At 41.2% G+C, this 70,266-nt stretch overlaps 7 protein-coding genes across 12 annotated transcripts; 4 read left to right on the top strand and 3 right to left on the bottom strand.

The window, feature by feature from the left end:
• Positions 1-17,179: 17,179 nt before the first annotated feature.
• On the top strand, positions 17,180-38,190 carry LOC118302671 (chromodomain Y-like protein 2). Of its 2 annotated transcripts, none has more exons than XM_035629000.2 (7): positions 17,180-17,555; positions 24,930-25,536; positions 27,753-27,970; positions 32,986-33,158; positions 33,254-33,464; positions 33,888-34,031; positions 34,125-38,190. In XM_035629000.2, exons 1-7 carry the CDS (start codon positions 17,532-17,534, stop codon positions 34,281-34,283), a joined length of 1,536 nt encoding a protein of 511 aa, XP_035484893.1. In that variant the 5' UTR covers positions 17,180-17,531; the 3' UTR covers positions 34,284-38,190. The 2 variants fall into 2 exon arrangements, with proteins under 2 accessions (XP_035484893.1, XP_035484894.1); XM_035629001.2 differs by lacking the exon at positions 17,180-17,555 and adding an exon at positions 17,602-17,929.
• Positions 38,191-38,885: 695 nt separating this feature from the next.
• cmc2 (C-x(9)-C motif containing 2) lies at positions 38,886-59,553 on the bottom strand. 4 transcript variants are annotated; one of them, XM_035629009.2, is made up of 5 exons: positions 40,952-41,256; positions 40,605-40,691; positions 39,932-40,002; positions 39,770-39,841; positions 38,886-39,681 (listed from the first exon to the last, which is right to left on the bottom strand). In XM_035629009.2, exons 2-5 carry the CDS (start codon positions 40,639-40,641, stop codon positions 39,595-39,597), a joined length of 267 nt encoding a protein of 88 aa, XP_035484902.1. In that variant the 5' UTR covers positions 40,642-40,691; positions 40,952-41,256; the 3' UTR covers positions 38,886-39,594. The 4 variants fall into 4 exon arrangements, with proteins under 4 accessions (XP_035484902.1, XP_035484901.1, XP_035484904.1 ...); XM_035629008.2 differs by having other exon boundaries at positions 40,605-40,688; positions 40,952-41,255; XM_035629011.2 differs by lacking the exons at positions 40,605-40,691; positions 40,952-41,256 and adding an exon at positions 59,157-59,553 and having other exon boundaries at positions 39,932-40,048.
• On the top strand, positions 42,289-46,667 carry cenpn (centromere protein N). The gene is made up of 10 exons (XM_035629005.2): positions 42,289-42,583; positions 42,779-42,824; positions 42,923-42,982; positions 43,717-43,790; positions 43,913-44,086; positions 44,195-44,296; positions 45,091-45,145; positions 45,322-45,431; positions 45,594-45,717; positions 46,259-46,667. The coding sequence occupies exons 1-10, from the start codon at positions 42,413-42,415 to the stop codon at positions 46,378-46,380; spliced, it is 1,038 nt and encodes a 345-aa protein (XP_035484898.1). The 5' UTR covers positions 42,289-42,412; the 3' UTR covers positions 46,381-46,667.
• atmin (ATM interactor) lies at positions 47,045-55,892 on the top strand. The gene is made up of 4 exons (XM_035628999.2): positions 47,045-47,482; positions 50,336-50,461; positions 51,152-51,351; positions 51,467-55,892. The coding sequence occupies exons 1-4, from the start codon at positions 47,231-47,233 to the stop codon at positions 53,250-53,252; spliced, it is 2,364 nt and encodes a 787-aa protein (XP_035484892.1). The 5' UTR covers positions 47,045-47,230; the 3' UTR covers positions 53,253-55,892.
• On the bottom strand, positions 56,039-59,093 carry LOC118302672. 2 transcript variants are annotated; one of them, XM_035629004.2, is made up of 2 exons: positions 58,100-59,093; positions 56,039-57,964 (listed from the first exon to the last, which is right to left on the bottom strand). In XM_035629004.2, the coding sequence occupies exons 1-2, from the start codon at positions 58,118-58,120 to the stop codon at positions 57,095-57,097; spliced, it is 891 nt and encodes a 296-aa protein (XP_035484897.1). In that variant the 5' UTR covers positions 58,121-59,093; the 3' UTR covers positions 56,039-57,094. The 2 variants fall into 2 exon arrangements, with proteins under 2 accessions (XP_035484897.1, XP_035484895.1); XM_035629002.2 differs by having other exon boundaries at positions 58,086-59,089.
• Positions 59,554-59,746: 193 nt separating the features above from the next.
• LOC118302674 lies at positions 59,747-62,529 on the bottom strand. Its single transcript, XM_035629006.2, has 3 exons — positions 62,127-62,529; positions 61,747-61,996; positions 59,747-61,369 (listed from the first exon to the last, which is right to left on the bottom strand). Exons 2-3 carry the CDS (start codon positions 61,948-61,950, stop codon positions 60,575-60,577), a joined length of 999 nt encoding a protein of 332 aa, XP_035484899.1. The 5' UTR covers positions 61,951-61,996; positions 62,127-62,529; the 3' UTR covers positions 59,747-60,574.
• A 526-nt stretch (positions 62,530-63,055) lies between these two features.
• On the top strand, positions 63,056-67,280 carry LOC118302675 (protein phosphatase 1 regulatory subunit 3E). The gene has a single exon (XM_035629007.2). It carries the CDS (start codon positions 63,060-63,062, stop codon positions 63,978-63,980), a length of 921 nt encoding a protein of 306 aa, XP_035484900.1. The 5' UTR covers positions 63,056-63,059; the 3' UTR covers positions 63,981-67,280.
• The last annotated feature ends 2,986 nt before the right edge of the window (positions 67,281-70,266 follow it).

The raw sequence follows: 70,266 nt of genomic DNA, 5'->3' as shown, positions 1-70,266 counted from the left end.
GAAATGTCTGGTAGTTACCACACCAGCTGATGGCCCTTACAGGCAAGTAAGCACTTTATATACAACCCTGCATTAAAAAAAATACCTGTGGAGCAAATCCTAAATAAATTGTCAAGAGTATGAACACAAAGTTTTAAAGTACTGAAGTAGAAGTCGACCAAGGGTGAATTTTTAAAGGCCAATATAAAAACCACAGAAGAGATACCGTAATTTTCGGACTATAAACCGCGCCTTTTTCCCCCATTTTTCGACCCTGCGCCTTATATAACGGTGCGGCTAATCTATGGATTTTTACAGCTAACGGCCACTAGGGGACCTCCTAAATCTAACAGGTTACAGTCCACCAACTTCAACTCTACGGGCTCTATGACCGGTCCGCGGTCCACGGTTAAAGCAGCGAAAAGCAACTTTCGCTCAAGTTTTGATAGTGGATCCTGATGGCGTGGAGGAGTGTCAAAACATCCACGATCACCAACGGGTTCCGAAAGGCTGGACTGCTGCGTGATGAAGAGGAGGACGCCGCCACAGGCTCAACTGAGGCCCTTCAGAGGCTGTTCGATTCCGACAGTGACGAAGAGGATTTAGTTGGTTTTGAGAGCGACAACGAAGGAGAGAGGAGAGTGGCTGACGAAGCCACCCTGAGCATCTTCGTTTCCGACACTGAAGATGAGGACTTTGGTGATTTTAGTACGTTATGCAAATATGCATCTTGTTTGTTGAAATGTTAATAGATGGGAGCTTCCTCAAGCAGCCATCTCTTTACCGACAATCCCCTCTGTGCACGAACTCTTACATATGGTAATTAACCATTAAAACACCTGCGTCTTATAGTCCAGTGCAGCTTATTGATGTAAAAATCATTAAATTTAGCTGCTGCGGCTTAAACTCCGGTGCACCTTATAGTGCGGAAAATACGGTAATCAACACAGGCGGACATGCAGCAGGCTCTTTCTTTGACCATGTAGGTTTCTTGTCCAGATGTTTTTGAGTAGGTATTCAACAGGCGGATTCTTTGCGGGTTGGTGGCAGAAATAGTTGATGACTAAGAAAATTCTGAAAGGCACTTGCAATGTTGTTCTCTGCCGCACTTCCCTTTTTTGATGACATTTAGCTCTTTTGTTCCTTTTTAGTTTTGATTGTGCAAAATTGTCCGTCAGTGAATACAATGTATATCCAAAGTCTCACTTCAGAGAATTTGAGCTGAACTTTCACCACTTCCTCCAGGTCCACCCTTGCCTTACCATAAAATATACCATAGCGACCATAAGAGTATTGTTCATTTACCATATCACTCATGCATGTTTACTTACAGTATCAAGTATGAGTGTGTTGGGAAAATCACATGATTTTTTATCAGCAATTGATTTGTTGAGTGAGAATTGTGTATCCATGTTTTTTGAGCGTATGAATGTATTATTGTTGCACGTTCATTTAAATCTATGTTTTCATTATGTTTTTCATGTTGGTTCCTTATGCAATTTTCCACAAAAAAAACAATTTTTGGTATGAAAAATCACGATTAGTTATTTTATGAAGACTAAAGGACCCTTTAAGATGAGACTTTACTTTTCATTCCAGCAGATAAGCAGCACTTATACTGCTCCAAGGGTTAATCATCACATTGTTCCTGATGAATAGACAGACAAAATGATTATGCACCCTACAAAAACTCTTAATTAGCACAGTCTCTTCTCAATCAAGTATCTAAATTACATTTGTACAGTTCAGTGATTACTGACCAAAAGAAAGATTCTTGAGCTGTAATGAATACACCGGTCCATAAATGGTCCCATCGAATGGGTGACCACTCACTGAATGAATCATGTCCTAATAATTAAATTGTATGGCATACGAAGAGTGTTAACTTTAGTGGATGCACATCGAGCGGTTCTGACTTTTCAATAGGCTTTTAAAGAAATTAAGTGATGGACTTGGACAATAATTTCTCTTTTCTGGGTCATTGATTGTTCTCTACTCTTTTTTTTGGCTCCTTCAGACCCATTTTGCTTCAGGCTTAAGATTTACACACAGGGACTCTTGTCTTATGACTTTATCCTCAGACAAGTCAAGGCAGTAAAGAGATTCACGAGGCTGAGCTGTTACTCTGGAAATGTTGTGGTGAAAATATGTACCTGGAATTTAATCTCTTGGTTTCTTACTTTGTTTCCGTAACATGTTAGTAACTCAATCACTGTAATTGTTCAAGAGCAGACAGCTGCAGTAAATTAGAAAAGGTATTTCTGCGTTTCTTGCTGGCAGTGGGTGGGGGGTGATGGTCCATTGCCAAGAGCTTCAGCCACCATTGCATTTAAAAGACGAGATTATATGCCTTTTTTCTTCAGGCAGACTGGACACGACAGTGACGAGACTGTCCATCCAGGCTGGTTAGCATGCTAGCTTCTGTAGAAGAGAAAATTACTCAAATAGGAGCAAAACCAGAGTTAACATTTTCATGGCTTCCCCACTGGAGATAGCACTTAGCAAAAAAAGGAATGACGTTTGAAACTCCAATTGCAACGTTTCTTCTCGATTAGTAAGAAAACAGCTGTTAATGGTAACGCTGGCTATGTTGTAATAGGAAAACTTACAAATTACCCCCAGCGCACACAGATACAAGAATCCTGCTAATGTCTGTGCTTAACCTAAAAAGTGGTTGTTCCAGAGAGACAAACACTAGCACCACACAAAAATTAATAATCTCTAAATATAAGCGGTTGTTATGGTACCCGAAATTTAATTATTTAAGGCAGTCAAAAAAAAGTCCTGATAAATTTGAAGCAAAAAGAACATTTGTTTAACACACTGCAACTGTCATAACAGGAAAATTAGTCACATTACAGAAAGATTTTTCTTTTTATTATGTGTTCATTTTTCTTTTCTTTTTTGTCCTCAGAGAACTAACAATTTGCTGCAATCTGTTAGCATCCAGCTATTAATCAAGTGGTTACTGAACAGCCTACAGGATTGCTGTGATTTAGGGGCCATAATAGCATCTTCGCTCTCCGTTTTAGATCCTGAATTCCATTTGTTTCAGTTTTATTAAGCCACCTGTCACCATTTCATCATATTAGGCCAAAAATCAAAGTTAATTAGCACCAATCTTCTCTCCTTTTTGCACCTAGTTCCTCTTCCTTCCCCCTGCTATGCCTTGAATACTGTTTCTATGAACATTTTAGTTATCTAGAAAAGGTTTTTTCTGATATATCAAGTTTCTTCCTGATCAATAAATAGAACTGTAGGCTAGTGCCATTTATCACCTCCAAAACAGCCTGCCCGTCTTTCCTGATGAGTGATAGATCTCCCATTCAGTCTGTAATCTAAAATTACTCATAAAGACTGATTAGAGCCAAATCAGAACCTTCCTCTTCTGAATCCTGTACATATCATCAAAAAAGGCTTCCTGGAGTCAAGCAGCCATATGATAGACGAGCTTTTCTAAGCACAAGGCCGGGGTACAGTGCGAGCCATGAAGCTTATTTTATAGGGTTCATGATAGATGTTGTTTAGAGGGATTTAAGCGGCCCTTATGCTGGTGTCAGCATCTGACCCCTCCACAGTGATAAAGCTATCAGAAAGAGAGAGTAGAACCACAAGTGAAATATGGAGGGAGGGACACGTGTGCCAGATAAACTCCTGCATACTGGGCATCCGCCCAGCTCCAGGAGGGGAAAGCCTTAGCTCTTATCTGCATAAAACTATATTGTAAATGAAAACTGTATTGTTTTTACACTCTGTGTGTGTGTGTGTGTGTGTGTGTGTGTGTGTGTGTGTGTGTGTGTGTGTGTGTGTGTGTGTGTGTGTGTGTGTGTGTGTGTGTGTGTGTGTGTGTGTGTGTGTGTGTGTGGGACACATTTTACTAAACTTGTTGGGACTATTACTTGAGGGGTTTCTCCAGATGATTAACTTTACATTAACCAACAGCCGATTGGTCTGTAAAGGTAAAGGTCAACAAAAAAGTGGTCCAAAAACATTTTTTTTCAAGATATCTACACAAATGATAAGAGACAATCTGCAGCTTATAGTGATCAGATAATTATTCCCCATGATATGATGTCAGATTAGAAGTGAGAAATATTTAGATAAATTTTACCGGGTTGTGCCTCAAAAAATATTTCAGCAGTGGCATCAAAATATTTAATTTGCCTCTGTGAGCTGCGTCTAAAACCACTGCTGCTGCAAATGCTGACTGTGTTGTTAAGAAGGCCAAGTTAGCAAAGAAACAACAATAACTACTGTCTTGGTTTTTTGTTTTTTTTTTAAACGCTGTCAAGCGCCTATCCTTTTCACCTCACACTGGATCTTTTCCTTGTGCGTCTCATTCTGCAGCCCCTCCTTCAATTCTTTCAGTTTGAAAAACCTTCACTCTGGGAAACAAGATTGCCATCCCACACAATCCTGCCAATGCAACTCATGCCAATGCAACTCATCATAACAAACTCAAATGTTTACTACCCTCACGACACAGGCTCTGTAGTCACATTGCAATAAGCTCTGTCACTTTAAATGAGTGCGGAAATGCATTAATTCCAGCAAGTGAACTCAACTTTATTAATTCATAATTAATCTCACAATGAAAGAATAATGACGAATAATTGAAATAGAAAAAAATTAACTGAAAATGTACTGAATTCCAACTAGAAGACAAAGAAAAGAGAACAAGCAGTGGATTCAGAATTGTACTGCTGATAAGGAAAAGTGCTGGCACAAAAAATGTTCTTGATCACAGATGTTACTCTGTTAGGAAGGTATTACAAACCCAATGAGACATTAACCCGACCTCCCCTCTCTCCTCCAAGCCCTATAATACAGACACTGCCCCAAAAGAGTAGTTGGTGTTGTCATGTGAAATTGTGACCTATTGGTTGTAATCAGGAAATGCGACAGGCCAACCCCCCCCTCTAAGAGCAGGTCACCTTTACTCCCCCGCCCTCCCAGTGCTCTGATCTGTTCAGCCTTCATGAGGCCCATGTTTTATTCCCCATTTCTGTCCACTTACATTGGCCCTGTCATTTTTCACCCTGATGACTGATTACAATCTTCTCTTACAGCTCCTTGTCTCCTCTGACTTTATAACATTATTACATGTCTTTATCACCGCCATCAATACTCCTGGCCCCATGGTGAGCTGCCGCTTCAACACCCAGTCCAGAACAGGCACAAACACCATAAACAGGCACAAACACCCACAAATCTTCAACACACACTACATTACAGCATATAGACTAGTGTTGGCTGTACAGAGACCTGGAGCAATAGAAGTTTAACTAAGTTAAGGTACTGTGAATTCAGCATTATCAGCACTTCATTTATAAAGCCTCAGTAACCTCTCTTGACCCATCTGTTCAACTTGAGATCATATTTTTGCCCATGTGGCTAAACTACAGTGTGACAACAGAGGTTCAGTTGTTTGAATTACCAAGAATGTACAAAATGTGTACATTCATAAGAATAAACCTTAAAAATAACAATTTCATTTTGTTATATTTCTAACATGCAGGAGTGCAGAGCTTTCAATACCTGCCAGCTGCAGGCCAAACACCCAACTACTCATTTAAGTTCTGACAGTTATTTTATTATATCAATCTTTTATGCTAATAATAACAGCTTTGATTAACAAGTTTTCATTTTACAACCGCAAGCCTCCACAACAATGATGATAGAGAAATGTGCCTGTGTGTCTGTATCAGTCCCGCCCCGAGGATCTATAAAGATGTGTCCATGCACTAAACTAAGAGGTTGTGTCCTGCCGAGTGGAGACCGCAGGGTCATCTTCAGTGTTTGACAAATATAAGCAGTAAGTGATGACAAACACGATTAAGAGCTGCATTGATTGCACAGATAGGAAATGACTTCCAACTACTTGAAGAAAATACTGGTAGCGGCAACTGGACATTATGCAGTAAATATTTAAAAATCCACTGAAAAAGCCACATTTTCCATATAAGCCACAAGGAATTAATACATGAATTATCATCATTTACATTGCGTTTTTCATAGCAGAGCCCAAACACACACTAAAACAGGAAATGTTGTCAAAGTAACAGGCCTAACGGGTCATTTGAGGGAAATAGCTTTACCACAGCCTCACACTGTAATTTTACAATTTAAAATGTACTGGAACACTTTAGTAGTTTTTGCCATTGGCCAAATATGCAAACTAATGTCAGATCTGTCAAATCATACTTGGAGAATACAATCTGAAGTAAGATGGAACACCAGCAGTAACATATATATGATTTAGTATATACTTTTTTCCACATAATCCCAAGTTTACATTGTTGTTTATCCTGTCATTGGCTAATTTTTCTGTGAGAAAAAGTAAAAGGTCATTATGAAATCATACCCGTTTACTGGCCATAGGTGAGGAGTTTATCAATAAAGAAGGAAAAGGAGAGGAAACGTGCCAGACAAAAAGAAGCTAATAGAAATCAACACACTATATAATAGTTATGATGCAACTGTGAAGGTATCAATAAATAAATGCATAAATAAGGTCTAATTATTCTTAATCACAAATTCTGATCAGTCGGAATAGGTTTTAAATATTAATATCCATTACAGACTGTAAGATAAAATGCAAAAGAAGCCTAATTCTTCTTTACAATAATTCATACAAATATTCATATATTATAATCTAGAAGGGAAACATGAAATATGCAATGATTAAGATCAGTATATGATGAAATAGTGGCATGGGAGACATGTTATTGCCAGTTTTCCAAAAAAGTCCTGTGAGATTTTTGATTTACATATACCATGTACATTCCTGCTATCACAGGAACACAGTTAAGGTACATACAATTAAAATGGCTGTCCAATGAAACCCAGCAAAGGGTTTATTTTAGGATTCCATAAGAAAATATTTTTTTTCTAGTTTCCTGGAATGTCATTTCAACCCGTGTCAGTTCAGCAGTAGCATATTTTAGACTGTGCATTAACTTCCTCAATGTTATGTTTGTAATGGGAAGGAATGGGAAATTACAACATGTCATCGAGCAGTCAAGTAAATGCGTTGATTCATAAACATTATCAAATGGAAAATGAAAAATTAGAAACAATAATCTACATTTTACAGAGTTCCCTCAAATTTAACTGAAAATACAAGTGTGTGTGTGTGTATATACTGTATATCCAGCGCATGTACATAGTGTCTGTTACTTGAGTGAATGCCTGCCCCAGGGAGGGTGCAAGGGTGTGTCCAAGTGCGTGCAATCTGTGGATTTGGGAACACACAAGCTTGAACACAGTAATTTCATTCAAATGGGGAATTTTAACATGAGAGAGGTCTAATCTTAGTCTGGCAACAGGCTGTCTCAGTGTCAGAGGAGCAATGCACTGGTGGCAATTACTATTGACATCATGCTAATTGTAGCTGAATAATTAATCCTTACCGTTACGGAGTACAGGGCCCTGGAAAGGTGAACTATACAAGCTGAACTCGCGGTAAAATGGTGACTAATTGGAATTAGGATCATTTTGTTCATTGGAAAATTATAATATTTTCCATTTCCTGTAATATTCTTGTTTAAGGTGACACAGTGGCCCTAATTTAACTCAAGACCACAGCATACCAATTAACAACAATTACAGAATAAATTTAAATATCTGCACACTGATCTCCAAGCCAAATATGTAAACATAATTACTAGATATGCAAAACTGAGTCAACCTCATGAAAACAATATACTATACATCTGTGCATATGATTAAGCTCAGTGAAATGCGATGAAATGCACAGCACCAGTCTGCCCTCTACTGGACACTTCCAAGTTCTCTTCCCTCTTCCAAGGATGCAGAGCAATGTGTTATCAGACACATTTTAAGTTATTGTGTTGAATTTAGTGGGTTTGAACGGAGAAAAAACACCTATAATAACACCTTAATTGAAAAAAGCAGAAGAATGTTTGTGAAACTGATTTGCACCGTTCCAAATACACTGTGATGACGACACACTGTCAGGTTGCTCTGACTTATGGGGAGTACTGAGAAAGACTAGTCTGTATCAGAAAGTTGACTTGGGTAATAATTACTTCACACTTCACTGTAGCTTCTAGCTAGGATACATTTCTGAAGTTATCACAGGCATTTTTATTTTGCTCAAATTTAGAATAAAATTTAATTGTTGAAAGAATTGACTCACCAATCAAAAACAAAAGAATACGAAATCATGCATATTGTATATTTCCATGGACCTCTATACAGAACACGGGGAAAATTATTCTGCAAGAGACTGTGACTTGACCATTGAACTTATAATTACAACTGTGTCCATTTTAGTGAACAGAGGAACCCGAGAACAAAGGAATACCCCCTTCTTGTAATTTCTGTGACTCACCAAATTAATTAAAATGTACTACTGTAATTTTAAACCTTTTGGATACTTTGTGTACGTGTAACAGTAACAGCTTTTTAAAATGAACTGAAAAAAGTCTGAGTGGTAAATATACACATGATTTTTCTGTTCGGTTTGGTTAAATATTCAGTTCATTTTCTCTGCTTAGTTGTTTTTTTTCCCCAGAGGCACGCTGAAAATTTAGATGATAGCATATATGGTTTAATGTGGCATGAGATGACATGACACCTCTGATCATTTACCAGCATAAAGCAGAAAAGAATGTGCTGAAAGTGGCAGGAAGAGGTGATATGTGACACAATTCTGATAATCTATTAATGGTCCATCATTATTTCCCTAAACTAATCCAACATGACAAACCCTCGTGAAGTTTCGTTTTATTAGTGGAAAGTTGACCATTTCCCGATACGTCACAATTGTAATTACAAGGAAAACCTTGCAAGTAAATGACAAGTTCAAACAATTGTCCCTTTCCACATTGAAGAAACAAGAGTAAGATTTAAAATTTGGAGAATTACCAGACCATTTTGCAAACAACACATCTGGGAGGCTCATGGCCTCAGTGTGTAGTAAGACAATGTTGCCATCTAGCGAGTAACACAGCAAAATCCTGTCTGACCCAATAGATCCTGTTGTGAAAGGACCATTCCCCCTCGTCTTAACCACCTCACCTTTAGTGAAACTTCTTTTTCGACATATGTTCCACTCACTCCATCAATATTACACGGTATTACAGACCCAACAGACGAGAAGTCACACGACTATGCCTACCACATTCCACATTTTTATTTTACCTCAACCATAAGCCAATGTAATCTTAGGCCACCATCTACAGGACAAACTGTGTTATGACAGGGAAACCACAACTTGTGGTGGGGGTCAATATACTGTGATTGTGTTTATGGGCGCTAAAGTGTCTCTTCTTTTCCCTTAATTTGAAGATTTAAATAATGATGCTACACAAAAACATGAATATTTTAAAACTATTATTTTTTAAGGAGATTTGGACATCACTTAAATTCCCATGTTCATCACTTCAATTGATATTGTGCTTATTGGTGCAGGTCCCGAGGCCCTGGACGCAGCACTTTGTCCAGTTTGATCCGGCATTAGTCCAGTTTTGAACATTGTGTGTTAGTGGCGGTGCTTTCTATGCCTGGAGAGGATGTTTGTATAGACCGTGTGCATTTTGTTCTGCATCAGCAGAGATGAGTGAGACTGTGTCTTGCCAGTTGGGATACACACTACAAAATATCTTCATAAATAAATACCAGTATTTCAGTAAGTTATGACCTGCAGCTTTGCAAGACATCCACACATACCAATACACTCCTGCCCATGGCTGTTTAAGGGGTTATTCAAGTTTTAATGCTTCTGACAGCCATTCAATCCATGGCTGTCAAAAGCACATTACTAATCATCTTTCCTTGAGAAAGGTTAATCTTCTGATGCAGATTAATTTATTCTATACACTTTTAAATAAATATATATATTCATTCAATGAGTTATTTGCACATACTTAGAAATGAAGCTCTTTTGGAGATATGTTTGCCTGAATATGTGGGTTCAGCAGAATTTTAAACGTCTGGCAAGAAAATGTGAACGTTTAACTATGATGCACTGCGGCGGCAACACCTTATTCATTCAACAGAAGATATGGGTAAATAAACATACACAATTCAGTAAATGTCTCAGACGCATATATTAAAAAATACCTTAGTTTGCTGTACTCACTATTTCCTCAATACTATAAAAATAAAAAATTGTCCATACTCTCAAAAACAGTCTCCTGAGTGAAATACAACTTTTTTTTTTAATTTGAGGGAAGAATCAGCTTCTCTGATGACAACAGAAAAATATCATCAAGATCTGTGGGCCAACAGTGGCAACCTAAATTCACTGTTTGCAAAAAAAGGACAAATATCAGATGTCCTGTGCAGATGTAAGTATGAAGTAAGTAATATAGAGGTAAAACACAGCAACTTCTTCTGCACACGCCAGTGAATCACTCACAGGGCAGCTGATGGAGGGAGACATCAAAATGCCATTCTCTCCATCCACACGCATCAAACTGTGACGCCTCCATCAACCCTGGTTTGAAGGCCACTCACTTGCAGCTTCAGTCAGTCTCTCACACACACACACACACACACACACAGAGCTTGTGGCCGCGATTCCTTCACCAATCACCATCTCGCAAAGCATTGAGAGTCCAACAACACTCGCACTGCCCAACGACCAACCAGCAATAGCCAGGACCAAAGGCAGCAGTCTTACCTGGAACCAGGTGTGTTTGTCTTCCTCCGTCCACGACATCCTCCAGTCCATCCATCCATCCTCCATCCTCCAGTCCATCCATCCATCCTCCATCCTCCAGTCCATCCATCCCGGCGTCCAGACTTGGAGAAGGAAGCTGGCGTGGTGTTGCTCTCTTGCATCCACAGTGAATCCACCACGAGGGTCTCGAGGGAGACAAACGTTTTTCCCGCGGCTTCGCGGTTTTCCAGCCTCCGAACTCCTCGTGTTTGTTTTTCACCATCCTCCTCGAAGGAGCCGTGGCAGGTGTATTTGTTCGTTAACCGTTCCCCCTTTTTTCCAATATCCGTAGCATTTGTCCACCAGCTTGACCGAAGGTGTCGGAAGTTATTTTTTTCTTCGTCGACGGGCGCTACGTGAAACTTCTGCTTTTTTTTCCGGCGGCAAAAGTACCTGCGAGCAGACTAGATTATGAGAAAAGAGAGGGAAAAAACACGTTCAGTAACAGCGACATAGTGTGGAAATCTGTCGGTGTTGTCACTTCCAGCACTCTTTAAATCATACACGCTTTCTTTCTTGCGTTAGTTCACCGCGGTGCTGACAAGAGTGGCGCCCACGTCGCTGTAATTAGTGTCGCTGTAACACCTGTGCTCTGGACAGGTGAAGACAAAATGGCTGCCACGACAAAGGTCTGCTAGAAAAAAAAACCAAGCAAAATCACACTGATTGGGCAATGTATTTTATACCAGTATGAATTTTTTTAACTAAAATATTCTAATATTTCTCTGCCCCCATCTTAGATAGCAATTTAACACAAGAAAATTACAACTCATCTGAAGTAAATATTTAACTTACACATGAGTGGTGTGGAAACTTGAAGCCTCCACATACGCATACATTTTATTTTCAGACTGGGAGACATATTTTGTCCATAGACAGCATATATAGATGGACGACATATTTACTTTTCCTCCCACTGTACAAAGATGAAAGCCCAAATATCCCATATCCCAGATACAGGTGCCATTTTCCACTGGTGGTGTCATTTGGAACTAGAATTGGTGCAGTAGTGATTTAGGAGTGCAGGAGTTGCAGTATTGAGGTCCCACCAATACACGCTTCACTTTTGGGAGCTATCATGTCCTCTATCTTTTGTATACACTCTGCGGTTGGGAAACTTTTGAAATTAACTAGATTTGCATCTTCATGGCATTTGGATTTTCTACTGTTTTTGGGAAAACGAGGTAGGCTATGGATATTGTGAAAAGTGTCTTTCAACGTAAAATATTTTGTGTCCTAAACATGACTGTAGCAGATACATAAAACATAGAAATATATCAAATAACTTTTTGTATTAACAGCATTTTCAGTCGGATGAACAGAGATCTTCAGACATGGTTTGGTGGTAGCTGAGAGGTTTTGCTACTGCTATATTAATTTCATATATTCGCAATCATAATAAAATAATTAAAATATTAAATTTTCAACCTGAACAGTTATCTATCTCAAAACAGTATAATATTGTCTTGTCAGGCCAGGTCAAATTTTATTTTTAGCCCAACCCTCAACCTTCCCAATGGCTAGACTTAATGCTGAACTTGTCAGAATGATTGACAGAGAGGGCTGAAAATATGTTTTTGATTGGCAGCCAACATAAAACAGTGTAAAGTTATAACATAACTTTTTCTCCTAGATCATTCCAGAGAAAAAACACAGTTGTTGTTTTTTAAACAGGGTAAAGATGGTGTCAGTAAATCCCTCATTGACACATACAACATAGCCAGCATAAAGTAGGGGACTCAGGTGTGTATAAGCTTCCAGTGTTTAAATGATGCAAGTAGACAAACATGGAAGTATGCATCTTCTTTGTCTGGTCGCACTGCCACCGCCCGCATCCTCTTCTCATTTCTCCCAGGTCATGTTTTCTCTGTAGAACTGCAACTCTCCCTCTGTCCACAAGATGTCGCTGGACCTCTGTCCCCATTTCCAGCAGCTCACTTACTATCTTCTATCCTCGATCACCTGTGCTTCCCCACCTACTCGCATACCTCAACCCAGTTCCCTCATCACCCAAGCCTCTGCTTACACAAGCCTTTGTCACCAGCTCCTTGTCAGTCCATCTGTGTATGTTAAGTTTATCTGTGGCATCATCGTCTCGGTGTCTCCTCTCCTGCTTGATAATCCAGCTGTCTAAGCCTTTTCCTTCTTATTGGAAGCAAGTCCACTGTAGCGGCCTGTCTTGTGTGTCTGTGTTTGGGTCCTCCCTCCCTGTTACTGCTTCCAGCAGCAGCAACAGGCTCGTTGAAGAGAAGCCAGGAGCTGCAATTTGTGTGAGGTGTAAAAGTCACAATAAGACGATGTGGTAAGCAAGCTGAGTTCATGTTTCTGAGTCGAAATGTGCAGTGTAATATTTTCACTGTGATTGGCCCAGCATGATTGTAGGTAAGAGATGATGAAACCAATTTCACATGCAAACAGCTAAGCAGACACGCCCTTGAATGACTTTTAGGTAACAGTGAACACAGGGATTTTCATACAGCACCTATTGGTTAGCAACATGGGAGGTAAACCACAGGAGTCCAGATGTCCTCCTCCCCAGCTGTAGTGGCAAGAGAACTTTATGAAGTAGGCATGTGAGTGGAGCAGCTGTAGGAGAGTGACGCATTTCAGAGACAGTAAGGAGGACAGAGCTTGCCATGTGGATTGTTTGAGGCCCAAGGGTGAGGGATCCTGCCAGTGGACTGAGTTATTTAGATGGAGGATGTTAAAACATCCATATTAGCATTTAGATGCACTGGGGATGTTTCTATCTTATGATGTAGAATATGGCAAAGTGACATATGCGAGGATTAACAGTGAAATGTACAAAGAGCAGGTCATTACTGCAAAATTAATCCATTCAGCATAATTTAATTCAAGCAGTCAAGGGATTACTATACAAAAAGAAGTCATTTAATCTCTTTCTTATTGAACATTCACCTGATGGTTTCCCTAACTTTTTAATTACACCCGACAAGGAGATTGTTTTCAAACTGGTGCGCTTGTTAGCAGGATATTTCAATAACTCAACAACTTATTTGAATCCAGTTTGGTGAAAACGTGGGCTATGGGACAACAAAACAGTAATTAGTTTTTCGTGCAGCTGGTGCCACCCTTCAGCTATTTAGTAAACACATCACATTTTGGCTCCCAACAGCTTAACCATGTATCGACAGATTCAACACAACATTTCAACATTTAGTAAGTGTATCTATGTTACACTTCCTATGTTTTTATGCAATTTTAAACAAATTTGAATGGCAGGGACACAGAACTACTCAAAGTAATAACAGCATATTGACATTCTGTGGATGGAACTACAAGTGGTATTAGTGTGTATTTATTGCATTAAAGTCAATGCTATCAGATATTTTCAGATATGGAATAAGTCGAAAATGTCTGCAGGGGTGTGTCTTGCTTCACTGCAAGAGTGAGAAGGTCAGCGCCAATGGGTGTGTCACAAAGTTGTTGGACTGTGCCAAAAACACCAATGTTTATTGCCTGTTTTCCAACTCACAGTGAACACAAGTTTCTTTTATCCATAATCAAGACTATTCTTGAACCTTAACAAGTTTTATTTATCATAGACATTACAAAGGCCCCTTAGCCTTCACTTTATGTAATACGTCTAACCCAAATTATGACCAATCTCCAATTTCCAAGTTGTGTTTCATGCCTATACATATAACAATACTTACTGAAAAATTATGTTGTCCTGCCAATGTGGCTGTCAGATCAGAAAGTGATTTTCTGTTTCACTCGCATGAATAAATAATACACTTTGCCATATCAATTGGACGACTTGTTGTTTGCATCCATGTACATCTTTGTGCATGTCAACATGATATTAACAAAATGGGGACCTGCCGAGAAAAACATTGCTCCACAGTGCTACTAGTGGTGAGGAACTTTGCAGGGTAGATTAAGTGACCATAACTCAGAATTCCTTGTAGGCGAACAGGATACTCCTTTATTTACTTGCTACCTGCTTATCATATGTATTGCAAATAATTAATTGTATTTCAAGCTGCAGCCTGTGTTGAAGTGTGAAGTTAGTTTGACAACTCTACACGATGTCACAGTGCTTGACAGCTGTGGTTTTTAGGCCCATTATTTTTTACAGTGCTAGTTTGAAATACTTGCGGCACCAAAATCTGGCTTCACGACGCAAACAATTAAGCTATCTTTTAGATAATTTAATCTGAAATAATCATTTATCAATAAAGATTTTATTATGAGAAACACACCAGAACATAACATCCGAACTATATTGTTGTAACATGAATGGGCAGTAATTAACAGTTAAAGGCATGAAGTTAATACAACGATGAACATCGGTGATGGCTTCAAAGTTAAACCAAAAGCCAGACACAGCTAATGGGCCTCATTCAGGTCTTGTCCGTTCTTGTTTCAGGTGTGAAAAGTGAATATGTCCATCACACTCACACCTGTCAAAATAGCAACTGGCTCAACGCTAATGACAGAGGAAATGGCATCTCTGTGACTACAGGAAAAGAAACTATTAATTTCCCTTTTTTCTCACAGACTTTAACTGCTACATGTGAAATGCACAGTGCTGCCAAGGTACAGGTGTCAAACAGAAAGATATGGCAAAATGCAGCATTTGGTCTATATTGTAAAATGTGAAATGTCCAACTGTTTTGTGACAAATAGATAGACAGTCTCGTGAACTGAAATCTGTCCTGCTTGTCTGTCGTCCTTCCCAAATATGTACACTACCAGACATTACAAAGGTGCTGTATGTTATATGATGAAATATAACAGTGATTTAAAATTGTCAAATTTCCTGAAACTGGATGATCTGGGTTTTTTGCTAAACATTTTTGAATTTTGTCAATGTTATTATACCAAGGAAAGTCCAAAGTTCCTTTTTCCTCCCATTCAAGAACATTTCCCTGCTCGGCTTAATAAAGCACAAGGGGAAATCTACAATAGTTCTAACAATACAATAGGTCCAACCCTAGCCTAAACCACCACAGATGAATCCTAACCTCCCAACTTTCACTCCACATAGAACCTAAACCTGTGTTAATGTTGACTCTAAAACTAAATCTTTCACACAGCACTTTGAGGACTGGATGAAATGTCCAGTGTTTAAGCAAGAGTGAGCTTTAATACCTAATAATTCCAGCTCCATCATTACTTTTTGTGGCCTGTTATCCCCAGCATAACAGACAGGACTGTTGGGAATGTTAATTTATTCTCTGTATGTCGTCAGGGTCAATAACTCCAATAATTTACTGAGGCCCATTAAAAGTCTTTGAATATGAAAAGAATCCCTTATTATGCTCAAATTTATTCTGTTCAAATCCTCCTTACGAAACCAAACATTATTGATATTAATATTAACAGAGGGCAAAATAAGGGAGTATTTTACACCTCTGCTCTTTTATCAGCATGGCCTGTTGGTTGTATCTCTTTCTATTAAAACAACACAGTGAGATATTTTTACTTTGTAGTGTACACACACACACACACACAGAGAGAGAGAGAGAGAGGCCTGGAGAACAGTTGCACATCACATTCACTGAGCTCAGTATCAGAAATGTAAAACAGCCAGTACTAGTACATGGTGCTACTACACAGACCTGGATGTCAGAATACCTTGATATATTGTATAATTTCTTTATAACTATGATTGTTGTGACTGTTACAGTGCATGGGTCTGAGGATCCCTTAGTTTGTCCGTTTTGTGATCGATCAAGTGTGCAGAGGCCTTACCGGAGGTGTTTAGGAGTCAATGAAAAAAGGATAACTTTAGATTATATCAATCATAGATTTACACACTTGCTGCATATTTCAGTTTAATCCCTTTAAGGTATTTCTATATTGGGCATGATTATAAGAATTAATATTTTAGATATTACTGCGATGTGCCTAAAATAAGAATAACTTATACCAGAAAGAAACAAATATACGGGGGGGTATACAATAAGTCAACTCTTTCCTAACGATATACACGTCCCCAAAATTTCAGTGTGAACCACATCATTCATAAACCATCAATAAGTTATGATGAAGCACCAATTGACACAGTGACTTTCCATAGGAACCTTCACCATTCGGCCATGTGATTCAAAGCTGAGGGGTACAACGTGTGGTGATGAGCAGGCCAACTGTGCCCTTGTTGGATGACATCATTTTATTAGATGCAACAGGGTGATTGTCAAATCATCATCATCATCATCAGCATGTACTTCTGCGTGTCATCACACTGCTTAACAATGAATACATGTTGATCGGAATTATTTAAATCCTACAAGTGATGGCAAAAATTGTCCACGGCGATGCTCAGACCAGTGAAGGGGGTGTGAGCGAACTACATGCATCATATATAGTTCAAAATTATTTTGAACTATATACTTCAGATGCAGGTTGGGTCAGCTCTTCCTCTGACAGGACAGGGGACAGGTAGAGGGGTCATAAACAGGACCTGTGTCATCTAGTGTGTGTGTGTGTGTGTGTGTGTGTGTGTGTGTACGTGAACACAAGACACCCAGCATGTCATCTCCCGTTGAGCAGTTGGATTGCAACAGAGCTCTCGCAGGAGCGAGGCGCACGCAGACCGTCGGCCCGAGCACTCTTAGCCGGGGACTAGTTTCCAGTCGTCCACTTGGGTCCGGGTAAACAGCACCGCCCCGATGCTTGTTTGTTCTAAGTGTGGAACGATCCATCGCAGCGCGCCGGGCTCGATTGACGCTGTCTGCTGATCTGCCACTGCGGATTGCTCCGAATAACAAGGCTGCTCGCTAATTCCCGTCCGCCGGGGCTCTTCGCCGCAAACGCCGAGAGAGTCGCGTCCAAAAAGAAGAAGCCAGCGAGGCAGGCAAGACCGCCGCGCCGCCGGAGTCCGCGCCCCACAATGGCTTCGGGAGACCTGTACGAGGTAGGACCGACGCACGGCCAAGAGAACCGCTCGGCAATATTGGCGAATAATGGAATTAGGAAGTAAAGCGGAGGGCGTCGCGTGTGTTCACCGCGGCGCCCCGAGCCCTTTAACACGCCAAACTGACCCGCCTCGAGCTTTCGCGAAGCCGCGGGCTGGCGGACGTGTGCTCGGACTTTCCGTCGCTCTTGATGTACTTTTGAGGTGGTTCTGTGCGACCGTGCCCAACGGATGGGAAGTCGCTCGCGGGCCGAAGTGCTCCGCGCGTCGCCGAGTCCGAAGTGGTGGCGGAGTGACAGCAGCGCTCAGCGGGCGGACACGGCGACGGGCTCGGGCGGAGTGATGGTCGTGGAGGTGCGCGTACGTGCCAGGAGGTACTCTGTCATCGCGGGGGGACGGGGGGGGGGGGGGGCGAGACGAGACACCGAGACACCAGTTTGTTTTCACTGGGCGACGTCAACAAGTCATGGGCGAACAAGTGAAGTGGTGGCTCTCGACAGCGTCGGGGCGTAAAAGTTCACCCCACGACGTGCGTCGCGAAGGTCACGCTGCCCTCGTGCGCAACATCACCCTGGAACCGATGCCAGAAATTGCGTGAAGCCTGGTTCCTCCATCGCTCGCTGTCACCGGCCTTGGTTGTGCTGACACGGTGTCAGATGGTTCGCTCCGTGGCGCTGACACACACAGATCAGTGTCTGTTGACTTTCAGAGTCACGCACATACATATAGTCAGACATTGAAAAATGAAAGTTTTTCTTCTTTTTTTTCAAATGTACAAATGTTAAATATGCATTTGAAGTGCACAGAAACTTCCCAGAGCGTCTCATGGGTGTTTCAAGTAGATAACATTATCAGCTCGCAGCGCTGACAAACAGCATATGATGAGTCAAGCAGGACATCATTCTGACAACAAGTTGGATAAGTGCAAAGCAGGAAGTAATTCCTTTTTGTAAATATTTCTCTCATGGTTAGGCCCAATGGCTGTAATCATTTCAATTATCCCTCAATTCAGTGCCGAAACTCAGCGAGACATTACTCATCGAAACGAACCCTCATCTCACTATATGTTTGGGTGTTCACATGTTGCTGTGTTTAGGCTGTTGGTAGTCTTCTTATTTTGTTTTATTTTTTTAATAATGGAATGAAATTGGTTTTATGCTGCCTGTTTCTGCTTGATTAATTAATTAACTAGGGCCCCTCGCCTGCTCCAGCAAAAGCCTGATTTGTTTATGCTACAATTAAAATTTTTCAGCACTGACTGATTGGGAAAACCGTTCATGTACGCCTCCAACTCGTGATTCCAAGTTGTAGAATGTAGTATTACACCAGTGAATAAGTAGTTAGAAATATTGTGCTTTTAACTGAGAAGTTGAATGAGATATCTGCCTCACGTGGCAGCCTGTAATGTTAAACCATGGCCCCTAGAAGTTGATTCATTTTTTTGTTAATGGTAAATTTACTGCATTTATATTGCTCTTTGTCAGTTCTTTACACTGGTCACACTCACCCATTCACACACTCATACAGCTTTTCCCTATCACATAAACTCATACACTGATGGCATGATGCCCTGACTGTGGACCTGATTGACTGATCTTTGTTGAACAGGTTACTGGTTTACATGATTTATCATTCACAAAATAAGATTTATTTCTTAGTAGCAACATGTTGGCAGGCATGGCCCATCAAGATTCTTTGGATGGACACTAACATGATGACAACTGCAGCATGTGTGACTGTTCTGACCAGAGAACTGTTGTTAAGTTTGAGGAGTGTGTACATGTGCCAGCATCAAAACCAAGTCTGCCTGCCAGCTTTTTAAAATGTAATAAATTTGCAGGAGCAACAGGAATTACGGGAACAATGTCAGTTGTACAGTGTATGTGAGAACACATCAATTTGGGGTCAGAGGCCACTTTTCCTATTTGTTAATAGCCAACATTTGACTAATTGAATCTGCTTTCTGATCTCTTGCCTCCTATGGGCCTGAAATGCAGCTGTCAAAAGTTTGCATTTTTATTTGTGAAGAACAATAGCTGTGGTATGCTGAATTTTGGTGGTTGCAAAAGATTTTAAAGGCGTACAAAAAATTTAACTGTGCACACATATCATTCTCTCTTAACTCTTTTTAACTCTGATACAATGACATGCCAACTAGGGTGAAATAAGATGGTGAATTGGCAAACACTGTCTGCTTTGCATCTGTGTTGGTCAGCGTTGTCATTGGGGGCATGTTGGGTGTTTTTCTCTCCACTGTTGCCAAGTGCTTGCTCACTGTTGGAGCTGATGGGTTTATGTATATCTCTATAACAATGCAAAGTGTCAACCTTACTATGTAAAATGCCTAGAGATAATGTATGTTGCAATTTGGATTTGAATTCAATTGTTAGCATGCTAAAATTAGCATTCATTCATTCTAAGCACTACTAGGCCCAAGTACAGCTTAACAGAGCTGTTAGCATTGCTGAAGGCTCTTGGGGCCAGATTTGCTAAAATTAAATCCTGGTTATGTCCCCCTAAGACAGACAAGGCCAGCTCATAGGCACAGTTCAGAGGTGGGATTTCTGAGATCACTGAGCTCATATAACAAATGATAACGTAGACCCAGTATGAATGATGGCCATGCTCTGTCGCACCTGTAACCACACCCAAAAGTGATGAGAGGGTGTACATTAAACACCTGTTGTGACCATTTAGAGACCATTGTATGCTCCTCTTGCTATGATTTTGGGTTGGAGGATGCTGAAAAGGACTTTGGTAACTGAGGACGCATATGCCCACCTCCACACTTCCAGCTCATGCTAAAGCTTTAAGTGTTACAAAAGCACTTGTCTGTAGATACAACTCGGGCCTTCTATCTACCTCCACTACTCTCCTTCTCAATTTCTGGACATGAGTCTCTGCTATGCTATTATATGGTTTGGTGCCACATTGTTTGGGACTGTCATTTCAGTGATACCATTAGAGCTCACCCATCAAAGGTTGTTTACACTTGTTAATGTGCTCAGAATATCGGAGAGCACGACGGGCCATTCTTACAACAGCTGCATTAAACTCTGTTGAAACTCCATTTCTGGTTCAATGAACAGTAGGCAATGTCAGGTCCCCTTCAGTTTCCACTATTCACTAATTCACTGCCTGGAAAATGACAGTTTATCTTGTGAATTTTCATGCTTGCGTAACTATATGAACAAATTACTTTCTGACGGAATCTAGCACAGTAGAAAATGTGACCTTGATTCGTTTGACTAAAACTGTATTTATGGTAGACACAAGGTTAATGGGAGTTCTGCGCACCAGGCAGTAGATGCCTATGGCTGGGTTGGATTTATCCATAGATGGCAACGCTAGATGCAGGTGTCATACATGATAGTTCCGCATCATGCTTTAAATTGTTTTAATCACTGTCATAGCAGTGATCAACATTAGAATGTTTGTAGTGGGCATGAATTTGCTAAATGTGTGTTACTGAATAGGGGAATCCCTGAATCTCTTAGAACAGTTTTAAAGTCTCTACAAGAAACTTGCTCGCGAAAACACAAGCAGCCAAAGTTGACCAATCACAGTTCTTGTTTGTGGAAACTCCTCCACTGCCTTATCTCCAACATGTTGTTACATTTTTGAGTAGGTGCACATCGACTATAGCATGTTCATGCCCTAGGATGTGCGCTATGATGATATATTTTAATGGCGATGGACAAATGCCTCTTTCATATAAAGCTCTTGTTTATTTTGTTGTGTCACAAATCACAATCTTTGCTGCAACATTTTTTGGCTTTTGGTCAGTGGTTTACATTCTTCTATATTTCACACATGCAGCCAGGAAATTTGCTTGAAGGCAACACAAACAAACATGGTAATTACAAACAGGATAAGGAGTCCAACCAGAGTAGTATGGAGAACATCATACAAATATTTTGTATGTAAGGTATGACATTGAAAATATAGTAAGAAATAGGCCTGTACATGTGAGTATTTTATATAAGCTATTCAATTAATATACAGAAACGGTGCTATATCATGATACTTGTTGTTATGACCTACATCAGGATAGAAAGGAAATTACCTATGTCTGGATGAGATTTTGATCAAATCACTGCACTGAATTATGAGTGGATTTTCTTGAATTCGATGCATCTCCCACTTGGGTGTGTGTTGTCGTTATAAGGTCTTCTTGATACCATGTCACTTCCTCCCTTTTCTCTTTTGTTGTCTGTTTCTAGAGCGACCATTGTTCACCAAACAGGACTGGACACATAGCACTAGCTTATGAAGTGGCAGCATGAATACAGTGTCAGTTATACCAGTGGTAGGTTTAAAGGCCAGTCAGTGCAGTAGTGGAGTTGTGCTACACAACTACAGGCTAAATCTAGCAGAACAAGCCCCCGAAGACATGCTTTTATAACCTACAAAATATAAAGCCAAATCTATCATTGATAAGGTGCTTTAAGTTTATTTTACTGTCTAAAAGGTTTCCTTTATTGGTTTGTCGAAATAGTTCAATAGTTTGCACTTTGTGTTGCACGCCTTTACCCGATCACCCACATTTTGTCCTATTGAACAGAGGGTTGTGCCTCAGTTTTAAGTCACTTTGTCTGTGTCTGTCAACTAAGTAAATGTAATGTTCTAGAGCCAAACAAGGCCATCAAGATGAAGAAGGAGGCTTTTTGGGCTTGGTTGGCCCAGTGGTCTCCTCAAGCTGCACATTTGGGTGTGTAATAATGGACCAAATCTTTACCTACTGAAGGTGTCCTGAGACTTTTTGTGGATGTAGAGAAGGCTTATTACCGCATCCCTCAGGGAAATTTTGGGTGTACTGTGTGTGTATAGGGTAGTATGGGTCAGTTACAACAAACCACCCTTATACCAAAGTGAAAGTTATGTTAGTTTTCTCAACAGGAAGTAAAACACCTGTGGGTGTTGCCTCTTTTGAGTTCGTCCCTTGTCACCCATCCTGTTTGTAATGTTTTGGGCGCAGCCAGTGTGTCCAGAACTGCCTTTCTCCTTTTTTCAAACAAAAGTGGTTCTGTTGGCTTAATCAGACTGTGACCATGAGCATGAGCATTGTTTCCCAGTAATTACCTAGAATGTGAAGGCCTGCAACAGTTTCAAAATGAACTGTGAAAAAAAGTTTACACATCTCACCATAACATAACACATCATTTAGGGTTTGTGCCATTGCTTCATTGTGCACAGCCCGTCCTTGCTCTCTCTCTCTCTCTCTCTCTCTCTCTCTCTCTCTCTCTACTTCTACCTCTCTCTCTACCTCTCAGTGTCTCTCGCAAACACATTGACAGCAGACCTGTCTGTCATAGTGGGACATGGGGAGTGAAAGGGAGAACTCCTCCCCCACTGAGTTTGTTTGCAGTTAGGTGCGAAGTGGCTCGGGTGAGAGTCAGCACCTCCAAGACTGAGACCATTTTTTTTCTGTTTGAAAATGGTTGAATTGCTCCCTTTGAATTGAAAGTGAAGAAGTTTGTGAATCTTGGGTTCTTGTTCACTAGTCACAAAAAGGGATGAATATGACAGGTGGATTGGTGAAGTTTCAGCAGTAGGCTAATGCAGGCATTGTACTGGTCTATTGTGGTGAAGAGAGAGCTGAATCGTAAAGTCAGTCTATGTTCCATCCCTCACCTAGGGTCTGAAAGAAGTAACAAGATGAATCACATTGCGACTTCAAGTGGCAGAAATGGGTTTCCTCCATAAAGTGGTTGTGCTCACTATTATTTATAGGGAAGGAATTCAGACATTCGAGGGAGCAGAGCTGCTAATCCTCCTTTTCGAAAGCAGCCAGTGGAGGTGGTTCAGGCATCTGATCAGAATGCTTCCTGGGTGCCTTATGTTGGAGGCACATCCAACTTTTAAGAGTCCTCAGGAAAGACTCAAAACACACTGGAGAGACTACATATCTCATCTGGCCTGGGAAGATCTCGGGGTCCTCAGGATGAATTTAAAAGTGTTGATGGTAAGAGAGATGTCTGGACTACCTTGCTGTACCCTAGTGCCACCACGACCCAAAGTCAGATAAGTGGTAGAAAATGGATGGATGGATATACACAGAGACCTGCTAAATGTCATGTGCAACCGTCTGACCGATGGAAATGTTTAGTCACACTTTACAGATTTGTGGTCACGTGAGATGAAACTGGTCAATGTATTGTATTTTATCAAATACTGGAATATGAACATCTTATTTCCCAGAAATTTCACATTGAGTTTAATTAATACATCCTCGATAGAGAATCAACTTGAATGCAATCTAATTGATTTCATTTGAGTGAATAGTCACATACTAGTGTTGGTTTGACCTTGAAATGCTGTTGTTTACAGTTTGCAGCCTGTAGCATATCTCAGCTCAACACTTATCTATTTTCTACAGGGAATTAGTCAGTATCTTGTGCTTGAAAGGGGCGGTAAGCGATTCTAAAGCAAAACATGCTTTGTAAAAATCAGCGAATATTTCCTCGCTGTTGCTTCTGTGTGTCCTAGGAAAAAAAATCTGTGTTTTCTCCAAAAGCGCTTACCGCCCCTTTAAGTCACAAAATGTAACTTTTTAAGATGTGACAGTTCCTGGCAATATCTCAAGTCATGATTAAACATGTACACATAAAGTGTAGGGCGTCGTGTCCTGGGAAACGTGTTCAATCAAATATAATGGAAATCTGACCATTAGGTTTTGATTTCTTCATGTACAAATTTAAATAAAAATATTGCCTAGTGGTGGGACTACATGGACAAACATAGGGATTTATCCTCTGAGAATTATAAATATCCACTGTATTTTTCAGTGCTGCTGCTGCTATACCCAGAATGGAGTCATGTATGGTGAGCCATGAAGAGTACTTGAAAAAGCCCTCAGTCCACCAGAAAAATGATATCATATGAAGGGGCCTCAAAACCTGTACATTCATGTGTGCCCTGTTGTACAGGGCACGCATTTATTTAAAATTTCACAAGAGGCATAATCCTACCTTTCCCCAAAAAGGGCTTTTAAGTTCAAAAAACAGTTCTTAGCTGTCGGTTAGTTGAGTAGCTGCCAGGTTCGCATCTTTCCTAGCCTTGACCTTTTTTGTAGACCCAAATGTGCTTGTTTTAGTTCTGTAATTATGTCATAAAAAAAAGGAGATTCTATGCTAAAAAAATATTTTAAAAAACAACAAGCTCACTGGAGAAATGTAATATGTGTGCAGGTGCTTGTCACTTAAATGGCTAGTTGAACTGTTTTTTGCCTTTATTCCATTAGACATGGTTAAATACACTATAAGTAGACAGTCTTGTAATGAATAAATATTTCTGGAGCAGCAAAAACTAGATATTAATTGTTTCAATTTGAAGTAATTTCTAATTGCCTGTCCCTGTGTTTGCTACCCTCAGGTGGAGCGGATCGTGGACAAGAGGCGGAACAAGAAGGGTAAGTGGGAGTACCTGATCAGGTGGAAAGGTTATGGAAGTAAGGAGGACACATGGGAGCCAGAGCACCACTTACTGCACTGCGAGGAATTCATTGACCAGTTCAACAGCTTGAGACTGCACTCACACAAACAACCCAAAGCTCCAAAAACTAGTGGAGATTCCCTCATGACCAGCCACCCACCTGCAACAGAAAGCTCCAGAGCTAGGTCCGAGGCCCGGAAAAAGAAAAGGACTTTTGGTCCAGCTGTGGGGGTTGGAGTAGGACCTGTCCTAGGGATTGGGAGTGGAGGGTCAGGGCCCAAACACAAGCAACGGAAGGTGGGTGTAGGACCTGGGAAACATACTTTAGGTGACAGAATGAGCAAAGCCATGACCTACAAGGCTCCTCTGCCACGGGGGCCTCACTTTGTTCCTCCAGTGAGGGTTCCTCATAATGGACTCCAGAATGGAGAGGTGGAGCCTCTCATGTACAGGGCAGCAACAAGGTCACACAGACTGCCTACAGAGAAAGTGGATGGAGAACAACGAGACATTGATGCGCCTGGACAGCACTACTCCACTGAATTAGGTAAGCTGCTAAGATACCGAATGAAATGAGAAGAGCTAAGCTGATACTTGACTTTAAAGATATTAATATTGACATGTGAATATTAAAGTGAAACCACCTGGCTGTTCTAGAAGTAAGAAACCTGGGATGATTGCATGAAGTTTTAATGAAAGCTGTATTCAATTCAAAGTGATCGTTGTTTTTAAAAATCACAATTTTTCAAATTTCCAATTGTAGATTTTTTTCTGTTGTGTCCACAACTATTTGTAGAGTGACACAATTTTCATAATTTTTCCCTTGTACAACACCACGCGATTCTTTATAATTAAAAAAAAACTTTTAATGTTACTTAATCAGATTGAAATAATACTTGTAGGCCTGAAGTCACATCTGGACTAGCCTCTGATGCACATGCTTCTTTAACGCTTTACAGTCTCTCACTTAGCATTTCTTTCTTTCGTTTTGTAAAACAACAAAGCAAGTTCCTGGGGTTTACGGCCTACAGTTGGGTCTATAAGTATTTGGACAGTAACTCAATTTTCATGATTTTCGGGAACTAAAAAATAATTTTAAATAAAACATTTGGTAAAAACGATTTGGTGCATTCTTAAAACAAGGAAAGCACTCGTGAGATGAGCAACACCAAAAGGCCGGGAAGATTACTGAAGACATGTAAGTTCTTATTGCTTATTAGATGTCATAAAGGCCCACACTGATAAAGATATGGTGAGCTAAAACTTTCTAATGGCTAATATCATCCATAGATTTGTGGACCTAGATGGATATGAATAATACAGGTCCTGAAAGGTTCCTAACATACAAGACAGCTAGACACATAGAAGTCTATATTGCAACCATATCTTTTTGACATCTCCATCTTCTTAGATGATTGACTGCATTGCTTATAAAGAACAGGCCCACTTTTACACCGTAGAGACTTGAGCTGACACGCAGCTCTTAAAGCTTCTTCTATGGTCCTTTTACTGCTGGAGCTGCTGATAACACCTTTGGATGTTGCTCCCAGGTCACAGTCCAGGGCCTGCAACGCTAAAGTTAATCATTACATGTGTTTTTGTAAAAAGTTATCATGGTTCATTTAACCGAAAATTCAAATCAGAATGGGTTTGTTTTGTTTTTTTAACCATGTTTGAAAAACAGCACATATACATACTGTATCAACTATAGAATTAATATGGAATATATGGGAATATTCTGCCCCTTTGGTGTGGGTGTTAGAAACTTTTTGTCTTATGTTCACACACCCTAGAATATACTGAATGTCTGCTTACGGTTATATACAATATGTACTTGTTGTGGTCTGGCTTACTTTTAGTTTTTGCTGTTTATTCATTTTAGCATTCCTATAACCATGCTATTCACTGTATTAATAGAGTAACTGATGGTTGAAATTTCATGTGTACATTGTGGCACTCTGTTGCCACACAAGAACATGAACTTGGAAATAGAACTACACTGTAAAAGGCCCATTTGGAATCTGTTAGCTGTTCACTCATTTCAAAACACCACAACGTAATTAGATGATTGTGAGGCGAGAGCTTGTCTATGTAAGAACCTGAGGGGTAGCAGCCCAACCTGGTGGCTATTGGTCTGGCAGCCATTATGATCCTAATCTCCTAAGCCTTGAAAGACTACCCATCTCACCTCATTCAGCACCCTCAGCTCCACCCATTAACCCACTACAGTGGATGAGGTTTTCACCGATATTGTCGACTGGCAGCAGAATGTGACGATTCGGTTTAGACCCAACCCCAATTTATCAAGTGTTGGGTTGGAGAAAGCTTGGAGGGGTTCCCTAGAAAACTTCTCATTTAGTTCCCTATCTATCTTTGCAGTGGTGACTCAAAGGTGAAGTTCTACTGATTTGTGGATCATTTTGGTTTTTAACTTTTCACTACTTCAAGAAGTCAACCAAACTCAGGGATTTATGTAGTTTCAGTCTCCAATGAAAATAAAAGTTGAAGAGGATTTATTTTTCTGAACATCAGACCAACTTTTTGTGTTATTAGGGCCCGAGCAAGGCGAGTGCCCTATTGAATCTGTAGCGATTATTATTATTATTACATTTTGATTTTTGTCAATCTCATCCACACCAAATTGCACTCTCATAGATACCAGGCCCCTAAATGTGCCAGATTTTATTTGTCAGTATGTCTGTAATATTTACACAAGTCTTGAATGACAGATTGACCTGTTGTCTCATTCCACGTCTGTGGCAGGCTGCCCTCTTGCCAATGGAAAGATGCATCTGAACAGCTCTGTAAAGCGGAAGCTGGCTGAGGAGAAAGGCTATGTGTTCGACAAGCGGCTCAGGTACAACGTGCGACAGAGCGAGAACAACTGTCGATTCCGAGACATTGTGGTCAGGAAAGAGGAGGGGTTCACGCACGTCCTGCTCTCCAGCCAAACGACAGACAACAACGCTCTGACACCAGAGGTGAGAGCGGGAATTGCACACACTGTTTTACTGACTATACATGTGAGTTACATGTACATGTCTTTTTGTCCATTACGTTTCTGTGTTCGAGCTATGCACTGATTCCCCAACTGCTCCAGGTGACAACTTCAGAAAACGTTGTTTCCTACAAACTGCCTCCTGCCAAACAAGGTTTCTACAAGGAGGGCAATTATTAGTAGATATATTCCAGCACTGTGCCATCTGCTGTTATTGCAGCAAAATGTCAGTTGTACAAGTGAGGAAATTATGCAGCAAGTTCACAAAGGAGAATGTAATTTTGTAATTATTCTTCAAAAGAACTGGACACTCTAGAGATGAACAGATTTCCAGTGATTTCCACTGTAGCAATAACACTGACATCGCTGCAAAAGAATCATAGTTATATAAAGAAAAGATCAAATGCTTGAATGCTTAAATTACCTTGTTTTCATTTTTCAAGGTTACATAGATACTCGAATACAAAAGAATTACTAAAGCATTAAATGCACAACATGTCGCTATTGACAATGACATAATTACGTGACAGACAATCCAGATGTTCAGGCTTCTTGTACTCCTAAATCAGTCGACAGGATCTCACTATTTGTAGAAGCACTTTTGATGAGATCTGATGACAAACCAGCTGAGTTTCTCTCTACAGGTATTTAGGGCACATAATCTGAGCCAAGCTGTGACTTTTGACGAGTTTCCTCAGTCTCCTCATCACTTGGTCGATCACCCGCTTCATCGTGTCAGTCAAATTACCCGTCAAATCAACAGCTAGTGGCAGAGCAAACTGTACATCCTGAATACAGAAGTGACATTGTAATCTTTCATGATAAGACAAATTATTACAATTTTGCCATATTTACTTTTTTATGTTTAACAATATTAGACGAGGTTTGTTTTGGAGAAGCATTTATTGTGGTTTAGACTGATTATTGCCACATTCACAATATCCTTTTTATACACGGGCCATTCTTATTGAAGATGTTAATTCAGACAGATCAAAAAAAATTAATAAAAGAGGTTGTAACACTGGATGTGGTTAAATGGCTCTCTGCTCTGATGCTGCAGCTTATTGCATTTTGATGATTCACTGCTTGAATCGGCCGCCTGCAGGGATGTACCAGCCTGTGATTGGCTGCCCTTTTCCCACACTCTAATCAACATCAAGCTGGTCTGTTCAAATTTCCCCTGGATGTATTCAGTAACTGGCATTTCTTTTGAGGCTTTCTGCAGCTGCACTTTTGACTCTATGTCTGTCTGCTGATCTATAAACCCTCTATATTTACTGTTGTGCCATGTTGTGACCGTCGGTTTGAATTTGTGGAAGTGTAATTCATGAATTGCCATGTTATCATGTTGTTTTACTAGCAGTTCTTTTTTTTTCTTTTTTTTTACTATTTGTCATTTTTTTCAAGATAAAGTTTTTTTGAGTCATCCACAAAAATCATTTGATTAATGATGATTTCATAGTAAACACCACTGACCTGATAAAATTTCCCCTTGCCAAATGGAGCCGGATTGGTCATTTAAGTGTATATTTAGAATTTAAACCTTACAATGAAGTTGCTGATTCACTTATTAAAGTATATTCTAGTTGATTTGGAAATGTTCAATATTAATCAATTGTGTTGACACTTGTTGAAATGAATAACGTTAGACTAATATTATTACTATATTATTTTTATATAATACTTATGAGCTATGTTAATATAATGGTGAGGTTAGAAACAGATAATGGCAGGTATCAGACAGCATACATCTCTGGTGGAAAGCAGGATTTTCCTCCTCTCAGATTATATGATCTGTATTAGATCTTCCTCGGAGGGCGGTTCTGTCTTTGATACCGCGTCATATGCACAGCTACACTGAAGTGTTCATAACTGTGTGTGTACATGTATGTGTATATATGTGTACTTTCATGTATGACAGTTAGCCTGTAAACCCTGGGCTTATCAAACAGCGCTGATGGTGCCTTTTCTGTCTCTGTCTTTGAAGCTTCAGGAACAAGAGAGTCTGCTGAAGTGCCTGCTCAATGGCTTTAGAAGAGGAAATCTTCAAAAATATCCCTGTAGATTTTTAACACTCTCTTTTAAACACAGTGCTTGCTTTAAGTGAGAACGTCCCAAGAGTGATAAACTGGTACTCTGTCACCTTCCTGGCCTAACGTGCTGTTCCTGTGTTATACTGCCATTGGAAAGTTTTTGAAAAGGCTTTGTTTTATCATTCTAATACTGTCAATACACCGACTATCAGAGCCCTGAAAGTATGAATTAAGGATTAATACAGATATTTAACACGATTTCATCTATAGATCTAAATCTATCAGGAAATTATCTAAATCTTGATCACTCTCATTAGCTCTAAACATATTGTGTGTTTGTCAGTCGAGAAGTTCAATGTATTTGTATAGATTCATAATTACATACAATATCTATAGTGCCAATGCAGTATATCTTATGTAGGTTTAAATCCTGCATACCTACTTTTACGAAAGCATCAATGGAAAGGTGGGGGGGGGTCACAATATAGAACTTTTTGACAGCAGATTCTTATTCTTACTATTTACATCAGTGAGGGTTTTGTTCTATTCAAGTGTCACAATAACTCTGTTTTCAAACATGAACTCTGGACAATGTCAGCAGAATTGTCTCTGGACATTCTCTAGTGTTTTCCGTTCACATATGATGAACACAGTGGGAGATTGTCTGAGTCAGACTTGTTCACAACAGCAGGTTAAGCTCCGGAACATTCTCTGGCATCCGTGTAGAATAGCAGGAGGCAGGACCTGATGATAATTCTGCTGGAATAACAGTGTTTTTGTCTATAGTCATTCTCCGAACATTCTCCTGCTCTATTCTCACAAATGCTCACTAGGACATTCTCTGGAGATTATACGATGAGGCTGGCCGGAGAAGTTCTGGAAAATGTCTGAACTTCAGTGCATGTCTGAAGGCACCTCATGTCACAACGACGTGACAGTGAACTGGCACATGAATGAAGTTCAGCCATCATTCGCCTTATGATTTGTACCTGTGCTTTTTCTTGGTGGCGGTATAAATTACAGTTGTGCGACCGTACAGCTGTCGGTGAGGACACAACAATTATGATGATTCATAAGTGTCTGAAATCTCAATTTACTGCTCACTACAGAGTAAACTGTATGTCTGTTGTATGGGCAGCAGGGAATGAGTGAACAAGGGAGGGAATTCTGGAAAAAGGCAAAAACTATTACCTGCTTTGAGAATTCAGAAAATGTGCCAAATGGCAAGCGTGTGTCACGAGGGAGAAGATGGATACTGTTGCAACTGTCTTTGTTGTGTGTAACACCCTTTAGTTTGTCTACAAATAACCTTGAGGCCTCTACTCACGTGCATGGATACCACAGTGACTGTTCTCTTCTGGCTCTCTGTGCTACACAGTGGAACCAGGTCTCTGCTTCATGTGCTGTTTCTAAGCAGGATTATAGTTCACCTTGCTACAAAAATAATGCAGTCATCTGTTCTCTCCCCCTCTCTCATACACACACACACACACACACACACACACACACACACACACACACACACACACACACACACACACACACACACATTCATCTAGTGAAAACTGTTACAGATTATGTGCTTGCTGAGACATAGAGAAGTCAATTCAATCTGAGGTTAAATTGTTAATATGGGTCAGGTGATAATCTGATTAAAATGCAGCAGTAGAGCCGTGCAGATTGAGAGCGGACAGAGATGTGGTGGTGAGGAGTTTGGGTTAGGTTTTCCAGACGACTTCTTATCAGGTCCAAACACCTGTATGCTGATACAGAATGATGCACTGTTAAGGGTTAAATTGTGTCTTCACAGCCCGTTTGTTGAGGTAACATAGTGCAAGTCCTGTGATGACTTGCTTGTCTGGCTATTTACCATCCCTTGGATCACATCCGCTGAAAGAATATTGATAATATAGTGCTGCAACTAAGGATTAATTTCATTATCGATTAATCTGTCGATTATTTTCTCGATTAATCGATGGACCAAACAAATCGATTGTTTGGTAAATAAAATGGTAACAAAAAATGTTTTCCGCACCCCAAGATAATGTTTTGTTTTGTCCACACACCAAAGATATTTAATTTACTGTCATAAAGGAGCAAATAACCTAGAAAATATTCACAAGTAAGAAGCTGAAGTCACAGAATTTTTACTTCTTTTTTTTTTTCCTAAAAGCTTCTTCAACCGATTATCAAAATAGTTGGCGATTCATTTAGTAGTCGATTACTAATAGATTAACTGTTGCAGCTCTAAGATAATATACTTGATGCATTGTATTTTATCTTGAAATTTGCACACAACTTTTAAGAGGAGCTCAGGAGCTTTTAATATCTAAAAAGTGTGTGTTTAAAATAATATGCTCAGAATAGAACCGATGACAGTATATGGTAAATGGGCTGTATTTATATAGGTATTCTCTAATCTTAAAGACCACTGAAAGTGCCCTACAGAACAAGACACATTTACCCATTCACACATTCATACTACAGTACATGCGGATGATTACCGCGTTTTTTTCTGTCACATTCAAGCTCATTCATACACTGTCGGAAGAGCCGCTAGAGGCAATTTAGGCCACAGCATCAATGCAAAATGGGTTCCTCCCTGGTCCATGCCCCATGTCGCCACCAAGTTTGGTGCATATCAGTTCAGTCGCTTTGACAAGACCTGCTGAGAAGCAAATGCCGGCTAAAACATAACCTCCTTAGCAGAGGTTATTAGATGTTCACAGTCTGTGCACCAACACTATTTAGTCTCCATTAACAGTTGCCATTGTAGGAATGGAAATACGCATCCTTGCAGTCCCACTGTTTTGCAAACCCGACGGGGAGACGGCAATTTCGAAGCGGGGACGTGGGGGAGAGGAATCCGCGCGTCCCGACCCTCCCTGACGTCGAGAGTGCTCGGCCCCACTCAGCGCTGCTCGCAGCTTTAATGTAATTTACATCTCTTCTGTTTTCTCTTCAGATCATGAAGGAAGTGTGTCGAGCACTGGGTAACGCAGCCGCGGATGACAGTAAATTACTCTTGCTCAGCTCCGTGGGAACCGTTTTCTGCAGTGGCCTGGAGCCGTCCTACCTGATAGGCCGTCTGTCCACTGACCGCAGAAAAGAGAGCAGCCGCATCACAGACGCTGTTCGGTAAGAAGAAATCGCTCTACTATAAACATAGACTCTCTTATCACTTGCCATCAGACTTGATGGGTTTGGTGCTGATTGTTCTGTGGCCCCTTTAGGGACTTCGTGTTGGCATTTATTCACTTCAAGAAACCCATTGTGGTGGCAATAAACGGGCCTGCTCTGGGCTTAGGGGCCTCCATCCTACCACTGTGTGACGTGGTGTGGGCCAGTGAGAGGGCCTGGTTCCAAACTCCATGTGCAGCCCTCCATCTCACCCCCTCAGGATGCTCCTCCTACACCTTCCCCCAGATCCTGGGTGTAGCTCTGGTGGGTCCCAGCAATATCACGGCTCTCAGCTAACTTTACCTGGTCTAATTTGATTCCTGTTTTGTCCGACCTCTATGGATTTTTGGGGTGGCGACGGGGATACCAAGATTGGGGAGTAAGACATTTCCAATACTGATATATCGGGCAATATATGCATTGAAAAGAAAAAAAATCCTTTCAATGATTCCTAAGATGTCATTGTCAAACTCTTATGACAAGAAGAGTTGAGGCTTGATAATTTACAGTTTAATCATAAACTCTATTGTGTATAACTGTAAATAAAAAGAAAACACAAATACAACAATATATATAGAACTCGGACTGACTCTACTCATAATCACACGATTACCCTGTGTTTACCCAAATCATACATTTACATTGCATGACGTATTTGAAATAGCCACTCTCCGTCTCCACTGGCAGGCCAACGAGATGCTGTTCTGTGGAAGGAAACTCACAGCACAAGAAGCGTGCAGTCGAGGTCTGGTGTCGCAGGTATTCTGGCCAACCACATTTAACCAAGAAGTGATGCTGCGTGTGAAGGAAATGGCGTCGTGCAATGCAGTGGTAGGTCCTGATTATAGACAACCCAGAGGGCAAAGCTTCCCTTTTGAATGTTACCTAATGGACCCTCTTCACTTTGTGTGTGTTTTGTAAAAGGTTTTAGAAGAGTCCAAATGCCTGGTGAGGAGCATCCTCGTGCCACTGCTGGAGGAAGTGAATGAGAAAGAGTGTCAGATGCTGAAACAGCTGTGGTGTTCAACCAAAGGACTAGAGGCACTCTTTAGTTACCTGCACAACAAGGCTTATGAGAAGTAACCATCCACACCGAGGAAACCAGAGGTGGTTAGTGTGGGTGTGACGCCACCTACAGTGTGACCTTCAGCAGACTGAGGTCGTGATCTCAAAGTAAAGAAAAGCTGCGTTAAGGTCCTTCGTTTTCATCCATCAGCAGAGGGGATACACTGGATTTCTGTTTGCTTACATTGCTACCAACAAAACCAAAAAAAATCTGATGTGACCATCTTTTAAAGCAACCTTTTTATTGGACCCCAAATCCGTCCGGATGTTTCTTCTTTTTGAAGGAGTCAAAGAGCAAAGGGCCAAATGTGCATTGCTTCAATGCAGGGAGGTGCAGAGTGTTTCTGCAAGCACATGATAAAGTGATATTAATATATGTTAATATATATTTATTTTAAAACAGTTGCTTTCTGGATAGAATATACATTTTTTATGATTTTCTTTTGTTGCTTATTGTTTCAACTTGAAGTGTAAAAACCAAAGTTTGCATGAGGAGAGTTTCTTGCTTCTGAACATGCACATTCCTTCTGCTCTGTATGAACAGAAACTCATACATACTCAAGTCAAATACAGACTGCTTAAAGAAAATTTAAGTTTATAACATTTTTTGACAGATAATTTTAGCACCCAACAATAGCCAACCATGCTATTTGCACCCAGTTGTTAGTCTCCCCTGGAACACTTCAATGTAAAGGCTTTCTTACATGCTTAACATTGTGAAAGGGGTCTATTTGAACCCAAACCATTATCTGTCCTGAACTTTAACTAGTTTTGTAGCCTAAACCCTAGTCAACTAAGTGTAAAAAAAAAAAGAAAAAGGTCAATGTCTCCTGAGAGAAAGTCCTGTTTTTGCCCACTTCCTCAAACTCAGATTCCTCCCCATTCGGACCTGACCGGACTTCAGACATGAACTCCAGAAAAATGTCTGGACATTTTCTGGATTTTTCCATTCACTTGACGAACGCAGCAGGAGATTGTCCGAGTCAGACGCGTTCAGGCAAACAGGAGCATTTCCGGAACATTCTATGGTGTCTTGGCAGAGCATGCAGGAGGCAGAATTTCCAGCTCTATTCACATGGTCTCATTGGCAGGTAAAGTCCCAGAAAATGTCCGCAGCGACATCTGCGCACATTTGCTTCTAACACACAGCCCCTCCGAAAAATGTTGGGACTTCAGTGCATCTCTGAAAGCCGTTTGTGTCACATCTTAATACTGCCTCACCTGGCTTCCTAAAGCTTATCTGTCTGAAAGTGGTATTTAATAAACTTACTGGTGGCAGACGTTTTGAAGGCCACTTGGTGTATGGCACATATTAAACGCTGCATAAAAACAACTTGTGTCATCCTGTTTGCCATTTTTTTAAACTAACACATGCTCGGTGAAGGTGAAAAAACAAGCCACTTAGGAGCCGTTAAAGGTTCCACACTGATGTAGAAAGCTGAATAGCTGCCGTATGGCTTTTCTCACCTGGGTGCAAATAGACCGTGTTTTTTAATCACAATTGATTGTTTGGGCTCTAAAAGTCTTTATTACAAAAATACAGTCATCTCATTTTCCAGCAACTTTGTTATGATTATCAGAATTACCAAAAATGTTCTTCCTTCAACATGAAATCAAGTCTCGAGAGCAAACTTGTACGTGATGTGATATCATCCTCCTACAATCAACATTCATCTGTTTTTAGTTATTTTCACCTAAAACAACATATTTATGTATAAGATATGGCAAGGGATCAATATATTTTGTATTTATACAAATACAGTCTCATTTGGTTCAGGACGTTGCTTCAAGGGAAACTTGTTTGAATCGAAATGCACAGATTTTAATTTCTCCCAGAAAATAAGTGGAAAAGGAGAACACCAGACGTCTCATGTGAATGCTACAACTACATGTACAACTACATGTACAAATATGTCCGTTCTTAAATAACAGTTTGGCTCGAGTACAAAATTGCTATAGATAATTAAATGAATTTGTGTCACATCACATGGAAAGATTAGCAATGAATTTGATCTCACTTTGTTTCGAGCTCATTATTATACCGCCTTGCATGTGGAACTGAGGTGGTTATTACATACAGTACAACATAGCTTTGAGTTTTCAATGCAGACATTGATTGTGTGAAATGTGATTTTTCTTTTTTTCTTTTATCATGTTGACATCATCTGACAGTTATTGGTAAGTTGTGTACTTTGAGAGCGCCCAAAACAGATGAATCTTGCTCGGTCCTCTAGTAATCACATAGTGACTACACTAATTGTCAGTGATCAATATTGTGAAAATGCAACAGTTGTAAACCTGGAGTCCACTTTGTCCCTGCATCTGCATGTGATGAGTTAAGATTACAATAAATGTTATTTTTTGATGTGTATTATAGTTAGGAATCTATTTTGTTTTACCCAGAAAAAATAAATATATATATATATAGAGGTCTGTGAAGTTGTTTTGTAAAAGTACAAAAGATATTTGTCCATCTTTGCAGTTGTACACATGCAGTACAGAATAATATATTGATAATGTCGACTGTTTTGTGCAACGAATTGCATGTAATATACTGTACATATGAATGTGTTGCCTGTCTGAACACTTTGTATTTCAGGTTATGTTTTGTACCGGCGTTGTAAGTAATCATTAGAAATGTTGCATTTTATTTTTGTATTTATTTGAGATAACTGTTTGGATGTGCAGTGCCATGTGGTTTCCTTTGCTCCAGAGGCCCCTCGACTCTCTTAATCACCCCCTCAAAACTGTCCCGTAAAAACTTTAATAAACAAAATGTTCAGGAAATCCGTGACCCTTAAAGCATAAAGCGGTGTAGATAATGGATGGATGTCAGGAAAGTAATATATACATATAAAATTTCAAGGCCAAAATGGTAAAACACTGTTGTCACCTGAATGTTTCCATTTTCATTTGACATATCAAATTTGCTGTAAATTATTCAAGTCATGTCAGATAATTCAATATGATATTTTGTTTTACTGAGCTTTTTAAGTATAAACAAATGATTGATAAATTGACCTCTATTGTATTTGAGCTTTCTTAAGTTCAAGCATTAAATACCCCATGAGGTTGTTTATTGATTTTCAGTTTCATTCATGGCCATTGCAGTTTGGTTGCAAGGAATGATGGTTTGATGTTTTGAAGTCATTAAATAAATCAAATTCTAACTTTGTCATCTTATCTTAACCTGCCAGATATGTAATGATCTACAAAACACTGATTTGGCTCACACAATCCAAAATGTTCTCACAGGCAACTTGGCAGGATTGAGACCAAAACCTATTTTTATTCTTAAACAATCGATTGAAAGACGTTGGGATTTCTTCAGCTATATTCCTTGTCTGTTGATGTGTTAAATCCCGGTGTTGGTGTTGCTTGTCTTCATGGACCCAAGATGTGCAGGAGGACCTGTGTAACGTGTCTACTGTGAATCAGTGAATGCAGATCATTCAGGCCCGCGTGGACACACACTTCATGACAGGGGTCTCTATGTATTTATTCATTTATTTATTTTAATTAGTAAGATATTCTGATTGATTTTCTTTGTGTTGCCTGAGATAAAATAGTTTCAAATCCCCCCTAATGCACCAGATCCAAATGTCCACCTCAGCATGTTTGACGTGTGCTTGCTATTGAAATTTGACTCAAATAACATATAACTTTGATAACTAGAACAAAAAATCTTAATCCTGTTTGCTTCATTATTTATGACAAATTAGTTTGTGACAGGGTTCTTTCTGTCTTTTACAATATCTTGTGTTGACTCATGCATGTGTATTTTCACTGTTCATGTTTTTTTCCCCTCACACTTTGTCACAGAGAACATCTTGGGGTGCCTTGCAATTTAAATAAATGTCAAAGATGGATCCATAAGTTGTGATGGGTAGAATGAGCTGCTTCAAATAAAGAAACCGTACTTTCACCATGTGCTTTTTGTTTTACGTTTCCTAAAACACAATAGAATTCATATTTTACTAACTGGCTGTGATACTGCAATAATCAAATCATTTTTTAGATATGGAGGAACAGCTTCAGTTTACAATATTAATCTTTTCATTCAACTATGGTAATTTAATGAGCAGACAGTTCTTTTTCTATAATGTAACAGGTCTGATAGAATCTTCAAGAGGACCATTGTAAACAACACTGAATAAGTTACAGGATCCAGCCTCAAGGGTCCACAAAGAAATGATACTGAGCCCTCAACCACCTCTCACTTATCTTCACTCAGCAAAAGGCTCGGGTGTCATCTTGTGACCTAAATGTAAACTTTCAGTCACATGAACACAAGGTCATTAACCAGGAGCCGGTGGACAGTCGAAGAGAGGAGACGCCAGAGGATGTGGATGTCCTTCCATACCTTAAACAGCTCAAGTTTAATTTAACACTTTTTAAGACTTCCCGTTTTCATTTTCTTTACCATACTGACCATAGTATGAAGCTGTGTCTGAAAACCAGAAGGGACAGTACAGACAAATAACTGTACTTATTGTTTGTCGAACCCTGAAACCTCTTGCTCCCCTTTTGAGGAAACAAATTCCAACGCTTTATAGGACTTTTCATGACCAGTAGATTGTTCTTTCAGTGACACACCATATTGCAAGTAACAACAGGTTCTTAATATATGATTTTACTTTATTTCAAAGGAATTAATCTCTTCATGAATCAATATGATTCTCCTTTAAAACAAATGTTCGAACAGCGAATAACGTACAGCATGTATACCCACATTGAGAGTAACCCGGCCACTGGTCATCTTGTTATGGGCCTTTTTTTTTGTTGACGTGCATCTTTTATGCCCTGAAATGGATTCTCTCTGTTCTCACGAATAGTTTCCAGGTCCTAGAATATTCCTGAGTGTCCTGCCAACTGAAATAATGGTTGGATGAAAGGGCTCTGCTAAACTAACTAGCTCTCTGACGGAGTGGGAGTGCACTGCTAACACAGGGGAAATAAATGAGGATCCAAAATAGCCGTTTGTAATCCAAAGAACAATATGTGGTTGTTTTGTTTTAGTCGGCAGGGTTCATTACACGTTCAACATGGGATTAAGCTGTACATCATCACCAGGTTTGTCATTGCTGGTGCACATATGATACCAACATTTAAATAAGCTAGATATAACAGCATCAGGAAGTAGCTGATGTACATTATTACACCATGCCTGCCAATGCTAATATAAGCCACACTTCTCTGAGTTACAGAGTTACAACCCTTCCTGTCTCTATAGAAAAACAGCAGGGGACCCATGTTACACAGTGACGCCCTTAACGCAATGTCCCAGTATCTGAACACTTTGAGCAGCAAAGCTGCAGTAAAATGTCCTTCAGAACTGCTCCTCCTTGGGCCCTTCCTTCAGCCTTCTTTTCATCTCCTTTGCATGCTGCTTGCTGCGCTCCCGCTTCTCCAGTCTCTGTTGAATGGTAAGGAAAAAGAGAAAACACACATCAGCAGGTCAGCAGCCAGAGAGCTCGATCACAAAGTGCATGACACTGGCTGACCTCCTTCTTCATGCAGTGACGCATAGCGCGGTCCACTTCGTTGCACGTGCCGAAGAACTTCATGACATTGTGCTGAGGGGAAACATGAAACAAGATTCACGTTGTTTTCTTTTCTGTGCACGTGAAGCACCTTGAAAGACAATACTTCAGGGAATGGCGTACCTGCATGTGGCACTGCCTCAGCTGGTTTATCAGTTCATTGCACTCGTCCGTGTGCAGGTGAGGCGACAGATCCGGGTGCATTCTGAGTTAAGGGTTTACTGAGCCACTGCAGCGAAACTGAAAAGCCACAAACAAAAGAGGAGCACTGGTTGACGAGCTCTACGTTGACAATTGTAGGAATTGAATCATAACAGATGAGTGATTTTGTACATTTCAAACTGCATCATATGCAGCTAAGTTTTTTACTATTGACTCATGTAAAAAGGAAATTCATTATTAATTTATTCTGTAAAAAGGAAATTCTTTTGTTTTGCCTGGCGAAACAGTACAGAAGCCAAAGATAGTCAACTTTCAACTTTGTGAAGCAGAGAAAAACAGGATCTATTTACATCCGAGAGCCTAAAACTATTTATTGATTTTAACAAACCTGTTAAAAGTTCAATCAGGAGCAACTGGACTTGGTTGCAGATTCTTCACGACATCCACGAGTCCAGTCGCTCCTGATTCAACACACTTTTGGATAACTACGACTCGGATGAATGAGAATCTCCGCAGACAGAGCTGTCGTCGATTAGAGCTCGGTGTGAACCCACTTGTGAATCACTCCACTGCTTGTTTCAACACTACTTTATACACACTACGTGGACTGAGCTTTGTGTCTCCTGAAGGATACTAATGCCTCCCCATCCCTCTCCTTCCTGAGCTGCCATTGTGATGATGATGATGATGGGAGTTTACTCTTCCAGTGGACACTTGCCTACTGACACAGAGAGAGACAGAGGGACACAGAGGTGGGGGGTGTACAACACTGCGTTTGTAAACTGCATCCACACTGAATCCTCCAGTATCATGTGGACCAGGAGTGTTGACCCTCTGGATCGCATGAACAGACTATGTGGTGCACAGAGAGGACTTTTTGACATTGCACTGTGGCTGGGTCGTATTTGTTGAATATCTAACGTGTCTATTCTGTATCTCATAGTTGATGATATGTCATTTTCAGCGCCGTCACGTGCTTACCAGTAGAAAGGTTGGATCACCTCGGTGAAATGTCACGTTAGCTAACCGCGAGGCCTCAGCCGACGTCAGCGGTATAAATCCATAGACACCACGGAGGAGCAACGACGAAGGGCTTCGCCTCCTTTTTCCCCTCAATGTCAGCGGAAGTTGCTCTAACGTCTCTACGGTTTCGACTAAACTAAACTTGTCGTACTCGCCTACGTGCTGTGACATCGACGTAACCTACAACCCAACACACACGCTGCCTGTGACTTACAAGCTTTTCTGTACAGCTTTTGTAACTGTTTGATAGTGAATTGAGTGACTGCGGTCAACAACGAATCAGCGTCCGCTTTTTTTGCTCCATCCACCAATGGTGAACGCTGTCCTCAGAAAAGGCGGGAGTTTTGATGGCGGATGTTTACAGATGACACGAGAGCCTTCTCCGTAACGTACATCCGGTTTCGCTTTATCAAACCCTTACCACTGGTGCACTCGCACACGTTGACTTTCTTTCTTTTTTTCATTTCACAACAATTTTTGCCACTAATATTTGTGGCAAATATATGTTTTTACTTAATTTTCATGGTTTTACTCAACAATGCTGCTTTTGTGCCCTGGAAAAGCCTTTCAGAGATGATGGTCCTGCTGCTTCTCTGATTAAAATTCAATACTTATAAACTTCTTATTTTAAGTAATGAGACATATTTAAGATCATATTGTAAACACATCCATATGTATTTAGCTGAAACTACGTATTGTTTGATTTAGATTCATCATCTACATATTTGAATTGAATAAACTGACAATTATTGGATTGTATCTTGTCATATGTTAATATACACCAGTGGTTCATGACCTCTTCCACTCATGACCTGTTATAACAGGCTGCGTGTCTACGAGTGTTCAACTGACACAAAAGAGTTTCACTGATAAAGATGCAATTATGAAGTTTTTAACAAAATGAATAAATACCCAAATCAAAGACCAAAGAACTGTTTGGTGGAAACAAAAAGTTAACACATACGTTTGTGTGACTTACTTGTATCCTTATTCCTATTCGATGTTGTGTACATCTATCTCTGAAAAACTAATTAAGACCTACGGTTTTGATCTGGCCCTCAATTTGTTTCTTTGTTGCCTCACCTATTTACTGTTTTTTTTATCCTGTCTGTTGTTTTGAATCGGTTTTATACATGTTTCTTAACTTTTAAAGATGAAAGATAAAGTCATATAAAGTATTAGAATTGTGTTTGATTAAAAAAAAGAAGAAAAAAGCCAGATCACTACCATTCCAACCCAGTGGAGGGCGCTGTGGGGAGCGCGTTAGATTATCTGGCCGTATCTGATTGGTCCATTCGTGTGGCGGTTTGTTTGGATTTTCTCAGTTGTGCCTCTGACGCTGGACGGAGCCAAGAGTTACAAATTCAAGAACGGTCATCCGGTACCACAGCGAGGCTTTTATCTTCTGTCTGAGGAGGAATGGACGACTCCACTAGACGCCTACTGCAGCGGCTCATACGACGGATACCGGCTCCAATGTTGAAACCGACGCTGGAGAAGTGGGGCCGCTTGACGGTGGCGCAGCGACAGTCCATGGACTACACCCAGAGAAAATGGCCGTTAACGGAGAAGCTGCTCTCCATCTGCGAGGTGCGCGACGCTCTCACTGAAGCACGCGTCGTGTCGTTAGACGTTAAGTGTTAAAAACTGAACGAGTGAATGTTGGAAACGTGCCGTCACTTCTCTTCCCCTTCGCAAAGGAATCCACACGACTTGAATTTAACCGGCGTTGGTGTGGCTGCCCTTATCTTTCTCACCTCACCGCTTGTGTTTTTGTCTCCTCAGGAAAATGAGTGGACAACGAAACACATCACAGAGCTGGAAATGATCTGTAAGTCCAGTGAAGTGACTATTGTCGTGTGTGCTTGAGTAACAGCCGTGCCATGTCATCATCAACCCAATCATCCTTTGGTTTCAATCATCTCTCAGGTGTCATCGACAATCCGAACCAGGGGATGTGGCGCGCCTTCCAGCTCATGGACCCTGAGGGTACGTTCAAAAGAGAGTATGCATCTCGTACAGTGGCAGGCGGAGAGTCTGCAGCTTTTTCAACTAACACTGCAACTTGAGATGCACCGATACACTATTGTTTCAGACCAAGTACAAGTACACATTTTGTACCAATATGTGTACTTGCCCCTGCTTAAAAATAAGAAATATAACTTAAGAATTTGTGCAGTCATGACTTTCATGTGCTGTATAGCTTGGTAGCATTGAAATATTATGACCGTCTGTGCCAGCTTTTTTGTTTTTGTACAGTTTGCGTGTTTTTGCAATAAATGGCTTGAGTACATGAGCGCAGTATCATCCCTTACTGCAGCTGCCCCTGGATCAGGATTTTCTCTCTGGTTGAAAGCTTGCTCGCGTTATAATAACTCAAATAATATCCCAGAATCGATGTCATCGTGTGTTTTATAGACATGAAGCAATGTAAATATCGTTATGCACATTATATGGTAAAGCCACATATGTACGCTTTATCTGCGTTTTTATTATTCAGGGGAATAAGAGCAATGATATGATTATGGTTCTGATAGGAACTCTGATTGAGCTCCTATCGGAAACATAATCACATCATTGCTTTAGCAGGTTAAATACAGATCTTCACACTGACATTGGTTGTTAATGGAAGTACCGATTCACAAATGCATCACAATGTCTGCACATTTTGTCCCTTTTAATGTACGCTTATCATTCTGTCCTCTGCTTTTCTTATTTTCCAGATGACGCTCACTCTTTAGAGCTGACACAGTTCAAGGAGCAATTTAAGTCTCACCTCAGTGAGCTTGTAAGACATGTAAGCAAGATATTCTGCCTCACTTAAGTTACAAAATCCTACTGTTAATGCAGCTGCTTTATTAAAATGTTTTGATGGGTATCTCTGTGTTTAATGTTTTGTCTTTTGACATTGTATTCAAGGTGTCTGTCAAAATAAAGAAGCACACAGATGAAGCTGTATGGATTCGGATTGCGTGGGGTGACGGTTTCTCCCGGCCCAATCACCTGAAACCAACATATGTTGTTCATCATCTTCAAACCTCTTTTGTCTTTGTGACCAGCCTAACTTCGAAGCAAAAGCCCCTATTATCACAGGTGAGAAATGAGTTTTATATACATGTTGACATTTCTTTTGCAGTTGCCGGGAGGTAGCTGTGTTTTCTGTCTTTCTATTCCCCACTAAGTGAGTGGTGTTCTTGGCAGGCCTTGGTTCTGTCCACCAGACATCATGCTATTAAGGATGCTAACCTCAGTGGACGGAATCTCACGGCTATCAGGGACCTGCTGATGAGGCAATATGAACAGGTAAGCCTGTTGTGATTACACCACAACAAGACTGTGACATCAAGATTGGGGGGAGTGTGTCTGTATTATTATGTTGGAACCTAAATCCCATCTGGCTTGAGTGAAGACTTTACATTGCAAGCTTCTTCTTGGTATGACTGTTATTTTCTTGGGTCCAACACTGATACCAGTTTGCGGCTGCCTGGAATGTCGGAACTATTCATGAATAAAAAACGTGGAGTGCTGTCCTGCCACTCAGCTCTGTCACTGAAACCTGCCATCTTGTGCTGGATAGTTTCTGATTGAAGTAAAGCTGTCTTCAGTTTTATGTCTGTGATAACACAAAAAATAACAACAAAATTGAATTTAAAAAATATAGACAAACACATAAGAGATTTATCATTTAGAACAAATTCTGTCACTCTGTCATCTTGCAGATATATTTCGCTGTTCAAGTTTGACCTTTGCACTTGGATATTTTTGTGGGTGTTTTTAATTAAAATTAGGGGTTTAGATGATAAGGTTTTAGTGGAGGTTTGCTGTAACCTCACTAGTTGTGAAATTCTCATTATAGTACAATCAATTTGTTATATAGCCTGATAAAATGTTTTACCTTTTTTGGTTGTTGAAATGTTTTACCACAAATCAGTATGAGCCAAGGAAACCACTGTCCGAATAGCAATGTTTTGCTAGGTGTTAAATAAATTTGACCCTAAACCCTTGGTGGAAGCCATTTGTTAATATTCAGACAAAGACTGGTGTATGTTTTGTTTTTTAATGGATTCTGACTCTTCTGATTTGTTGTTTGCTTCTAGGTGTTTCCCACTAAGTACTCCAGCCCACTTGAAGAAAAGAATCAAACTCCCTCAAGTATGTTGATCAAATCATTCGATAAGGCCAGAGATAATTAAATCATTTTTTGCATGATTTCAATCATTTATTGCTTGATTAGCTTAATTTATTTGGCCCTGATGTGTAGTTCTGGTGAAATTCTGCATTGCCTGTGTGTTTATTTTTTATTTATTTGGCTTTATATGTATTCATAGACCCTCACATTGAAAGAGAACAAGCTGGGCCTTTCGCAAACAGACTTCAGATGGCCTGTGAGGCCTTTGGTGGTGGGACGTTACCTCAACTACAGTCCGCAGTTTACAAGGTACCCTAAACACATGCTTGTGTGTAAAATACTGAATATTGTAGACTAGTAGCTGAATATCAGAATCGGTCACACCTCAATCTCTTCCCATATCAGTGCAGAAGTTCAGCATCACTCCGTGCTTTAATCATCTTAATGGCGTTTTGCGTTTTCTTTCCTCAGCTGGAGACCAAATTCAGAGACCAAACCAACAGGAACATGACGGAGCGGGAGGAGCCGTTCAGATGTGTTGTCAAATTTGAAAGTACCAACCTCCTGGAGTCACTTAGACACTCTGCATCCTCAGGTACAGTCAATTTGTTAGTCAAGAAGAAACCATTTGTACATGTTAATAATATTTATAGTATAACTAAATATAACCGCATACTATTTTGATTGTTATTGTTATACTACTTGCAATTGCATAAGTTTGCCACAAGGGGGCACACACTTTGGGGAAATATTTAAATTCATTTTTATGTCATGGTCAGTGGATTCAAGGCCTTTTGAAAAGTGTTTTGTGTTTATGTTGTACCTCTTTGCACCTGAACCTGCCTTCCTACTTTTTAACCATCATTGGAAAATTTTGTAAATTCTAATAAATTCATCATTATGTTCTTCATCTCCACTCAGCAAAGATATGAGACAGAAACATCTGTATGAGTTTTTTTCTTCCACCAGCAGTAACCATTTTGACAAGAAAGAGCTTTACGAAATCTGTGTCCTCTGTTTCTGCCTCCATTATAGCTGTGATTAACTAACATGACAACAAAGTAATACAAAATTGATATTACAGTTTTTTTGTTTAGTCAGCTCAAATAATTAAATGTATTTTTTATATTTTACAGGAATTGCTTCGACCCCTGTCACCCCTCTGCTCTCATCTATTCCTTTAAAAGGAAGGAATTATTTTGTCATCACAGATAATGGCCCTGGTCCTGCCTCGCAAATGCACCCATCACAGAAGTGACAGGTGACAGCCTTGATTTAAAGGACTCACAGTGTGGCCTGTTCTCACTTGTCCTGTGTACATTCCACCAATGGTTTGCTATTAATGTTTAATCATTGATCTTAAACACATGGCTCTTGAAGAGTCATGGCTAACTGTATTTTAGAATTAGATGTTCCCCTCTGTTTTTATGCACTTGCAGTTACAAATACATCGGTGTCGTGCAATAGCTAATTGTCCTCGTATTATCTTGTGTTGCTGTAATGCTGAATTTTTTTACCAATTAAAGGTGATATATGTCAAATTGATTAGAGGTGGATTACACAGTGCGTTCGAGAATTATTAAGGCCCCATAGATTTTTCTTTCTAAATAAAAGAGCCTAGGTTAGATGAGATCTCATCACTGCAGTGTCTAGCAGGAAACCAGATATGACTCTTAGAATTAGTTGTCACCAAAAAGTTTAACACAAAATAGATTGTATACTTCCTGCTTGAATGGATTGTACTTCTCTTTATATTTTCACCATTTACAGCCCAAATTAGCCTGTGTAGTTTTTGATAAATATATATATATCTCTTTCTATATTAAAACACGAAGGTACTGCAATATTTTTGTTCCGCAAACCATCAGTACGCACTGGTTCTATTTTTCCAGAAAATCGGCCTCACGCGAAAACATTTGTGACAATAAGCTTTACACCTTTTATTTTGCCAAACGGAAGTGTAGAGCTTGTACCGGATGTGACGTAGCCCCGCCCGCCTCGTCCCACAGAGTGGAAGGCAGCAGCCGGCCAGCCTTTCAGACAAAATCGAGGGCCGTAATGCTGCATCTCATCCGACGCTGCCGCCGCGGTCCTCTGCCGAACACAGGATGGACCGTCAACACGGACACACGCCGGACTCTGCAGCGGGCCAGGCGGCCGTCGGAGGCACCGGCGTCACGGACAGCCCGAGGGGCCGCGGAGAGTCCCTGTCGCAGTCGCGGGAAATAATCAAGCCCACCATCACGGAGCTGACCAAAGAAGTGAGGACGAACATCCTCTGCACCGTGAAGGGATGTGGCAAGATCCTGCCCAACACACCTGCGCTGAACATGCACCTCGTCAAGTCGCACAGGATCAAGGTGAACGTGTTCGTGCGGTCGGAGGGGGTGTGCGCAGCGGCCGTGCTAACGCGGCTAAGTCCCGCTCGTCGGTTGGAAAACGCAAGTCATCCATCATCACAACTTCACGCTGTGGTGACGCGTTGCAAACGCGACGTCAGAGTCGGTGGGAGGCAGAAGTTAATTTAACCCGCGTTCGTGTGTGTGTGTGTGTGAAGCGCCGGGACAAGCTAGCTACGACGTCATTAGCCCCTCATGTCACGGGTTGTTGATTAGGAACACGTGTTGATCGATGCCTTGCGCATTGCCCCCATACACACCCACACCATCACTAGCTGAGGGCAGGGAACTGGGGAGTTTCTCATGTGCATGTCGAAGTGGTGACAGTCTGTTCACTTGAGACCGAGACACTATCGATACCAAACAGTCAGCAAAATGGAGGCAGTCCAGTGGTGTGGACCACAGTTGACCTCTGACCCAGGTTGTCATGTCCTCACTGGGCTGTCAGTGAGACCACTGTCCTCCACTGTCTCCGCTCCGTGATGGAGGTCGTTGCTGGGAGAGGGTTAGTCGTCTTGTGTGCTGCCACTTGACTGAGCTCTTTGTTTGAAACAGGTGAATGTGAGAATTTGAATGAGCTCCTAGGAGAAGTCCATTCATCCCGGCGGAGGAAGTGTGGTTTTTAGGCCCAAATCAGTGGTTTCACCAAATGGAGGTTCAATCAGATTCTCCTTTTTAAAATGAAAGTCTGACTAAATTAATCACAATTTAAACATGGTCCTGTTTTACTCAAGAGCATAAACAAACCTTTAAAAGTGAGGGAAAATTTTATTTCATTTGAAACATTTGGTTCCTTTTCACTGTCAATCCATGTCCTGTGTTGTTTTCTCCTTCTGCAACCACAATTAAATAGATTCGCAACAGTTAATCAACTACTAAATTATTCGCAACTATTTTGATAATCGATTAATCGGTTCAAGTGGTTTTTATGGGGGGGAAGTAACAATTCTCTGATTTCAGCTTCTTAATGTAAATATTTTCTGGTTTTTTTGCTCCTCTGCGACAGTAAACTGAATACCTTGCGTGTGTGGACAAAACTAAACATCATCTTGGAGTTTTGGGAAACACGATCAACATTTTTTGGACGAAACAAATAATCGATTAATCGAGAAAATAATCAACAGATTAATTGAATAATGAAAACAGTCGTTCGTTTCAGCCCTACAATTTAACATCACTGATTTTGCATTGGGTGTAAATTGAGAAAAGGAAGCCTGCGTCTTGAGCCTAAATGCGCCGATGGAGAGGGAGCGTGTTCTTTTTAATGCATAGCTCTGCCCTGACCGCAGTTTTGATATTCTGGTTGACATGATGAGAAATTACTCATACGCTGGAGCTGCTCCCTCCTACTGCAATAATGAGGCACGACGTGGAACACGGCACATCTGTTTACATCACGTCCAATTTCACACCACCGTGGTTCTACTGCGTCGCTGCCAAGCAGTAATGCATTTTCTGTTCATAGACTGTTCGTGTTTCCTGTGTGACTGTTTCCCCATGAATACTGATCCTTTTTGTTTTAGTCTGTACACAGTGCCCAGAGCAGACTCCTTACATAAGGCTAATGTGACTCTCTTGGCTTTAACAGTCTTTCTACCCATACAGCTTCACCTAGAAGCAAGGAGTTTATAGACGATTTATCACTTCACAGTACAGCCTCCCAGAAACGAGTACTAAACTCAGCGAGGGCTACTTAAGAGGCGGTGGGCCGACCTTGTTGTAGCAGAGACAGTGAATCTTGACTCTGTCTTTTGAGTCACACCCAACTGTCCAAATATGACTTGGGGTTCAGCCCCAACACAACCATATGGTGTAACTGAAGCGAACTGCAGGAACATTAATTGTTTGCAGAATATGTATTGTATGCGAACGCCTTATGATAAACCAGAAGAGTGTTTGTCAGCTGCAGCTGTTCAGCTCCCTCCTGTGTTAAAGCAGACGGAGGTGACCTTGACCACTGGAAGGCTGAAGCAGTAATGACTGTTATTTATGGAATGTGATGTTTTTTGGCTACACACACATGATTATACATGTGGTGGATTTCCACCATACATGTAGTGTTGGTGCTGTTTTTCTGCATAAAGCATCATGCTACTCAAAAGCAATGCACTCAATGCACAGCTGGTTTGGCAAGTCTACTCTGGGAGAGACAGAGGGGTTATAGAGTTGCCAAGCAAATTTATTTATTTTTCTATGTAAATGTGTTATTGAGTAATGTTACATCTGCAATACACATATTTACCAACAGTGGCTAAAAAAAAGGAAGGTAATGTACAACCATCACACTTATTATCATAATCCTTATGATGGCTTTGTAATATGAGTGGAAATAAAATGGTATAAAAAGAAAACATTGTGTGTCGTTGACGTAACACACCGATTACATCAAAGCTGTTTTCAGACATGAATCTCCGGAAAATTGGGTCTAGGCAGTTTACCTTTTCACATATAACGATAATTCCACTGCATAACGCAGTGTTTTTGTTTTTGTTTACACTCCTCACCACTATGAATTTCTGGATATTTTCCTGCTTAATTCTCACACAGGCTCACTCAATGTTAGTAGGGGACTGGCAGGAAAAGTTACAGGAAATGGCCAGTGCAACATCTGCCGACATGCAGCCCCTCCGGAAAATTTCAAAAATGTCCAGACTCCGGTGCATTACTGTCACTTTCTGTTGGTTGCTTGTGTTTATGGTGATATCAGAATCAACATTACTGTTTAACACTCGCTCTAATCTCTGCTGAGTGAAATGTACATTTTTAACCCTCTTGTCCCCTTTCTTCATCTTTCCCTGTCATTGTCGTCCTCAGGATGGTATGGTCAATCCCACGGTCAGAAAGGACATGAAGGGCTCTCAGAGACTGTACTGCTGTCCCATCGAGGGCTGTCCCAGGGGGCCTAACAGACCCTTCTCCCAGTTCTCCCTAGTAAAACAAGTAAGCCTTCCCTCCATGTGCCTGTAAATGAAAGTAAAACAAAAAGGTCTCACTTCTCTGACTTATGTATTACAGGCATATACTGTGTGTGTGTATATATATATATATATATATATATATATATATATATATATATATATATATATATATATATATCTGTAATCTCTCAATGACTCCTAACATGTCGTTATCATACCTTTATGACAAAGAAATGTAATTGAGGCTTTATGTTAGTTTAACCATAAACGTTATAAACGTATACATAAGCATACCAATATGTCTGTGAAAGGCTCATATCGGCTGATATTATCAGCCAACAGATATATTGGTCGTGCTCTAGTAGAAAATGGGGAGAGGAGAGTTATAGAGTTGTTTAACCGTTGCTTTAAGCTCTGTCAGACTGATTCTTAAAATGACAATAATATTACCAACACTTATTGATTACATTGTTAATAATACTATTTTTTAATGGTGGCTGATTTGGATCCTGCAGCTCTTGAGTCAGATATTCCTGCACTAGGGGAGAGAGAAACCACAGAGTTAGTGAAATGATGTTATAATTGTCTTGCATTGATAGTTACGAGCTCTACAGTCTTGGTAACAACATACAGTGATCAGCCACAACATTGAAGACTGTTTTTAAGGACATTATATATGTATATTCTTTTCTCTTTGTCTGTTTCATTCTAGCACTTTATGAAGATGCATGCAGAGAAGAAACACAAGTGCTCCAAGTGTAACAATGGCTACAGCACAGAGTGGGACCTAAAGAGGCACATAGAGGACTGTGGGAAGATGTACCAATGTTCATGTGGTTGCCCCTACGCCAGCAGGGCTGCTCTACTCTCGCACATTTACAGAACAGGACATGAGATTCCAACAGAACACAGGCATGTACATGCATAAGCCACACAAGATTTGTACTGAAACTTAGTGTTAAGTTTTGCTAAAAAATTGCCTGGGTTTCTGACTCTGACTTTTTGTATCCGTTTTGTTTCTCTACAGAATTCCTCCAGTAAAAAAACGGAAGATGGAGAAACTTTTATGCGATTCTGAAAAGGTGAAGACCAACGAGTCGACCTGTCAGATCATGCCTTCTACTATAGAGCTGACAGAGACTACTCTCCCTTCTCACACAACTGTTCGCATCCCAGACTCGCTGAGTCAGTACTCCAACCCGTGTAAGAGCCTCCAGAAGCTGCTTCTACCAAAGCCCAAGATGGCGTTGGTCAGTGTTCCTGTGATGCAGCTGGCTCACCTGCCTGTCCTCCTTCCATCAACAGAAAGTGGTGCTCTGAGGTCTGTAGTGCTGGCAGTAGACAGCCACGGATCCGTCAGCACTCTTCACCTCTTGTCGCAAGCCACCGGAGCAGTATTACCTCAACTTGATAGTAAGAGTCTGGGTTTCAAGGATAGCATGCCAACTTCCCGTTCCAGCCTGGGGCATGTTAGCACAGGGGTCCAGGTCAGTCTGGATCCCGTGGCTGCAGAGGTCTCACCCAGCAGCCTGGCAGGACAGCGGGGAAGAAGCACCTCCACCAACATTCAGACAGACAAGTCGTACTTGTCGAAAATGCCCACAGGGGTGGGTGTTGGGGAGGAAATGGGCTTGTGCTCTGTGGGCGAGTCCTCAGTGTCGTCCTGCGCGCAAACAGACATCAGCGTCAGTGCCCAAGTCCTTCTCCCAGTCAGTGTTGAAACCCAGACTTTCTCCTCCCAATCCAAAGCCACATCCTCTATCGGAGCTCAGACAGACAGCCAGTGCCTGAGCCCAATTCATTGCTCGGACTCATCTGTGCCTCCATACAAAACCAGGCAAACACAGACACACTTTGCCACCTCACAATCAGAAGAGAAGGCCCAGGACCAGGCCATCATGTGCTCTGACCTATTTGGCAGTGACTCCTTGAGTGTCTCCACCCAGACCGCCCTGGATATAGAAGACACCCTCACTGCTGCAGGAAGCAGTTTATATGAGGACTCAAAGTCAGCAGGTGGTATGTGTTTTGGGGTCCAGACAGATGAGCTCAACTCAAACAACATGGCTGACAACCAGACCCAGACCATGACCTTGTTAAGTGACCTAGAAAATATTCTGTCTGACAGCATGTCAGGCCACCAGGTTCTCACTGAAGCCTCCTCAGCCTGTGGTTCAGGTCTGGGCTCCGTTCAGGAGCAGCACAATGGCATAGACTTTGACTTTGAGGAGTTCCTCAATGCCGTGCATATCCAGACACAGACAGAGGAAAGTGAGCTGGGAGCACTGGGTTGTGACACGCCTCTCGAGTCTCTGGACATCCAGACCCAGACAGATTTCCTCCTGATGGATGAATTGGACCAAAGCGAGGGACCAAGTCGAACTCAAGCCAGCGACCTGGAGCTATTTGATACTCAAACTCAGACTGACCTCAATTTCCTGCTGAACGCCGGAAGCCAGATGCCCCTGAGCAGCATCCTGCGACATTCAAGCTTTTCGATGAGCACAGAGTCTTCGGATACAGAAACACAGACAGATCTGCCTTCGTTTGCCACTGGTCTCTCTGCTCAGACCCCAGTCAGTCAGGGAGACAACGCAAGGCTCTTGAACAGCACTGAGACACAGACTGTGACCAGCCAGGCAGAAGGCCTGGGACACCTCTTCCTGACCAGCAACGAAACACAAACCGTCATGGATGACTTCTTGTCAGCAGATCTTGCATGGAATATGGAGTCCCATTTCAGCTCTGTGGAAACCCAGACGTGCGGGGAGCTTTGCGTTCTCTTTCAGCACCCCGAGAAACCCAACAGTTGAAGCCCAATCAGAGAAGCTGCCTAAGCTTTTGCAGTACAGGCATCTGATATCTGCCTCTTCCTATAAGGGGAATCGGCCTATGCCGTCCCCTGGCAGATAATAGTCTTAGCAGTAAGAAGTCTGCCTCTTTGATCATTCCACTGAAAGCATCATGTCCAGAGCCTTGCCAGGTATATAACCTGACTGCTCTGCTGCACTTTATTAGCTCAGTGGGCATGGTTTATCAGCTCCTCTGACAGTTTACATATTTATTTGCACATAAAGTAACCTATTGTACGTCTCTTGTCTTAAATGCAAGTTTACTTCTATAGTTCAGTGTATAACCACGGTGACTGGTTTTCAACATTGGGGTCCTGCTAGGAAATTCAAAATAACAACACGTAATCAATGTCAGATGGTTGGCATCGTTTCGAGTTTGGGTGACGAGAAAATGCGGTTCAAATGGTTTCCCTGCATCACAGCTTACAGATATGCATATACTGCATGAATACAATTTCATCTCAGCTGTGCAGTATACTATACTGCACATTTAGTATGTTTTGAAATGTGAACAGAGCCTTCTCTTGGTCAGCAGCACAAATGAAATAGAAATTCTCAGCTTGAGTATGTGATGGATCACTGTTGTTGCTCTGTACGCAGCAATGACATCGGCCAAGCTTTGGCTGCTTTACGCAGTGGAATTATTGTTATATGTGAAAAGGTAAACTGTCTAGACCCAATTTTCCGGAGATTCATGTCTGAAAACAGCTTCGATGTCATCGGTGTTATGTCAACGACACACAATGTTGTCTTTTTATACCATTTTATTTCCACTCATATTACAAAGCCATCATAAGGACTATGATAATAGATGTGATGGTTGTACAGTACCTTCCTTTTTTTTAGGCAGTGTTGGTAAATATGTTAATTGCAGATGTAACATTACTCAATAGCACATTTACATAACAGAAAAAGAAATAAATTTGCTTGGCAACTCTATAACCCCTTCTGTCTCTCCCAAAGTAGACTTGCCAAACCAGCTGTCCATTGAGTGCATTGCTTTTGAGTAGCATGATGCTTTATGCAGAAAAACAGCACCAACATTACATGTATGTTGGAAAACCACCACATGTATAATCACGTGTGTAGACAAAAACCATCACATTCCATAAATAACAGTCATTACTGCTACAGCCTTCCAGTGGTCAAGGTCACCTCCGTCTGCTTTAACATAGGAGGGAGCTGAACAACTGCAGCTGACAAACTCTTCTGGTTTATCATAAGGCGTTCTAAACTTTGACCAGTGATGAACTAGCAGCTTTATGTTTTACAGAGTTAAGCCCCACTACGCCTTCAACAGTAAGTGAGGCGTTAATCTAAGCTGTTAAAATGCATCTCCGAAATATACCTTCACTCATGCAGAAGTGACACAAGTATAACTGTAATGTTTGTCTTGTTCGGTGACGCACTTTTCATCTAAATGTGATTGTGCAGTGTGATGTTTTGTAAGCTTTTTTGGGTCTGGGTCTCTGTAGTTGAGCAGTGAGTTCAGTCAGCAACATAGGGTGTCATTGTCTTTGACTTATTCATTAGCTGGGTGTAAGTGTATACACCAGCAGAGCTCTGTGCTGAAGTGATCCAGTGATGTAGACTACAGGATTAGCACAGAGCTATTGTATCTATTCACCACCTGATTTTGACTGAAAGGAGTCCTGCTGAATATCTTCCATTCAAATCTTTAGTTTCCACCTTTTAAGAATTCGGACACGGTATTTGAATTTATTTGAATTATTTAAATCCAATCTACAAGCAACTCAACCAATTTGAGTTTCATTACATGCTGCACTAAGCACAGGCACCACATATGGACTGTTTTATGAAGGAACGTTGAGCTGTAGGCCTCGTTAATTTGTTCATTTTGTTTCGTTGGTGCCTTAACCCGAGTATTAACTTTCATTACAGGTTATTGATTTCGATGCTTTGAGGTTAAGAATTATACAATAATGTTTTGGTTAATGACTGAAAAGTTGTCCGAATCCTTTTGGTCTTTGCTTTGCATGTGTAACATTCTGTGGTGGTATTTTCATCATAGTTGAATCATAGCATGAACTATTGGAATGTCCCCAATTGTCCTCCATAGTATCAGTAGAAATATTTATGTTCTGTTACATGGTAAATAATACTGTACTGCATTTTGTTGAACACAATTTGTTTGATGCCATATTTTTGGACGTGTTGCAGTAAATAGATGTTTGTAGAAACTGAAGAATGTACAGAACATGACACTGTGCCCAAGTGTATAACATGTTCTATTTTTTGCACCATATCCTTTGAGTTAAAGGATACTTTTCCTGTGTTTATTAGGATTTCAATACTATTTAATTTCAACATTTCTCGTATTGAGATTAGTACTTCTAGTTTGTGGTTTCTGGAATACAGCGTAGCTGCTCCCAGCTGGTTTAGTGGCATGGGGTCAATGCGTAGAAGCCTCCTCAGTCTCAAGTGTCATCTACAGTGCTTTATTTTCTCTCTGTAGGCAGTGCATGCAGATACAAATATTTGTTTAAAGAGTTTTCTTGCCTGTACCTGTAGGGTTAATTGTTGCCTTGATTACTTGTTGAAGCTACACTACAGATGTTCTTAATAAACTGCTGGAAAATATAATGTCCTTTGTCAATTAATATAGAAAAAAGGTTGGAGAAAAAACAAGTCAAACAATTACAAAGAAAAATGAAATAGGACTGCATGTTGTCACAATCGGTGTCCAAAAAGGGTTCACATACCCAAAACAGCCAGGCTGCTGCATTAAGTTTTTGGAGTTTAAGCAAATGTATTTATTCTTGATTGTGAAACTCACATACTGAGAGCTTAAAGAAAATGTGGGTTTGTGAACCCTTTCTCTTTATTATTCACTTCTTCATTATTGAACAATGTAAAACATGATCATATCATGCATTTCATCTTTTCACTGTGATGTAGTTACATGTGTAGCTTGTTCCAGATGGATGAACTCTTTACAATTACTTCTAAGTAACCGCGTTACGTTTACTTTCATCTGAGACAAAGGTTTGGTTTAATTAAATTAACACTGCAGATTTTTTTGATTAGAGAATAATCCCACTAGGTTTGTTTTCATTTTACAGAGCAGCTGAACACAAAAGAGGTAGTAGAATAATTACGCAAAGTAACACGCTTGTCCAAATTTCCAAAATGTTGCAGTAAATTGCTGGTTTTTGGAGACCAACATGACACAATAATTAAAGGATCCCTGCACTAATAACTCATGTACAGTACATAACCCAGATTACATCCACAACCACCAGGAATCATGTCTGATATGAAACTGAAGATATACTGAGCAGATGCAGAATTTTGGCCACACACTATACGATGTATAGATAAAGGCTTCAATGCAATACTGAAGGTGGAGTTTAAAAAGCAGATTGTGCAAGGAGGGATTCTTAAGATGTACGTTGCACTGTTTCTAGGCAACCAGAACAGTTGAAGAAGCACTTGTGGGAACGGGTCAGAACAAAATTAAAGCCTGAGTGCTGAGCTAAATGTTTCAATGTTCCTTTCACTTGACTGTTGTTATGGTGAGTATATGCTCTGAACACTAACACCAAATGAATTATCTCTGCTATGACTTTCAGGAACATGTCCCTTACGTTGAATTTGTTCTTCCAACTGACTATTTTGATGGAAACACTATGATGCCTTAAGGCTGAGACATGCATGATAATTAGACTTTAACCTGTTGAACCTGAGATTTGAAAGTTGTGGTACACTTGAATAGTCTCCAGACGTTTCCAGTTATATTTCACAGGCCTCATACAGCGTGGCAGTACACACAGCCTTGTTCCTTAAGAAAACAGACAGCTGTGGTGCAAAAGGGCTTGGGCATCTGCTGCAGTGCTGGCATAATGGGTCTGCGTGAGGCTCCTTCCCATTGAGTAGCTCCTGTTGTGCGCTGTATCTGGTTTGGATGACCTGGGCACCCGATACCTTTTGGAGATAGAAACGCTTACAGCAGAGAACAAGTGGGGGTTATGCTGACATGTCCGCTGTTTGGAGTTCAGGGCTGTGGGGTAATGGGGAAGCTCTGCACTTGCAACAGGGTCGACTCTTGTTCCTCTGGCCTCACTCTTCTTGTCAAACATGACACAGTTTTCCTCTAGGGTTTCTCCCTCTGAAGCCTTCTTGCCACTGCAGAGCTGGCTGCCAACCTTGGGATTCAAGTGTGATGACTTGATTGGTGGTAAAAATGTGAAGTTTTTTATGGGAACCACGGTGCCATTGGGCTTGTGGCTTTGTTTCTGAGACTTGATGGGCCTGTTCTCTGACTTTGTGTATTTTGAGGACCTATGGTGATGCTGCAAAGAAGTCGCTCTGAGTGTCCCTTCCTCCTCGATCGCTTCTTGGAGTGGTATGGTTTTCTGCATGACATTGAAGACGGGCCATTCTGAGTTATCTATCTGCAGAGCCGCTGCAGCAGTGTCACTCCAAGATCCCACCTCCTGGTTTATTGCCATGGATTTATTAAAGTTGTTGTTAGTGCCTGCATGCGACTCGCAGCGCTGCTCTGCAATGCCGGCTGAGCTGTCTGCAATAAGGAGTGTTGGGTCAACCGACAAGGGGGTCGGGTTGTCGGCCTCCTTATGCTTTGGTTTCTTATATTTCTTCTCAGTCCAAAGTATGCAGCCCAGTGGAGCAACTCTGGCCCAACCACGGACCTGTTTTAATATTAAACATACCGTTAAATATGTTATAAATTAAAATCTTGACTTTAACATCAACTAAATCAGATAACGGCAGGTAACAGTTTGCAGTACTAATATATATTCATTCACTTACAGCTTCTTCCATACCAGGGTAACAGTGATACTCATACGGCTCCATTTCTTTTGAGAGGTCCTCCACACTGATATCTAGAAGGACATCGGTTAGTCTTCTCTCTGGTGTCTTGTGAAGCTGCTCACCAACCGTGTCCTCCTGTGTTGGAGGCTCCTCGTCTGATCCAACCACAGCTGTGTGATCCACTCCTTTTAAAGTCACCATCATTCACTTAGTTTATGTTTTACTTAGTTTGCTTTGTAATAGCAATTCATTAAATGGCCTAACTCCGTTCCATTTCCATCCATTCTCTTTCACTTTTGTCTTCTCACATCTTTGATCTTCTCACACTTCTTGATTTCCTGACCTGTGATCTTCTTGATTTCCTTCCCTTTGATCTTCTCACACTTCTTGATTTCCTTCCCTTTGTTTGGCCACCCTTTGTCTTACCCATCTTGGATTTATTCACTGTATGTAGTCTTTTGATCATTTTAACTACAGGGACCTTTTGATCATATGCATTTGAATATACCCCACCTCCCTGATGACTTTAGAAGCAGCCATGTAAGCCCCTCTCGGTCAGACTCAAAATGTGTAACAAGGTCTAGTCGTTCTTAGACAATTCAATGGAAAGCTTATACGTTTAAATAAATGAAGCCCACTCACTCAATTCCAACTTTGACACAGAATCCCTTACACCCTATTTGCATGGGAGGTGAATTGGTGACCGCTAAGGAAATATGAAATCAGAATTTGTCTACAGTTCCAATTTCAGGTAGATGACTCTTGACTAGGGTGCAGAGAGGCCCAGTTAGCTTGTTGAAGAGCTATACTGTTACTGCATGACACCAAAAAATAGCCCTCATCTTAAACCATAAATCACACTATTACATGACTATTTAACATGAATAACTGTGCAAACGCAAGGATTCAACAGAATAGTATAGCATGTATTTAACAAACCAAATTGAATAAATTTAAAATATAAAAACCATAAGACCTGAGGTTGTGTTACTCAGTCTGTCGTACCATGCACATTGGCGCGCTGCTGGAGCTCATTTGAAAACAAAATGGAGAGTTGTCTGTACTCACTGTCCCATGGAAATGTTCGGAGCCCTGGAGGTGACATGGACGATTATTGTTTGTAAAGCGCGTCCCCGTTTCCCCGGTTGTGCCTGTTCTTCAGAGCTCCTCTTCAGGGAGCGGACTGAGTTCAAACCCCTCTGACCCACGGTTAGCTGAGTGAAGACAAACGGTCCCGAGGCTGGGTCCATGCGCAGGGAAGCAGGTGTATGTGGCAGCGGCCAGGTAGCTAGGTAGCTAACAACAGTCCGCACGTGGCTATGGTTTTTGTGCTAATGTTATTACAAAGCTGACTGGAAACTCCAAACACTGCTGCTCACCCTCCCATTTTAACTGAATACACACTTTTATAAATCCAACTGATCTTAACTTGGGTAAAATTCGTTAAACTTAACGAGTTAATTAGTCCCACCCTTCTAAAAATTTGATAGGTTACCATATTCGTCCCAACTTTAACTGGACATTGATTGGCTGATAATAACAAATGGACACCTTGTATCTGATGTGTTCAAGGTATACTCAAAACATGGGACATTTCAAGACCTTACAAAAATACACATTTCTCTATATTCATGCAAAAAATGACTCCAGACTAGTAGTCTCTGAGAAAATATTTCTTGTTATACTAAGAACTGAAATGACATATCAAAAAGAAAACCGTTCTAAAAAATTGTAGGGCACAGGGCAGTTGAACACAAAGAGGTAGTAGAAACATTTTGCAAAGTAAAACGCTTGTCCTAATTTCAATAATTTTACAGTAAATGGCTGTTTTTTGGAGACCAACATGACACCATTCATAAAAGGATCCCCGCACTGTTAAACTTTTGTACGCTACATAACCCAGACTCTATCCACATCCCACCAGGAATCATGATGATACAAAACTGAAGACATACTGACCAGATGCAGTAGCCTCAATGCGATACTAAAGTTGGAGTTTAAAAAAGCAGATAGTCCAGGGCAGGATTCTTACGAGGTACGTTGCACTGTTTCTAGGAAACCAGAACAGTTGAAGAAGCACTTGTGGGAACTGGTCAGAAAAAAATTAAAGTGACACAAAGAGCTAAATGTTTCAATGTTCCTTTCACTTGACTGTTATGGTGAGTATATGGTCTGAACACTAACACCAAATTAATTATCTCTGCTATGACTTTCATTAACATGTCCCTTACGTTGAATTCATTCTTACAACTGATTATTTTGATGGAAACACTGTATGATGCATTAAGGCTGAGACATGCATGATGATGAGACTTTACACTCTTGAACCTGAGATTTGAAAATTGTGGTACACTTGAATAGTCTCCAGACGCTTTCCAGTTATATTTCACAGGCCTCATACAGCGTAGCAGTACACAGCCTTGTTCCTTAAGAAAACAGACAGCTGTGGTTCAAATGGGCTTGGGCATCTGCGTGAACCAGACCCACTATGCCAGTGGGTCTGCTTCACGCATTGAGTAGCTCCTGTTGTGCGCTGCATCTGGTTTGGATGACCTGGGCACCCGATACCTTTTGGAGATAGAAATGCTTACAGCAGAGAACAAGTGGGGGTTATGCTGACATGTCCGCTGTTTGGAGTTCTGGGCTGTGGGGTAATGGGGAAGCTCTGCACTTGCAACAGGGTCGACTCTTGTTCTTCTGGCCTCACTCTTCTTGTCAAACATGACACAGTTTTCCTCTAGGGTTTCTCCCTCTGAGGCCTTCTTGCCACTGCAGAGCTGGCTGCCAACCTTGAGATTTAGGTGTGGCGACTTGATCGGTGGAAAAAATGTGAAGTTTTTTATGGGAACCAGGGTGCTATTAGGCCTGTGGCTTTGTTTCTGAGACTTTATGGGCCTGTTCTCTGGCTTTGTGTATTTTGAGGACCTATGGTGAGACTGCGAAGAAGTCGCTCTGAGTGTCCCTTCCTCCTGGAGCGCCTCTTGGAGTGAGATGAGTGGTATGGTTTTCTGCATGGCATTGAAGACGGGCCATTCTGAGTCATCTATCTGCAGAGCCGCTGTAGCAGTGGCACTCCAAGATCCCACCTGCTGTTTTAACCCCATGGATTTATTAAAGTTGTTGTGAGGGGCTGCATGCGACTCACAGAGGTGCTCTGCGATGAGTGTTGGGTCAACAGACAAGGGGGTCGGGTTGTCGGCCTCCTTATGCTTTGGTTTCCTACATTTCTTCTCAGTCCAAAGTATGCAGCCCAGTGGAGCAACTCTGGCCCAACCACGGCCCTGTTTTAATATTAAACATACTGTTAAATATGAGAACAACATTTTTGATATGTATAAACTGAAAACATACCAAAAGAATAATTTTTTGTGAGATTGTGCAAATTTGATACCAATATCAGAGAAATCCCTGTACAGTGGGTAAGGGCTAAATAACAGGTTGAAATATAATCATCAGAAATTAGAATGATATTTTATTTCTGTTCTTCTTGTGTAAAAATTTAGATTTAATTCTCTCTCCATTGACACCAAACTGTGACCAGGACACTTATTTGTGTGAGTCAACTTGTGCTATTGGTACAACCTGCTTAACTTTGACATGAACTAAATCAGACAATGGCAGGTAACGGTTTGCAGTACTAATATATTCATTCACTTACAGCTTCTTCCATACCAGGGTAACGGTGATACTCATACGGCTCCATTTCTTTTGAGAGGTCCTCCACACTGATATCTAGAAGGACATCGGTTAGTCTTCTCTCTGGTGTCTCGTGAAGCTGCTCACCAACCGTGTCCTCCTGTGTTGGAGGCTCCTCGTCTGATCCAGCCACCGCTGTGTGATCCACTCCTTTTAAAGTCGCCATTTTTCACTTAGTTTATATCTTAGTTCTTAGTACTTCATGGTGAAACCTAAAAAAACACAAAAATAAGAAACAAAATATGGTGAAATTTATATATTGTTTTATTAAGTCAGGTTACAGAGACACGGTCAGATTTAAACATTGAACACGTAAACGCTCCTCCAGTTCGTCCAACTCACCGGAAGGAGGCCTGAAGACTGAATCCCGGTTGTAATTTGATTTCATTCATTTTTTTTTTTTTATTCCCTCCCCTTCTTGTATCGGAAATCACCACTCAACGCAAAGTTCTGCTGTTCCGTCGTGGTGGTTTTCTTTCTGGTCGATAGTGTTTCTGTTCTTCTCTCTGTCTCAGAAGTGCACAGTCGCTGAATGCCTTTAGATACGAGCCGCAACGCTGTCGTCATGACAACCCGCAGAGGCTTCAAGGGAAGTCGTGACGTAGAGAAAAGGGGGCGGGGCCGAACACGCCGCTGCAGCAGCAGCAGCTCGGGGCTGCTCCGGACGAGCGGTCACATCTCTGTTATGCAACAAAACTTATACGTCACAAAAAAAGAAATCCCCCAATCATATTAAAATGTATTTCTTTTTAAAGGTCTCAGTCCGCACTGTGATCTGCCGTGGCCAGAGCCACAGTGCGATGCATGCAGGAGTTAACCGGTTTATCACTTCTGAAGGAGGAAACCATTTTGACTGGTTGGAACATGCAGTTCTGCACGTAGACCGTCAGTAGACGTCGAACTCTGCCCCTCAGGTTCACGTCAGCTGTGGGAGGGTACTGCATGTTCAACTCGTGGGAATGTGATCGAGAGAGGCTCGATGAGAGATGGAGAGGTATTCTCATGTGATTCCTTTTTTCTTTTTTTTTTAAATGAATTGCGCAGACAGTGGGATATGTTCGTTACGCACACTTCCATTCAAAGTAGGAGCAGGAGCAAACTCGCACTTTGAGGACGCACAGCACCACTTTGGTTCATTGGTCCAGAGCCGCGGAGTGTCAGCATCCGCCGCAGCCGCAGCACCTATTGGCGCGGGGGACACGGACACCTGACGGCTCCATCACTTGACTCGCCGGGCTTTTCCCCATCACGACTTCTTGGGTCCTGCTGCGTTTCATGGAAACGGAGTGCGCGCATCCTCCCGCCATGCTGCCCCCGAAGAACTGCCTGCCGAGGAACTACAGCTGCATAGCCGGGCTGTTCGGGAGCCTGGCGGCGGCCAACCCGCGGCTCGACGACGGGGAGGATTTCGACATGATGAACGGCACCTGCGAGCCCATCGAGAGCCCCGTGGTAGACGAGAGGCCACGGGGCAGGGAGATCTTCCTCAAGCCGCAGCAAAGTCCAACGCTGCGTCGGAGATGCAAGTCGCTGCCCACGCCCACGGAGAGGGCAAAGTTGGAGATCTCCCGCAGCAGGAGTCCAACCAGTCAAAAGAAAGTGCGGTTCGCCGACTCCCTTGGCCTCGAGCTCACGTCCGTGAAGCATTTCGACGATGCCGATGAGCCAGAGGTGCCGGAGCGAATCCTGGCCACACTACCGAAGGCACACCTCCACCTCAATCATTCGGAAACCAAATTCCCCCGGGCCCCTGCGCAGTCTGTGTCCATGGAGCTGCAGTTCACCAACCCGGGCACACTACCCGGCTTCGGGCAGAAAGTGAGGGAGGTGAAAGTGCTGCTGGAGAGCGTCGAGGCGGACGAGTTCAGCCTCTCCGGGTTTGTGCGCGTGTTGAACCTGGCCTTCGAAAAGAGCGTCTCTCTGCGCTATTCTCTAAACAACTGGATGACGTGCATGGACAGTTTGGCCTCCTACGTTCCCGACTCGAGCGAGGGGGACACCGATAAGTTTCGTTTCAAGGTCGTCGTGCCTGCCTACCCGGACAATGGAGGCGCTTTGCAGTTTGCGATTAAATACTGTGTCGGCGGGCAGGAGTTCTGGGACAATAATAATGGGAACAATTACAAAGTGCGGCGTCACCGGTTCAAGATGTCCCCGCCGCGGGAATGGGAGAATGGATGGATCCACTTTATATGAGCTTCGTCGTCCGCAGTGGCACGCTGCGTGCGTAATGTGTGCGTAATTGATCCCCGGGTACCATAATTACGCTGTAGCCTGTTAAAAATGATCTCCCCCCCCTTGTCATTGTCAGCTACACACACACACACACACACAGACGGACAATAATATACCACGACATTTAAAGTATTGTCCGTGTTGCGGTGACAGACTGAGCGTTAAGGTGTGTTAACCTTTGAGAGGTGGCCCAAGTTGGATGTGAGATAATTTGCCTTGATGTCAGGGCTCTGTACGGCGTGGTGCCCTTTGGGAGGACATGCTCGGGTTATGTAATGTGGAAACACGTGCCACGGAAAACGTGCCGGCCAGTGCCGACTTCGTGCATCACTGTTCATTTCAAGAGATGCTGCAGATTTATTCGATGGCATGGTGATACTGGAATTATCATTATGTTGAGCATGTTTGCAAAATAGAAAGGGGCAGAGTTGACAGCATTGTGCAAATTGTTATATTCATACGAATTCAACGTATAATTCCCCACTGTCATGCCTTTATAAGATGCCTTATTTTTAAGCCATGTTGCGGGAAGTTGTGCATTTAATATTGTCCAGTAATTCCTTCGTCAAGTATGAATATAGTACATGCGTTGGAATGACATTAAACGTTTTAAATAAGGCCTATAGGCACATGTAAATAGTTGGTGCCCATGTACAGGTAGGCCTCTAGGGACACTAAGTCACAAACCTGCCTTTTGTTATTTACTGTAAATGCAGTTATTCAACAATTGAATAACTGCATTTATTATTACCTGCATCAATGTAAAAATGATTGCATATTTTGCCAAATTCAAAAGTCTAGAGGCCTGAACATAGTCCAAAGACAATAAACTCAACTTTTTTTTTCTTGAAAAACAATCCCCCAAATCATATCTGTATTGAGACCATTCCATCAAATCATACAGCCATGTACAGTATATTGAAATGGGCTTCAACTTTCCTGCCCTGTACTTTTTCTGAATGAATCCATTGAACACGGTTGTTCCCCCAAAGAAAATACATGTAGCTGTTTGCAAGGTCAAATATACCTCAGATTACTTGTGGACTACTTCAGGTTGATCATTATAAAACAGATGCATTTTCTCAGTAATCATTTTCTCACAGACACATTCAAACAGAAAGGCATTATTGTACATTTGAAACAATGCTAATTCGTTTCTAATGTCATTGAGCGTTGTCGTTAGCAGACATTGTAGCTGTTGCAGGCGCGACTGTTTCACCAGCTGCTGCTGCTCTGATGGTACATGATGGTCGTCATGTGCAAGAGTAATGCTGCTCTGCTCCCTGAACACAATGGTTTGAACCGCCTCATTGTTCAATATTTCCTTCCTTAGATTGCAAACTATTTACTTCTTTTCCATACCACATGCCTTGATTGATGTTACACAGTCTTCCAAACCTGATCCAAATCCTGTTGCTTACGTAGACTTTGGCAAAAATGAGTTTAATTGAAGGCAGTCATTCATCCTGGGTTTTTGTTGTTTTTGTTGTTGTTGTTGTGCTTTTAATTCCTGTGCTCTGACTAATCTGAACATCACTTCAGCCTTTGTTCACATCATCTTGGCATCAGGTCGGGATGTGGATAAAAGACTATTCCTGTAACCACTTAGTTTTTGGAGCCGCTCCACTGTCAATCCTTCAGTAATGTTTATCTCAAAACCTCACATGATATGTGACATTGTGCAGCCATAGGCTCCCTGATGTTGTTAAAATAGTTTTGCAGAGATGAGAAATGGCCTTCACTGAGTTGATATTTCCCACTGCTCAACTTAGATTTGTCATGCACAGAGCTGGATTTAAAAGGTCTGGCCATAGCAGAGCTTACTGTGTGTCGTGTTGTTGAATCAGTGGCTATTTACTTATTGTCTGCTTTGCTTTTTCACGCATCCATGCAGTATAAGACCAGAAAGCATTAGACCACTGAGGTGGATACACAGGGATGCATCAACACCAACCATTCACTACCAACAGAAGCTTTTTTATTTTTTTAATTATTTGTTATTATAATATTTTGCTGACATCTGATCAAAATTGTTTGGTTACACAAACACCTGTTTGAATATGCTTCTTTCTATATTTTCCATTAGATTTAACTCTTGGTTTGAGTTTACAAAAAGTTTGGAAACCCTAAGATACCAGTTGATCAGTCTTGGTCCTGGTATCTCCCCTCCCTGCCGTTGTTACTGGTGCATCCCAACCCAAAAGAAAACAAAGGGCTTCTGGTCAGTTTAGATTCTCAGCTCAAAGTATTCATCACAGTTTGCATCTCAACTCACTGATATATAGATATGTATGTAAATGTGTTAATGTTTCATATTGAATGTCTTCCTATTACTGTCCTATGTCGTGTGTATTTTGAAGCATTTTAAAAGCAGACTTGAGAGATGTGAATGGTAAAACTTTGCCTGATGACGCTGTGAAGTTGGAGGATAGAAAATGAGCTGAAAACGAAATGACTCACTTAAAAGCACACTTACTAATCGTATCTAGAATTGGAAGCACCATGACCGGTGCTATTTTGTCTCAAAATTATGTTTTACGTAACGGTAAGATCTTCCCTGAAAATGTGCTCTGAAATGTTAGCAGTGAATCTGAATGAAATGAAATATTGGAAACCACATGTGCACAACTAGGTGTGCACTGCCTTACTAAATTATAAGTTTACCTGGAGTCATGTAAAAGAGATGGACGAGGGCAAGTGCTTGTTAGGAAAGAATATAATTGCTGCATGTGAATTGAGGAGAGTTAAGAGGAACACATCCGGGCAAAAGTGGGAAAATGCACTTTGGCGTTTGAAAATGTGTGGCACGAGCGACTTATGATTGTATCTGATACTGAGCAGACTCTGTCAAAGCAGGTCTAATGCACTTTTGAGTGAGAACAAGGAAAGAGGCAGGGTATATGAAAGCTTCTCCTGTGAATAGTTAATAATGTTTTCCATTCTCCGTCATATTTTACTGCTCTCTTCTCTCACTGTGGAAAGCCTAAATCACCTCTGACTAATTTATAACCATTGTGTAGCACAGATTTATTTCTCTCTTGGGTTGGTCCACTTGTCTGTTGTTTTCTGTGAATCCTATGCAGCCCTTTTTGTGTCGTTTCACCTGCAGTCATCTGACAGTTTTAATCTGTAGTAAGAGATGTCTGTCTTCTTATTTTACAGTGATTATTCAATATCACTTTATTTTTATGTTTGGTTTTTAATGTAACCTATATTTTGTTAGAACAATGGTTAATAAAGGCATCTGTGATGATAACCAAACACTTTTTAAGGTCACAATCACTCAATACAATCTTTATTCTGTTGCCTTTATTCGGCTTCCTTCTGCTTATGAAGTGAACATTGAATACAATATGTTGCATAATACTGTAAGCAAAGCTATTTTTCCTAAATCTCACCTCTTGGACTCCAGCGAACCTTCACAGCTAACGTTGCATTAGATGTTACTGTAATAAATGTGCACTGTGTGATTGCAGGGCTGGGCGTGTGCGTTCCCAAGGTGTCCGACTACAGGGTCAGCTGAGCATCTCATTTGCATAGGGCTGCTGCTCATCCCCCTTCATAGAGCGACACGCTGCAGTGTTGCCATCGCCATTGTAGACATGACTGCAGACATGTCCTCGAATGATTACAGCCTCATGCCACGCCCCCTTGTGTTTGTGGAAGGGAGGGGCCGGAGCTTGACGCAGGAGAAGGGGCAGCCAGAGCTGCACAAAGGTGCAATGAACAGACAATATAGGATCATGTGAAATATAATGAAAGTATGTTTTTGCTTGGTTACACCTTTGAAACAAGGGATGAGCTCTGTACATCATAGACATGCTCATGCCTCCATACCATCATATGTTATACATATACATTTTAAGTACTATTTTTTCTCTTTTCTTTCTCTCCAGGTGGCATCGTTCTGGATCATAGTGACACAATATCTGGTACGCATTTTGAGTTCATTTTGTCACTACAGTGTTTTTATTTCTATCAAGCAAATCACTTTCTTTCTACATATATTGGTAATTCAAATACTAAGTAAACTGGCATCATCAATCAGTAAATGGGTGATAATGGCACTGTACAATAATACTTTCTTGACTGACACTGGAGTTTGTTTAAAAAAAATCTAAATTCAATTTTACTCTACATTGAGAGGTTTAAATTAAAGTTGTGTGTGTTCACGTGTGTGTGTGTGTGTGTGTGTGTGCTTTCGTGAGAGAGAGAAAGAGAAAAAGACAGGTATATATTGTACATGTTGTGTATGATGTGTGGGTGGTGTATGGAAGGGGCTTCGGTGTCAGAGTTGGAACACGATCCTGCCTAATCTTCATGTAAACCTTCAGGCAGCGATGACTGAACTGTGTTGAACTTTCCGTACTTACAGCTGTGCTGAAGGCCTCCTGACAGCTTGTAGCTGTACTCCATGCTGGTTTAATGCTTTCAGGAACCAGTCAGAGTGAATCCACATGGCCTCACAATTAAAACCTGCTGTGAGATTCCACTTTAATTCTATGAAACGTGGAAAAAAAATCACACAATTCCCCAGAATGCCGATAAAGAGAGAAAATAAATGTGTCCGTAGCCGGTGAAGCAGGAAATAACAACATGCAGTTTGATTCAACTGCAGAGTGGCACACCTTTCATGTCCGGAGTTTATTTTATTGCAACATTAACCATTTTACAGGACAAATTCCCTTTCAGCATGAACGTGTTTTTGTAAGCCTGTCTGTGTAATTACCAAGTGATGGGCGATGAGGCAACATTGTCATGCTGCGTAACAACAGCTGCTTACGTAACTGCTGTGTTCGTGTGGTGATGACACTCTGATCGTGCTCGCCCTCGGGGGCGTCTGGTATTATTAGACAGCAACCACAGACCCACGGCCATTTTCATATCCCACCTGCGCCGCCCTCTCCCACCTCATCCAAAGTGTGTCCCTCGGCTATAATAATGTGGCCGAGTCGAGGCACACGAATAGGTTTCATGGTTTCAATGTTAATGATTCATGTGAAGCATTCAGAGAAATGCTGGGCCATGAGATTAATCCTGACTCGGCTGCAGAGCAGGCATACGGCCATAACATTGTCTCCGTGAGCTCTGGATCTGAATAATGAATTGGCTAAATGGTCCTTTACAAGTGTGGAAAATTCCTTTGGTTGTTTTGGAGTGTCTGCTCTCACAACTTACTGAGACTGTGGCTTTATTCCTTTGACCACAGCAGGTCATTTTTTTGCATTATTTTTCTATACCCCTCTCAGGGAAATCATCCATTATATTTATTTTCCCCAGACTACTGTTAAAACTACCCTCTCGGCTGTACCACAACACAATCGTATACATACAGAATTCACATCCACTCACTTTCAATCAGGCGTGGTAGGAGTCGGACGTGATGTTTGTCAATCTGCTGGCCCACTTTTATCATCCTCTTCCCCTCTTCTTATCACAGTTCTTCTCTTCTTCCCCTCTTATTCTTCTTTACAAAACCTTTCTTTCTTGTCAGTGCTCATTTTATAAGACAAAACAGTTTTGCTTCAGTCTGTCATTTGTTTCCTTCGAATTTGAAGTGTAATTTAAACAATAATAATGCGATTTTGTGGCTGCAACATTATGTATTTTCTTTTCTGCTTCTATAATTGTAGTTGTGGCATTTGAAGCTTTAGCTTGAATTTATATGAAATTTCAACATGTCACATTTCAAAAAATGTCCTTTAAGTCCTTGTGAGTGTGTATGGTTTTTTTTGTTAAAAAAATACAACAATTCACAAAGAAGTGTAGATCAGGAAACACTGAGTGTGTTGTAACCCTCGGTGTAGTTAGTTAGGGGCAGGTTGAGCTTTTGGCTTGTTCACGTGAACCTCATCTGCATCAAACTTGTCTAAACATGTTGTTTCCACTGCATGGCTGGTTTGTTATGTAAAACTAGACAAACAGACACGAAGAGAGACCTGAAAACAACAGTGGCTTCATCGGTATCTGTTGGAAGCTTTTCGATGTTCCAACACTCTCCTTTTTCGTGTGTTGCCCTTGGTTTTTCATGCGAAAGATAGAGGAAGAAGATAGAAGAGAAAGACAACTTGCTTCGCCACACACCATGTTTAGACATGGTAAACAGGAACCAAGCTCCAGAAATATCACAGGAAATACTTTCCCACCAATGTAATCGCACGGTGGTTCACTTTCAGCAGAATAGCCCATTGGACATTTATAACACAGGAGTCTCCAGAGAAACAAAGAATAGACCATGTGTGGTTTT

This window comes from Scophthalmus maximus, chromosome 4, assembly GCF_022379125.1.
Source record: "Scophthalmus maximus strain ysfricsl-2021 chromosome 4, ASM2237912v1, whole genome shotgun sequence".
Classification (NCBI taxonomy): domain Eukaryota; kingdom Metazoa; phylum Chordata; class Actinopteri; order Pleuronectiformes; family Scophthalmidae; genus Scophthalmus; species Scophthalmus maximus.
The sequence above is the reverse complement of the archived record's forward strand: the minus strand, read 5'-3'. Positions and strand labels throughout refer to the sequence as shown.

Excerpts from the sequence above, each read along its gene's own strand:
- LOC118302675 (XM_035629007.2), top strand. The coding sequence starts at position 63,060 with ATGGAAACGGAGTGCGCGCATCCTCCCGCCATGCTGCCCCCGAAGAAC.
- LOC118302674 (XM_035629006.2), bottom strand. The coding sequence starts at position 61,950 with ATGGCGACTTTAAAAGGAGTGGATCACACAGCGGTGGCTGGATCAGAC. Across the intron at positions 61,370-61,746 it reads ACCCTGGTATGGAAGAAGCT|GGCCGTGGTTGGGCCAGAGT; the intron begins GTAAGTGAATGA and ends ATATTAAAACAG.
- cmc2 (XM_035629009.2), bottom strand. The coding sequence starts at position 40,641 with ATGGCAGCTCAGGAAGGAGAGGGATGGGGAGGCATTA. Across the intron at positions 40,003-40,604 it reads AGAGGGATGGGGAGGCATTA|ATCTGTCGCCTCACCTGCAC; the intron begins GTATCCTTCAGG and ends GAATGCACCCGG. Across the intron at positions 39,682-39,769 it reads GTCACTGCATGAAGAAGGAG|AGACTGGAGAAGCGGGAGCG; the intron begins GTCAGCCAGTGT and ends ACCATTCAACAG.
- LOC118302671 (XM_035629000.2), top strand. The coding sequence starts at position 17,532 with ATGGCTTCGGGAGACCTGTACGAG. Across the intron at positions 25,537-27,752 it reads GCACTACTCCACTGAATTAG|GCTGCCCTCTTGCCAATGGA; the intron begins GTAAGCTGCTAA and ends CGTCTGTGGCAG. Across the intron at positions 34,032-34,124 it reads TGGCGTCGTGCAATGCAGTG|GTTTTAGAAGAGTCCAAATG; the intron begins GTAGGTCCTGAT and ends GTTTTGTAAAAG.
- LOC118302672 (XM_035629002.2), bottom strand. The coding sequence starts at position 58,292 with ATGATGGTGACTTTAAAAGGAGTGGATCACACAGCTGTGGTTGGATCA. Across the intron at positions 57,965-58,085 it reads ACCCTGGTATGGAAGAAGCT|GTCCGTGGTTGGGCCAGAGT; the intron begins GTAAGTGAATGA and ends ATATTAAAACAG.
- atmin (XM_035628999.2), top strand. The coding sequence starts at position 47,231 with ATGGACCGTCAACACGGACACACGCCGGACTCTGCAGCGGGCCAGGCG. Across the intron at positions 47,483-50,335 it reads TCAAGTCGCACAGGATCAAG|GATGGTATGGTCAATCCCAC; the intron begins GTGAACGTGTTC and ends TGTCGTCCTCAG. Across the intron at positions 51,352-51,466 it reads GAGATTCCAACAGAACACAG|AATTCCTCCAGTAAAAAAAC; the intron begins GCATGTACATGC and ends GTTTCTCTACAG.
- cenpn (XM_035629005.2), top strand. The coding sequence starts at position 42,413 with ATGGACGACTCCACTAGACGCCTACTGCAGCGGCTCATACGACGGATA. Across the intron at positions 42,983-43,716 it reads CCAGCTCATGGACCCTGAGG|ATGACGCTCACTCTTTAGAG; the intron begins GTACGTTCAAAA and ends CTTATTTTCCAG. Across the intron at positions 44,087-44,194 it reads AAAAGCCCCTATTATCACAG|GCCTTGGTTCTGTCCACCAG; the intron begins GTGAGAAATGAG and ends TGTTCTTGGCAG.